This window comes from Dama dama, chromosome 19, assembly GCF_033118175.1.
Source record: "Dama dama isolate Ldn47 chromosome 19, ASM3311817v1, whole genome shotgun sequence".
NCBI classification, from domain to species: Eukaryota; Metazoa; Chordata; class Mammalia; order Artiodactyla; family Cervidae; genus Dama; species Dama dama.
Window position 1 is genome coordinate 17,209,911 of NC_083699.1, and position 72,089 is coordinate 17,281,999.

A 72,089-nucleotide genomic window follows, 5' to 3' on the forward strand; every position below is an offset into this window, starting at 1 on the left:
TCGCTCAGTCATGTCTGACTCTATGTCACCCCATGAATCGCAGCACGCCAGGCCTCCCTGTCCATCACAAACTCCCATAATTTACTCAAACTCATGTCCATCGAGTCGGTGATGCCATCCAGCCATCTCATCCTCTGTCGTCCCCTTCTCCTCCTGTCTCCAATCCCTCCCAGCATCAGGGTCTTTTCCAATGAGTCAACTCTTCGCATGAGGTGGCCAAAGTATTGGAGTTTCAGCTTCAGCATCAGTCCTTCCAATGAACACCCAGGACTGATCTCCTTTAGGATGGACTGGTTGGATCTACTTGCAGTCCAAGGGACTCTCAAGAGTCTTATCCAACACCATAGTTCAAAGCATCAATTTTTTGGTGCTCAGCTGTCTTCACAGTCCAACTCTCACATCCATACAGGACCACTGGAAAAACCATAGCCTTGACTAGACAGACCTTTGTTGGCAAAGTAATGTCTCTGCTTTTTAATATGCTATCTAGGTTCTACTTCACCCCTAAATCTGACTTCTTGCTCTTAGAAATATATATTTAATTTCCTCCATATCTTTCCATGGCTTGATTGCTCATTTCTTTTTATCAATGAAAGTACCACAGTTTATTTATCCTTTTGTCTATTGTAGGACATTTTGGTTGGTTTCAATTTTTTGCAGCATTCATATACAGATTTTTGTGTAGATGTATTGTTCAACTCATTCATTGCATAAATTTCTAGGCACATAATTGCTGGATTATATGATATGCATGTGTTTGGCCTCATAAGAGACTTTCAAACTTTCCTTCTATGTAGCTCTACTAATTTGCATTCCTATTATCAGTGAATGAGATTTCCTCTCTCTCTGAATACTCCTTAGTGTTTGATATTTTCAATCTTTTGGATTTCATACAATCTTTTGTGTATAGTGGTATCTCACTATTATTTCAATTTGTAATCCCTTAATAACATGTGATGATGATCATATTTTCATATACTTATTTGCCATCTGTATCTCTTCTTTGGTGAGATATCCATAGGCTTATTAGAGTTGCTTATTTTCTTATTGCTAAGTTTGAAAATGTCTTTATATAGTGGGTGGCAGTATTTTATCATATATATGTTTTTAAAATATTATTTCCTGTAGGTGGCTTAAAAAAAAAGAAAGTTCTCTTAACAGTGCCATTAACAGAGAAAACATGTTTAATTTTAAATTAATCGAGATCATTTTTTTCTTCATAGATTGTGATTTTGATATTGTGTCTAAAACTCATTATGAAACCCACAGTCATCTAAATTTTCTCCCATGGTATCTTCTAGAAGTTTGATAAATATTGCATTTTAAATTTAGATCTACAATCCATTTCAAGTTAATTTTAGTGAAATTTTGTGAAAAATGGAAGGTCAATTCCTAAAAATTTCCTTAAAAGTATATATATATATTTTTTACTTTTGAGTATGAATGCCTAATTGTTCTACCTTAATTTATAGCAAAAGAATACTTCCCCCGCCCCCAACCCCCGTTGAACTGTCTTTGCTACTTTGTCAAAAATCAGTGTGTAGGCACACACATACACACACACACTGGGCTCTTTATTCCATCCCATTGATATATCTGTGTGCTATTTAGCTAACCCCACACTGCCTTAATTATTGTGCTTTTACAGTAAGTCACAAAGTTGAATAGTATTAGTCTTCTAACTTTGTTCTTCACCTTCAATACCATGTTGGCTATTCTGGGTCTTTTGTATTTCCATATAAACTTTGCATTTATTTTGTCACTTTCCACAAAACAACTTGCTGGGATTTGGATTGGAATTGCATTGAATCAAGTTGAGAAAAACTAGTACCTTGACAGTATTGATGCTTCCTATCCTTGTACATGAAGTATCTCTCCATTTATTTATATCTCTAATTTTTTTATCAGAACATTATAGTTTTGCTCATATAGTTATTGTACAATTTTTACAGATGTATACCTAAACAATTCATGAAGTAAGATTAATATAAAGAATAAAAATATTTTGCTTTCATATTTTTCTTCTCTAACACTCTTGCTTTTTATGGAGATTCACATCTCTGATCTTTTTATTTTCCTTTCTAAATAACTAATTTTAACACTTCTTGAAAGGTTAATATGTTTTCTGAGTTGTTTAAAATCGAACTTGTCTTTTTTCAGATGTTAGATATTTCTTGGTAGAAAGCTTCTTATTTACCAAAATAAGCTTATTTAACATTTTTCTTAAATAGAGGGCAATTTAGATTTTTAATTCTTCTTTGGTCATTTGTCTATTTCAATTTTTTGGCATATTTCATCTAAATTGTCAAATTTTCTAACACAAAATTTTAATGGCATTGTTTTATTATTTTTTTAATGTCTGTAATAATTGCAAAACTTCTCTGCCTTTTTGTTGATACTCTTTACTTTTGTGATCACTTTTCTTTATTAGCCTTGCTAGAATTTTATCATCTTACTAATATTGTTAAATAATCAGTTTTTTGTTTGTTTTCTTAAACTTCTTCATTGTTTTCCTGTTTTCTATTTTATGATTTCTGTTTTCTTTATCATTTTCTTCCTTCTGCTTGTTTTGTGTAGAATTTGTTCATCCTTTTACATGTTTTAACCAGCAACCTCACACCACTGATTTCATATCATCTGTCTTCTCTAACATTATATTGTAATGTGCCAAGTTGCTTCAGTCCTGTCTGACTCTTTGTGACCCTGTGAAATACAGCCTGCCAGGCTCCTCTGTCCACAGGACTCTCCAGGCAAGAATACTGGACTGTACCATGAACTCATTCAGGGAAAATTCCTCACCCAGGGACTGAACCCACATCTCTTACATCTCCTGCATTGGCAGATGGGTTCTTTAACACTAACACCACCTGGCAAGACCTATATTGTAATACACAGCCAAACATTACTGTGTAAACCATAATGTATCTGTATTTCACCCATTTTGAATGTTGTATTTTCATTATCATTCCTCTTGAAATACTTTATGTTTCTTATAATATATTGTTTGATTTCCATATTGCTTAAAAAGTGTTTTTAAATTTCTAGTGATTTAATTTTACATATTCTTTTTTTTATTATTATTATTTTTTTTTCCAGTGGGTTTTGTCATACATTGATATGAATCAGCCATGGATTTACATGTATTCCCCATCCCGATCCCCCCTCCCACCTCCATCTCCACCCGATTCCTCTGGGTCTTCCCAGTGCACCAGGCCGGAGCACTTGTCTCGTGCATCCCACCTGGGCTGGTGATCTGTTTCACCATAGATAGTATACATGCTGTTCTTTTGAAATATCCCACCCTCACATTCTCCCACAAAGTTCAAAAGCCTGTTCTGTATTTCTGTGTCTCTTTTTCTGTTCTGCATATGGGGTTATCGTTATCACCTTTCTAAATTCCATATACATGTGTCAGTATGCTGTAATGTTCTTTATCTTTCTGGCTTACTTCACTCTGTATAAGGGGCTCCAGCTTCATCCATCTCATTAGGACTGGTTCAAATGAATTCTTTTTAATGGCTGAGTAATATTCCATGGTCATTTCTCCAAAGAAGACATACAGATGGCTAACAAACACATGAAAAGATGCTCAACATCACTCATTATTAGAGAAATGCAAATCAAAACCACAATGAGGTACCATTAATTTTACATATTCTTGCAGTTAATTTATAATTCAATTCCATTGTAGTAAGAAAACAGATACACTCTTCTACAAGTTTAATTAATGTTGAGGCTTCACTGGATGCAGTGGAGAGCTCATAGGTTACTGTTTAGAATATAGACTCAGGAGGGCAATGAATTTAGCTCTGGGAGTCTCTCTTGAGGACTCAAGGCAAGTGTACACTTCTGTTTGTAATGAAGATGTAAGCTCTGAGAACAGGACCATGTAGTGATATCAGTTTTTGGAAGTGACCAGCAGAAGATATTAGGAAGAGGTGATAAGAATACACAGAAGAACTGTACAAAAAAGATCTTCATGACCCAGATAATCACCATGGTGTGATCACTCATATACAGCCAGACATCCTAGAATGTGAAGTCAAGTGGGTCTTAGAAAGCATCACCATGAACAAAGCTAGTGGAGGTGATGGAATTCTAGTTGAGCTATTTCAAATCCTGAAAGATGATGCTGTGAAAGTGTTGCACTCAATATGCAAGCAAATTTGGAAAACTCAGCAGTGGCCACAGGACTGGAAAAGGTCAGTTTTCATTCCAATCCCAAGGAAAGCCAATGCCAAAGAATGCTCAAACTACCAGGCAATTGCACTCATCTCACACGCCAGTAAAGTAATGCTCAAAATTCTCCAAGCCAGGCTTCAGCAATACATGAACTGTGAACTTCCAGATGTTCAAGCTGGTTTTAGAAAAAACAGAGGAACCATAGATCAAAATGCCAACATCCACTGGATCATGGAAAAAGCAAGAGAGTTCCAGAAAAACATCAATTTCTGCTTTATTGACTATGCCAAAGCCTTTGGCTGTGTGGATCACAATAAACTGTAGAAAATTCTTAAAGAGAGAGGAATACCAGACCACCTGACCTGCCTCTTGAGAAACCTGTATGCAGGTCAGGAAGCAACACTTAGAACTGGACATGGAACAACAGACTGGTTCCAAATAGGAAAAGGAGTATGTCAAGGCTGTCTATTGTCACGCTGCTTCTTTAATTATATGCAGAGTTAGTATGCATATATGCATATACTAATTATATTAGTATATGCAGAGTACATCATGAGAAACGCTGGGCTGGAAGAAGCACCAACTGGAATCAAGATTGCCAGGAGAAATATCAATAACCTCAGATATGCAGATGATACCACCCTTATGGCAGAAAGTGAAGAGGAACTAAAAAGCCTCTTGATGAAAAGGAAGGAAGAGAGTGAAAAAGTTGGCTTAAAGCTCAACATTCAGAAAACGAAGATCTTGGCATCTGGTCCCACCATTTCATGGGAAATAGATGGGGAAACAGTGGAAGCAGTGTCAGACTTCATTTTATTTATTTTTTTTTTGGGCGGGGGCCCTCCAAAATCACTGCAGATGGTGACTGCAACCATGAAATTAAAAGACACTTACTCCTTGGAAGGAAAGTTATGACCAACCTAGACAGCATATTAAAAAGCAGAGACATTACTTTGCCAACAAGTGTCCATCTAGTCAAGGCCATGGTTTTTCCAGTGGTCATATATGGATGTGAGAGTTGGACTGTGAAGAAAGCTGAGCGCAGAAGAATTGATGCTTTTGCACTGTGGTGTTGCAGAAGACTCTTGAGAGTCCCTTGGACTGCAAGGAGATCCAACCAGTCCATCCTAAAGGAGATCAGTCCTGGGTGTTCATTGGAAAGGCTGATATTGAAGCTGAAACTTTAATAATTTTGCCACCTGATGTGAAGAGCTGACTCATTTGAAAAGACCCTGATGCTAGGAAAGATTGAGGGCAGTAGGAAAAGGGGACGACAGAGGATGAGATGGCTGGATGGCATCACTGACTCAATGGACATGAGTTTGGGTAAACTCCGGGAGTTGGTGATGGACAGGGAGGCCTGGTGTGCTGCGATTCATGGGGTCGCAAAGAGTTGGACACGGCTGAGTGACTGAACTGAACTGACGTTCAAACAAAGACCATAATAAAATGGACTATAGGCTGTTTCTTATTTAGAGACTGCATGAGACTAGAGACTGAATCTAATGTGATTCTACCTTGAAAGATATGGGAAATATCTGCATGACTGAGCTCTGAGCTTGGCACAGACAGAATGATTACCACCAGCAAAATAGGATCAGAGACCATTCTTAATCTTTCTGATTTGGATAGCAGAAGGGTTTCAGTTATCAGTTGGGAGGGGAGGGGAAAAGAACATTACTATAACCAAATTAGTTTCTATTCTGCTGCTGCTACTGCTAAGTCGCTTCAGTCATGTCTGACTCTGTGAGACCCCATAGACAGCAGCCGACCAGGCTCCGCCGTCCCTGGGATTCTCCAGGTAAGAACACTGGAGTGGATTGCCATTTCCTTCTCCAAAGCATTAGAGTGAAAAGTGAAAGTGAATTCGCTCAGTCGTGTCTGACTCTTCGCGACCCCATGGACTGCAGCCTACCAGGCTCCTCTGTCCATGGTATTTTCCAGGCAAGAGGACTGGAGTGGGGTGCCATTGCCTTCTCCTAGTTTGTTCTAGTCTGGGTCGATTTCAGCAAGATTATGCCCGTTTAGAACAGTAAACATTGTGATATTGCCTGCTTTTAAGACTTTGAGAAGCAATTTTCACTAGATTTTGCAAACAAGCCCACTAAGGTTAAAAATAGCCATATTGAAAAGTTTCTTAACAAAGGATTAATTTCAGTCTCTGCAGGCTAACTCAATTAATTGATGACATATCATCTCTAACCCATTGAGCAAACTGACATAAAAAGACGAGAAACCCCTATAGGTCACTATTAATTTGGGGCATGCTGTTAAATCATCCCACAGAATGTTTTACAGTGCTGGGACAGATAAAATTCAGGCAGGTTTTGGCTCTGAAAAACAGAGCAATAAATGAAGCTTTATTAAAGGTTGCTGATAATATCAGTATTTCTTTCTCCAATACCAAGAGTTATTCTGTGAAAAAGAAGTTCCAGGACAATGATATTAATGCCCTCTCTTTCATATGCTAGATTCATTTTAAAAGTGGATAATTTTAGAGAAATAAGAGGTACAAAGAAATAAAGTTTCAACAGAATCCTAGGCTATTATTCTCCTGGAACATGCTTGATACATTATTACCAAAACCACAGTATTGATTCAGGTTAAATTTGAACAAAGCAATATACATTGTGATTTTTCTTATACCCATGGTGCCGTGGTACAATCAGTATAATGCATTATTAGCTCTAAGAAGCTTTCAGATTCAAGAGCCAGTGGTTAGAATTCTAGACCTATGATGCACCAGCTACAAAAATCCATCCACTTACCAAAAGCTACATGGTCTTGTGACAGAGAGCTGGCTATGGATCTGACCTGCAGTGGAGGAAGTCATGACAATACTATTATTTCTGGTCTTACTTAGCCAGATATTCTTCTAACCAGTCAACTTATTTTACCTGATGATCTCTGTGATAAGAAGTCCCTAATTATGCAAATCCTTCAAGAATGAGAACATTGCAAGCTTCATACATATTATGAACATGATGAATGCTCGGTAGGGAATTATTAACCTTAATAAAAATTTTAATCACGATATTCATAAACTGGGGATACACAAGAACATTTTGTTGTATCATTAAGGGGAAAAGAGGAGATAAATATTCTAGATTGGTATACATTGTTCATTGAACCAGAGAAAGCATCCTTTTTTAATTGAGAAAATTAATTCAGGCCTGATCTTGCTTAGTGACAAGAGTAAGTGTATTTGCAAGAATTGTTAGGATTATAGAAGAATATCATGGCAACCATAAAGTTTCTGTTGGTTGTATAGCCAGCAATACTTTCCATAGTTTTCCAAAAGATTTTTCCCTCCTTAGCACTTTCCCCTTGCTCATTTCTAAAACCAGTTATGCTGCTGCTGGCAAATAAAATTTCCCTGGACTTATTTGTGTGTCTTTAAAAGCCCTAATCACCAGCCCAGTTTGGATGAATGAGACAAGTGCCTAGTGCTGGTGCACTGGGAAGACCCAGAGGGATGGGATGGAGAGGGAGGTGGGAGGCGGGATCGGGTTGGGGGAAAAAAAAAAAAAAAAGGCCCTAACTTCCTGAGTCATAGAAACATATGTGCTATAAAATTAGGTAACATTGTTTTTCACTTTTTCAAGACACATTTTCACAAATTATAGGGATTATCTCTGCATCCATTTGCTTAAAATTTGTTCAATGTCACAAGCCAAATTGTTACATCCAAGGACAGGCACTTAGGTTAGCCAGGATAGATGGTAGACATACCTCCCTAGGGACTTACATTTCAAGGAAAATTAGCCGCAGAAGTTGGAGATATCTTTTGGTAGTAAGAGTAGGAATAAGAAGGCTAATCCCCATGGACAGAGGAGTCTGGCAGGCTGCAGTCCATAGGATCACAAACGTCAGACGCGACTGAGCGACTAAGCACAGCACAGCACAGCAAAGGGTAAGTTAGGATCTAGGACCATTACAGTTCCCAAGAGGACAACTGCCTCCCTCACCTTTCCAGCAGTAAGTAAGTCATTTCATCTCATCCCTTGCCTAAGAGGCATCCAACTACTCACATAGAACAATTGACCTGGCTTTCACCAGGTTGCTCTCAGAATTAGGGCAGGTTTGATCCCAGGATCTGGAAAATCCTCTAGAGTAGGAAATGGCAACCCATTCCAGTGTTCTTAACTGGAAAATTCCATGGACAAAGGAGCCTGCTACAGGTACAACTGAGCATGCAAGTAGGAGTAACAGCTAGGGCACTGGTTATCTATATACTTATTACTTACTGTGATATAATTAATACAAAAACTTGTCTCTGATCTAGAATACTCTGTGTACACATTCAGGGTTAACAATAAAGATGAATATTAAAATCCAATAAGTGCTCTCCATTGCTTTTCATTTTAGTTCCTCCTATTTTTTTTCTTCTGGTTGAAAATCTCAATATACATATTTCACATTTGGAAACAAGTTTTATATTTTAATGTGATATTTAAATAATGTAAGCCTGTTTATATTTTTACATTTGATCTAGCTTTAATCTCTTTACAATAAAATGTAGGAATATTTCTTCTATGGGATTGGTAATCTTGCACTTTGATATCACAACCACAAACAGCTCACTCCTGGGTCTACATACCATGAATTGTGTGACACAAGAAAGTATTTAATCCCTGCTCTGAAGAAGTGATATGTGTATGTTAAGTTGCTTCAGTCCTGTCTGACTCTTTGTGACCCTATGGACTGTAGCCTGCCAGCCTCCTCTGTCCTTGGGATTCTCCAGGCAAGAATACTGGAGTGGATTGCCAGGCCCTCCCTCCTCCAAGGGATTTTCCCTGGAGGCTTCAAACCTGCATCTCTTATGTCTCCTGCATTGGCCAATGGGTTCTTTAACACTAGCACCTCCTGGGAAGCCCAAAAGAAGTGATAGAGATCTTAATTTCCTTTAGATTGATATAATTGCAAAATTATAAAAATTTAATCACAAATTCACCCCAAAATTCATGGTACTGTGTTGTGCTTAGTCACTCAGTCATTTCTGACTCTTTGCAACCATGCGAACTATAGCCCACTAGGCTCTTCTGTCCGTGGTGATTTTCTAGGCAAGAACACTGGAATGGGTTGCCATGCCCTCCTCCAGGGGATCTTCCCAACCCAGGTATTGAACACAAGTCTCTTGTATTGCCGGCCGATTCTTTACTGTCTGAGTCACCAGGGAAGCCCAAAGTTTGGAATGCGTATTTAGAATTCAATAAATGGAAGAACCCTTTATTCACTAATAAAAGCTGTTAATATTTGGAATGAAAGGAATCCTTCACATTCTGGTGAATAGATATAGTTATTGAGCTCCTCTATAAATATTACTGGTTTTATGCCTTTATGATGCAAATCTAGTATCTATCTCCATGATATTTTTTTTTTCTTTTCCTGTGAAATACACAAAACAGGAACTTTAATGGTGGAATATGGCTCAGTGTTGTAGTATTCTGTTTGTCTATTAGTATTTGCTCTTTGTGGGTTGCTGCCAGTGCTGTCACTCATTGTCTTTCTTTCTTTATTTTAATTGGGTTATAGTTGCTTTACAATGTTGTGCTACTTTCTGTTGTACAATGAAATGAATCAGCTGTATGTCTACATATATCCCCTCCATCGTGTCCCTCCCTCCCTCTTCCTGCCCGTATCCCATCCTTACTGGTCTTCACAAGCACCGAGCTGAGCTCCCAGCGCTATGCAGCAGGTTCCCACTAGCTATGTTTTACACCTGGCAGTACACATCAGTCAGTCCCAATCTTCCAAATAATCCTCCTCCGTCCCTCTTGATTGAAGTATTAGATGCTTCTTTCTGACTACTTGAACTCCTTTCAATACTTTGCCTACACAGGGGTTCACGGGCTCCTGAGGTAGCACTGCTATTCTCTTAGGAAAGAGGTCCTCTATTTCAATCATCTCTCTCTCTCTGTCTATTAAGATAAGAATGAAATGGTGTGCAAGATCAGATGCTGGAAAAGCAAAGTTCCACAATAATATTCAGGTCTTTCTGCTAGCGTGTACCTCATTTTGCAAAATGTGTTTACACACAGAAATTTTCAATAGTTCCTGAAAAGCAATGTAGATTAGGTTCCTCTACTTTCTACAGGTATCCCAGTTTTCATGCACAAGTTATAATTTCTCATTAACGATGTTCAGTGTCCTTGGATATTGGCAAATAACTAGAGGCTAAACAGCTTGGAATATATTGAAGACAGCCAAAAAATACAATGAACAAATTTGTGAGTCTGTTTAATAGAATCTTGGCTTTTATGAACAATTTCTTCTAGTACTAGCATGCCAAAATAACTGTTTTGCCTGAACCAAACTAAACGTTTTTCTATTTGATATAGAGAGATAATTCTATTTGAAAAAAATTGGGGAAGAAAGAGGAATTTAAAGTTTAGGTTAGAAAATGAATGAGTTTGAAGGGAAAAAAAAGAAAATGGAAATATTTCTTGATCAGGTAGGAAGGATACAAGTTTAACTATATTTATTAAAAGTACATAGACTTTGTTGTGAGTTTAGCATAGGCTCAGTATAAATTACATAATGAATATTACATTTCAAAACTATTTTCTCAGGCCAAAATCATCAGAATTTTTAAAATTTTTGTAAAACATGTAAGTAATTCTGTGTATTTGGAAGCATGTTATTGATATGGGGGTCATAAATTTAACTGCTATAATAGAATGGTGTTCATATTAAAATCCTGGAGAAGGCAATGGCAACCCACACCAGTATCCTTGCCAGGAAAGTCCCATGGACAGAGGAGCCTGGTGGGCTACAGTCCATGGGGTCTCAAAAAGTTGGACACTACTTAACACAGTTACAGCAGTATCTTAAAATAATAAATCACTGAGATAAAAAATTTATAGTCAAAGAGTCTCTAAAATTTTTCTAGACTGTACTGATGAATGAAGATATCTTCTATAGTGTCATATTAGTTCTGAAATAATGGGTGAAATATCTTTGATTTTTATTTTAAATATTCCATTATATTGATCTCATCTTAAGGAACAAAAACATATTATAAGAGTTAGAAGATTAATGGATATTTTCCCCCTAAGCTATTAAATTTAGAAGCTACAAATTGTTCTTCTGGAAAAATTAACAGACATCTTACCTTTATCATTGTAGACAGATTATTGTACATGTTTGCCCTCTATTTATAAGAATTAATAAATCTGGATTTTCTTTTCCCAAGGAACACATTGTCAGTCTAGGAGCTAGAAGGCAGATCTCTGATTTTCATTTAAATTGTTATTTATATAAAATTTATTTGATGCTTTAATTTTAAGAAACAGGAAAATATTTTATATGGAAACTATTCAAAGATTTTAAGTAATGACAAAGTTAAATGATATAAATATTATCACATTTAATAAAATATTTTAGATTACATATATACTATGTATTAGATTCTATCTAGCTGGACTGTGAAAGATATTGTTGTGATTTTCATAATTTTACATGTCTGGATAAATATAGACTTGAATTTTAAGCCTGAGTGTATAACAATTATATTATGGCATTTTATTGACCAATTGTGGTGCTCTGGATACTGAGATAAACGGTTATATTCATTATCTCATATCTTCCTCAGGTGATATGGTATACTATGAGCAAAAATCTTTATATAATATTAAGAACTCAGAGGCTGAAAGGGTGTAAGTAATTTATGGAGGTCACATGCTGATAAGTGACAGCACACAGATTAGCAATTACATCTCTGTGACTCACAGCCTATTCTTCATACTCTACATTCTCTTTTTCCCTTTAGTTGGACAAATTGTGGATCTTAAATATTTTAAACAGAAATGTGGAGATATACATTCTGTTCAAGGTCAAAGACTTACAAAGCTGATCTCCAGAGTGCTTCTTGTAAGAAATGGCTGTTTACATGTAATAACCTGCACCAAGCAGGTGACTCTGTCATTCAGAGTTGCCCCGCCCCTCACCTACTAAGTACCAAAAAAGAGACTTGTACTTTTCTAAATAGACTTTACAAATAACACTAAAGAAAAGACCTATATAAAATTACATAAATACACCTTCCTCAAGGATTGATTTGGTGTGTAAGTGGTTTTAAGTGTGTCTAGTGGAAATTAGAATGGTCTTTCAGTTTAAATGATAATAACTTTGCTATCAGATGTTATTTGCCATAAATAGGCCTTCATTTATTGTAATAAATGAACATACTTTTGCAAGACATGGTTTTGTATTGTGAAACATTTGACCTCATCTAAATAGAGACACCATGATTCATGGTATGATTAATACATTAAAAACTCCAAGTTTATCATAATAATTTCTTTCTTTTATCTGAATTCCAATAAGTAAGCCAGAAAGTGATTCACATTTTTTTTCTGTATGTTTAGCCATTTATTTAAAAACTGACATAAGGATAAATTTCTCTCTCAATGTTTTAAAAGTTTAGAATGTTTATTTGCTGTAGGTATAGGGATACATGAAGTTGAAATGTTGATTGCCAATTCTGGCATTAACATTTTCTATCAAAATCAGTAAAAAAAAAAATCTACTGATATTAACACATGATAAATTGATTACATGCCTTAAAATTATTGTGTATTTTTAAGAAAATTTAATCAGACTCTTCTTCAAAAGTAACAAGTATTAGAAAATGAATATCCAATTATCTCTGTCCATTGTCATGGCAAATGTCTGATTTGGTATTAAATTAATTACCAAATGCCTTTGTTTCTTGACAGTTGGTTATTTTAAACTTTAAAGGCAAATCATTATCAGAGAAATGCAAATCAAAACCTCAATGAGGTACCATTATATGCCAGTAAGAATGGCTGCTATCCAAAAGTCTACAGGCAATAAATGCTGGAGAGGGTGTGGAGAAAAGGGAACCCTCTTACACTCTTGGTGGGAATGCAAACTAGTACAGCCGCTATGGAGAACAGTGTGGAGATTTCTTAAAAAACTGGAAATAGAACTGCCATATGACCCAGCAATCCCACTTCTGGGCATACACACTGAGGAAACCAGATCTGAAAGAGACACGTGCACCCCAATGTTCATCACAGCACTGTTTATAATAGCCAGGACATGGAAGCAACCTAGACGCCCATCAGCAGATGAATGGATAAGGAAGCTGTGGTACATATACACCATGGAATATTACTCAGCCGTTAAAAAGAATTCATTTGAACCAGTTCTAATGAGATGGATGAAACTGGAGCCCATTATACAGAGTGAAGTAAGCCAGAAAGATAAAGAACATTACAGCATACTAACACATATATATGGAATTTAGAAAGATGGTAACGATAACCCTATATGCAAAACAGAAAAAGAGACACAGATGTACAGAACAGACTTTTGAACTCTGTGGGAGAAGGTGAGGGTGGGATGTTTCAAAAGAACAGCATGTATACTATCTATGGTGAAACAGATCACCAGCCCAGGTGGGATGCATGAGACAAGTGCTCGGGCCTGGTGCACTGGGAAGACCCAGAGGAATAGGGTGGAGAGGGAGGTGGGAGGGGGGATCGGGATGGGGAATACGTGTAAATCTATTGCTGATTCATGTCAATGTATGACAAAACCCACTGAAAAAATAAATAAATTTAAAAAAAAAATAAATAAAATAAATAAATAAAGGCAAATAGATTTTGAAGCAACATAATAACAAGCTTAGAAGTGTGAAGTGCAACAGAACTGAAAGTGAAAAATCAACAGGATGGGCTGTTAATATCTTCCAGAAGAGTTAATCAAATCATAGTCTGACAGTATTAAAATATATAAATCATATGAGATATGAATATAATTATTTTAAATCAAATTCTTTTTTCATATAACATTAATAAGATGAATTTTCAAGATGGCATATCATTTTACAAATTGATTTGAGTTAAATTTATTATATTTCTGAGTGCCATCATAGAAGATCATGATATTCTTATAATTTTTGGTTGTAATTAGCACTAAACATACAAAAGTTGCATAAACTTTGATCACTATTCCCTAGAAACATTACCAATTACACTACCACTGTTTCCCAAGTTTCATTATTTTACTGTCAGCTTAAAATTAATAGAACATTTTTAATCATTCATGCAATTGCATTAGATACGAATCAGACATAGCCTAATGATTGTAACATGTGAATTATTTTCATAAATAATAGAGTGAATTAATCTGCATATTATAGCCTAATGTTTCTGAATTTGGTAAAATTTTGAAGCTAATCTATAAGCTTACTCAGTGAGGTTGATTATTCATTGACTTACCATGAAAATTAGACACAAAACTGGGAAGTGACTCTTTCTGCATCTGTAAATACAGCCAATTTTAACATAAACACACCTAGCATACTCATTTCCAAAAATATCCAGATGTTTGATATTAATTACATTAAACATTTATCAGAGAAACTTTCAGTTAACTGAAATAATTAATGTATATTCTACCTAATAATATTTAAAGGAGACTTTTTAAGAAAAAATGAAAAAATATTTGTAATATTTTGCAGTAATTAACATATTGTTTATTCAATCAGTGTTTATTTAATTGTGCACTTGAACATCAAAAATATCTACTTACTTTGCTAAATATAAATTATTTGTGAGAGAGCTAGTATTAATCATTCATTCTCTAATCTATGAGGATACAGATTTTAAAATCTTTCACTTATGCATTTAATATGTCATTTAATGTTTACATTCACATTTTCTTCTTTCAAGTTTGCCCCTCTTTCTTTCCTATAGCATCTAGCCATTTTCCTTGATTATGAGAGAAAAAGTTTGCTTCATGAAACCACATTATGGAAAAGACAAAATATTTAGCAAATAATTTGTAACATTTATAGAAATATTAACTTATAAGCTATAGTTAATTTAGTTGAAAATGTAATATGTACATTTTAAATATTGTTTTTTGGTGTAAAATATAGACAATAACATATAAAATGTATGCAATTAAATAAACAGGTAATTCTTATAAGGATCCTAAGTTGTTTGGATGCATAAACATAGGGATCAACTTAGAGCTTTATATTTATTAAATAGCTCAAATAAAATTCAAGTAAATATGGAATTACTTTCACAAAATTTGTTGACTACCTTTCTATAACAGCATGTAATTTGATTTATCATTTAATTATTATTTAAATTATATAATTACTATAATAAAATATATAAAGTTTGTAAAATTCAGGTATAATTATTTTATGAGAGTTCTCTATACTATGATTACTAGTCATATTGCTACTATTTGTGAAAATAAGTGCAAGAGACATGTTGGAGTAAGTGAAGTTTACATAAACTCAGAAATTTTCCAAGACTGAAAGTTAATAAACTCAAAACAGCATGATATTTTCATTCCAGGTCACTTGAATTTGCAAGGTAAAACATGTCACAGTCTGTAATCTATATGACATGATCAAAGTAGTTACAAGTGCTTATGAAACAAAGGATAGAAATATAATGTTGTGAAAGTGAAGAGAAAACAGCATGTGTGACTTAAGCAAGTTCTTTTGAAAATAAGTAGACAGAAAGCTGTGATTTAAACAAGTTCTTCTGAAATTTGTTATCCTTCTATAAAGGTAAAATGGAAAGGGCAAATACAAACTTCTAGAAAGCACAAATAATAAATACACATAGAGTATATATTTACTGTATGATATAGCAATTCCACTCCTAGATTCAAACACTTAAGTTTGTACTGCAGTTAACTGCAGCATTATTTATAATAACCAAAAAGTGGAAACAACTAAGTATCCATCAACAAATCAATTTTTTGAAATGTGATATAATACTAATGGAATATTATTCAGATATAGAAAGGAGCAAAGTTCATCTACAGATGACTTGAAAATATTTTGCTAAGTGAAATAATGCAGACACAAGACAAATATTGTGTGATGTCACTTATATGAGTTGTTTAAAATAGGCAAATTAATAATAATGGAAAGTACAACAGAAATTACCAGGCACTGAGGAAAGGAAATATTCAGTAGTTAATCCATTGCCTAATGAATTTAGAGCAATATTGTGAAGGTAATTAATGCTAAAATTGTTTCAACTTTTTAATTTCATTGTGTTGGCTTCTTATGAACTCAGGATAATTTTCATATTCAGAGGTTTAGCTGTTTCCTAACATTTCCTTCCTTAGGCAAACTATGCTAAAATCTAGGGCTTCAATAGGTAAACCTGGGCAAGAAGACAGCAGCTTTGCTACAAGAGTGGCAATATATTTTTGAAGGAAGCTGGGGCATGTCAAACAAATGACTATGTCAGATAGAGATGTTAGATGTGGTTTGAAAAGGCATGGGAAACTTGCAGCTTTGTGAAACTGAAACTGGTTAGCTAAGTGTGAGCAGGGAATCAGGCAGAAACTTATGAGGGTTATCTTGGACAAGAGACACAGAAGGTCTAGATAAAGCCTCCCCAAATCCTTGCCTGTCTGGGACATTATATGCTTGCACAGGGGAGTCTCACATGGTGGTAAGAAAAACCAAGGAAGTAATGAGGACCAACTTAACTTGGAATGTGCTTTCCAATGACCAAAATGATTGATTGCCAAAGAGTAGAAGGAAGCCTTCTACTGAGGTGTTTGCTCAAATCATTGGCTGGATACAAGCTACACAGACATAGCAGAAACCTAGAGAAAGTCAGGTAGGTACAGCCTTATGAAATGCATTTAAGTATAAAACTTGAAAGTCAAAACTACTTCTAGATCCATGGGCTGCAGAATGGTACTGTGTTAGCAGGCATTATAATATCAATCTCATTGTACATCTTCATCAGAACTCTCAATTGATCAGGTGCTTCATCAATGAGCAAAATATTTTGAAAGGGGTCTTTTTTTTTTTTTTTTTCTGAGCAGAAGTTCTCAACAGTGGGCTTAAAATATTCAGTAAACCATGTTGCAAGCAAATGTGCTGTCATCCAGGCTATGTTATTCAATTTATAGGGTACAGACAGAGTAGATTTTGCATTATTTTTAAGGGCTCTAGGATTTTTGTAATGGTAAATGAATGTTGACTTCAATTTGAAGTAACTAGCTGCATTAGCCTCTAAGAGAAGAGACAGTCTGTCCTTTGGATCTTTGAAGCCAGGAATTGGCTTTCTTCTCTAGCTATGAAAGTCCTAGCTGGCATATTTGCAATTGTGGTTGTTCAGTCACTTAGCCATATCTGACTGTTTACAATGCCATGGACTGCAGCAAGCCAGGGTTTGCTGTCCTTCACTATCTTAAGTTTGCTCAAACTCAAAATCATGTCCATTGAGTGGATGAGGTCATTCAACCATTTCATCCTCTGTCATCCCCTTCTCCTGTCTTCCCAGCATTGGGGTCTTTTCCAGCAAGTCAGCTTTTTGCATCAGGTGGCCAAAGTATTGGAGCTTCAGCTTCACCATCAATACTTCCAGTGAATATTCAGGGTTGGTTTCTTTTACGATTGATTTATTTGATGTCCTTACTGTCCAAGGGACTCTCAAGAGTCTTCTCTCCAGCACCACAGTTAGAAAGCATCAATTCATTGGCATCAATTCATTTGGATGAGAGAAAAACCAATCAGTTTTGTATCAGTCACTTTGCCCTTTCCTAGGTAAAGGCTCCTTATGGGCAAATACTTTCTCTGCTTTATACACTGATGTTTCACCAGTACCTAAAGCAGTGTAATTCATGAGAAATCAGCCAGTAAATATTTGTGGACTCATTAAAATAATAAAAATGCAGATAAGATTAATATCTATACATTAATATTCCAGAAGTCAGTTTTTTAGAAACATACACCTGTAGAAGAACATGAAACTGAATATTTCTATAAATATAAAAACATAACTGAGCAAAGGAAAATGCTTTTAGTATAATATGTTCTTTGCATTAAATGACATAAGTCTAAAATACGGTTTTTCACTAGAATCGTGAGTGAGTAATGATTGTTGCCTCACCACTGTTCCAAAATCAAATGCAAAAGCATCCTTGGAAACAAAGCTGAAATCAGTATTGGTGATTGACATATGGACATTTATTTCAATTATGAAAACTTACTGAATAGTCATAATCCATTAGTCACACTGGAATTTCAAGACATTAAAAATATGTATGTTTCTAAATGGACCTATCTTTTCATCATATGGATTTAATTTAAATCATACTTGTATATTTAAAATATTATTAAACATTAAGGTGTCTAACTTTAAGTTAGTATTATCCTTATCATCTTCAGGATCTTGCATCTGCTTTCTCCTTCCTCTCTGTAACATACTGCTGCTGCTGCTGCTGCTAAGTCGCTTCAGTTGTGTCCAACTCCATGTGACCCCATAGACGGCAGCCCACCAGGCTCCCCCGTCCCTGGGATTCTCCAGGCAAGAACACTGGAGTGGTTTGCCATTTCCTTCTCCAATGCATGAAAGTGAAAAATGAAAGTGAAGTCACTCAGTCGTGTCTGACTCCTAGCGACCCCATGGACTGCAGCCCACCAGGCTCCTCCATCCGTGGGATTTTCCAGGCAAGAGTACTGGAGTGGGTTGCCATTGCCTTCTCCACTGTAACATACTAGAAATAGAAATATAAAAGTTGGTGATCCTCTTAAAACAATCATATGTAAGAGAAATAGCTCTATCTCTGTATGTCTCTTTCTCTTTTTCACACATGCATGCAAACTCATGCCCAACACACAATAAGCAGCATCTCAACCTTAAATTACATATGCTTTTATTTAAGCATAATAATTTTGTGATGTTTATTACTTGATGTAAAAATTTAAACTCAGAAAATATTTTATGTATAATTTTTTATCTAAGTAATTTGTAGAATGTTAATGACTATAATAGATTTTATATGAACACAAATAATATTTCTCCAATGGGCTTCCCAGGTGGCGCTAGTGGTAAAGAGCCCATTTGCCAGTGCAAGAGACATAAGAGATGTGGGTTCCATGCCTGGGTCAGGAAGATCCTTGAGTCAGAAAGAGGGCTTGGCAATCCACTCCAGTGTTCATGTCTGGAGAAACCCATGGACGGGGAGCCTGGCAGGCTATGGTTCATAGGATCACAAAGGGTGGGACACGACTGAAATGACTTCACATGCAACACACACAAGACCTCTCCAGTGCCATTTGTAATTAAAATCCCAGTAAGTCATTTTGTTGATATATAGAAGCTGATTTTAAAGTTTACATAGAGAGGCAAAAGACTCAGAATACTCAATGTAATACTTAAGAAAAGGGCTAAGTTGTAGGATTGAAAGTCTTCAGGATTTACTGTAAACCTACAGTAATCACGAAAGTGTGGAATGGGCAAAAATGCAGACAAACATGGTAAGGTTAATTCAACAGACAAAAGACAATCTATTCAATAAATGGTTCTGGAAAAACTAGACATCCACGTGCAAAAATATGAATCATGACAGAATTTTCACCCTTCATATGAATTTACTCAGAACGGTTCATATCCTATTTATAAATTAACACAGAAGAATATCAAGTTGATCCCAGCTTTCATAATGGTTTCTCGGATACACCACCAAAAGAAAAATATTTGAATTAAAAAATTGGAATTTTTTATTTCATTAAAATTAAAACCTTTTCTCTGCTATAGATACTATTAAGGGATTGAAATGACAAGTTACAGATTATGGGAAGATATTTACAAAACACATATCCATTCAGGAGTGCTTTCCAGATTATATGAAGACCTCTCAAGACTTGACAGATTTGTCAAGTTAATAGTTTAAGTAGCATTACTTATGGATCAAAGCAGAAAATGTCATTCAAACACTTGGGCTTTATTAACAATCCTCTCTCTCTTTGTGTGTACATACATGTGCATGCATCTATTGTAAATCAGATTTCAAAATTTGAAAGTTCAAAATTATTTATTCTAAGAAAGCATTTGTCCTTGTTACTTCAAGGTAAGAATTGGTAGTCTAGGATCTTAAGTCTATATGTTTTTCATTTTGCAATGCTATAGAGAGATATATAGTAATTATTGTTGCATTTGTAATACAAATCATTTGCTATTAAAGTGGTATTTTACCAGAAACTATAAAACTACAAACCAACTTACTGAAACAACAACATGAAACATATGACTGACAAAAGGCATGTATCTTATTTATTAATATCAATAACATATGACATATATTCTGAGGCCCCTCAAATTTCCTTACCTATGATATAATAAGATTACATATTAAAATTCACATTATCACTTTACTATTTATTATTCACTATCTCTGTTTCTGCGTTATATAGCCAATACTCCAACTCTTCTATTTTGTTCTTAATTTGTAACAGTATTTTCTAATTTCTTAATTATAAAACCTGTTAGAATTTAAAACCTTAAAGAATATAGTTAATTTATCATTGAAATTTATTACTGCATTAAGAAAGATCCCCAGTACTTCTTAGTCATAACGTATTACTTTGAGGGTCTTTGTTTTAGGATGGTCATAATCTACAAGATTTACGGACTTACTTTAATTTTTGCTGCTTAGAAGGCTGCTATTTTCAAACGATCCAGTGAGTTTCTTATTACCATTACCCAAATAATGTGACACTATTTTATCAAAGACCAAGTTGGTTGTTGGTCTTTGCCTATTTGTTTTTACATAAAACAAAAACCTCAGGAGTTCTCTCTGCACTTAATAACTAAAAATGAGGCCTGATGAGAAGCCTTTCTTCAGAGGCAACTTCCTGGTCAAAATGCTCTAGGGCTTTTATTTCTCAGACCAAAGCATTCTTCAGAACTCACCAGGAATGTAACCTTTCTTTCTGTGGCCAAAGGTGAAACTCCATAAATCACTCATATGTATTCCATGCTGAGTTTAAAAGCATTCTACTGATCCAGAATATTCAATAGCAAGAGGATTTATTCATTGTTAGAAATATTCTTAAGAATTCTTAGTTTAAGTGGAACTGACTGAGATTTTCTTGGGCCATGCATATATTTCAGTTGCTAAAGATTTAAAAATGTAAAAGTACTTGAGTTGTGATTTTCTTTCTGAGCTTTAGGCTGAAATGGAGTTACCTGGATTACAATAGAGACTGAATTGTTGTCAAGGTTGAGACACAAATTTGAGGAAAAGAGCCCAGGACTAAGAATGTGATTATCAGGGAAAGAAAAAGCTGAGCAGTTGTCCTAGAGAGGATGAAAGTGTAGTAACTAAATTACAGCAGAGACACTTACTATATACTTGATATCCAGGTCTCAGTGGAACATGCTTGGAAAATTAAAATTGGAATGAAATTCTGTGTTTATTAGGATATGATACTGTAGGGGGAAAATAGCAACAAAACCAATATGTCTCCCACAACATAAAAAATAACCAGTGGTTTTTAAAACACCAAAGCAATATCTTCTTTGTGTTACATAGGGCAGCAAGTAGACCACTTGGACCCTGAGGCAAGGTTGACAGAGGATTTCCCTTTAATAATGCTTCCAGGCCAACACATGCCTTAAGCATTTCCTTCTGCAGGAGAAGAGAATATGAATAATCACACAATTCTTTCTAATACTTCAGTCTTAAGTCACATATACCTAATATCCAGAAAAAGTATGGACATTGCACTTTTTAAAAATGTGTCTTTGAAAGACATTTTAGTAAAACTAAAATTCAAACAATATTCTGGGAAATTTGTTTCAGAATATTTCTGGCAAAAGGCATATTTTTAATCTTAACAGAATTTTTATAAATCAATACTAAGAAAACAAATAGATTAATAATTGACAAATATTTGGAGGGACACTAGGCAAAGGAAGATAAACAAATAGAACAAGTCCATGAAGAGATGTCCAGAATTTCAGTCATTAGGGAAATGAAAACTAAAATAAAATGAGAAACCACTACATATCCAATAGAAGAGCTAGAATTAGAAGAACTGAAAATATCAGCTTTTGAAAATACTGTGGATAAACTTTAACACTCATATGTTGATGGTGAGAATGTAAAATAGCAATTTGGAGAAGTTCCCTAGTGTCTTACACAATGAAATACACAGTTACCAAGGCACAAGTTACATAGTGTACCTATTCTTGGCTCAGTGTTAAAGAACCCACCTACAATGCAGGAGACAGGAGATGCAGGTTTGATCACTAAGTTGGAAAGAGCCCCTGGAGAAGGAAATGGCAACCCACTCCAGTATTCTTGCCTGGAGAATCCGATGGACAGAGGAGCCTGGCAGGCTACAGTCCATAGGGTTGCAAATAATCAGTAACAACTGAGCATGCACTGGCCCTTGGGCCAGAAAAAGTGAAACATGTGTACAGTAGAAAACTTGTCCAAGAATGTTCATAAAATATTTGCCAGCCAAAAATGGGACACGATTCATACATTCTTCCGTAGAAGAATAGAAAATAAACCTTGGTGTTTCCTCAAAATGGAATCAAATTAATTAGTAAAATGGAATGATGTACTAATAAACCCAACAGTATGAAAGGAACTTACATCATAATGAAATGCAAAAGAAGACAGAAACATGATTATGGTGTATGATATAATGCATATGTATTCCTATTACAGTGGTATCTAATTTACAGTATTAAAAATTTATCTGATATTGTCTGGGACTAGGGAAAGAGCAAAGAGGATTTTCTACAAGGTAGAATAAGGGATGTATTTGGAGTGATGGAAATGGTCTATATGATTATGATGACTCAACTATTTACATTTGCCAGAATTCATATATTCTTAAATACACTATATGTAAATTGCGTCTCAATAGATAATAAAATCTGTAAGTTAACTTATGCATATACAAACAGCAAACAATTATAATAGATGCAAATTGAACAAATGTCATAATCAATTAATTAAAATGTATACATTTTTTAGATGTTGAATTTACCTTAAAATTTCTTCCACCTGTAATGCAGGAGACCCCAGTTCAATTCCTGGGTGGGGAAGATCCCCTGGAGAAGGGATAGGCTACCCACTCCAGTATTCTTGGGCTTCCCTGGTGGCTCAGCTGGTAAATAATCTGCCTGTATTGCCAGAAACCTGGGATCAATTCTTGGGTTGGGAAGATTCCCTGGAGAAGGGAAAGTTTACCCATTCCAGTATTCTGGCCTGGAGAATTCCATGGACTGTATAGTCCATGGGGTCGCAAAGAGTTGGACACAACTGAGCTACTTTCAAAAAACAGGTGAAAAATACGTAGAATCTCTTTTCCCATTGAGTTTTAATACTCAGAAAATTTAATTTTTTTGTTTTCTTAAGATGTAATTTATATGTAACATTGCTTAAGTTTAAGGTATAAAACACAAGTGATTTGATATAGGTGCAGGTTGTGAAATGGTTTCCACAATAAATATAGTAAATATCCATCACCTCATATAGTTACAATTTTTTCTTGTGATAAGAATATTTAAGATCTATTGTTTTTGCATCAGAAAATCTGTTTTTGAGATCATCTTATATGTGTGTGTACAAATTGTGGAAATTAGTTCTTGGACTGCAAAAGTTTTTATGATAAATGCCCTACTTTAAAGGACATTCATCGCTGGTTTTGATGGACTAGGTTCTTTGGAATGAGCTCCTTGCTACAAAAAAAAAAAAAAAAGGAAGAAAAGTTTTTTAAATCTTTGGATTGGTAATAAGACACTAAGTAATTTTACAGGCAAGACTTTAAAGAGGAAAACAGAATGACAAACTCTGTTTAAGCTTAATTTCCCAAAAAGAGTAAGTTAGGCAGAATAGCGACCTCCAAAGATGTTCACCTCCTGATTGCAAAAACAAGAAATATATTACATGGCAAAAGGGACTTTTCAGATGTCATGAAATGAAGGATCTTGAACTGGGAATATTATCCTGTATTATCTCTGTGTCAAATGTAATCACAAAGGTCATTACAAGCAATAGAGCCACACAGGAGAGTTAAAGCCAGAGAAGAGGAGATGTAACAGTGTCAGAGTGGAGAGAAGCTTGAAGATCCTCTGCTGCTGGTTTTCAAGTTTGAGGAGAGATCTACGAGCCAAACACTGCAAATGGCCTGGGGGATCTGGAAAAGTTAAAAAAAAAAAAAAAAAAAGATTTCTTTCTCAGGACAACCTAAAGGAAGCAGCACTCCTGAACCTTGATTTTAACCCAGTGAAAACCATTTTAGACTTCCAGACTCTAGAACGAATAATACACTTGTGCATGTGTATTTTAGCCACCAAATTTGTGGTAATGCATTAGAGCAGCAATATAAAATTAATACAGAATCTCTTTCAATACAGTGAAAATATCTAAGAATTGAAGTCAAATCCAGTAATGGACTTTTGGGTCAATTGGTTAGACAAAATTGGAATCCAGAATTTGGAGGAGACAAGGATAATAAACAACCCGCTCTAGCAAATAAGGGTAAACACTAATTGAAGATGCTATTACTATAACTGAAAGTCCAATTTTAACTATTTAAATCCCTAAAATTGTATTAGGTATGTCACCAAAATTTGCTAATGGCCCTAGATTCCTACCAGAAAAAGGTTAGATCTCTTCAACAGACACTTCTTTAGCTTCATGTTTTTCTCTAATTCTTTACACAGAATTCTCAGCACTCAATCAAATATAGCTAGACATCCAAGGTAACAAGAGGACAGAAAACTGAGAGACATCAAATCAAACTCACAATGCACAGGGATAACATATGTAGGGGTAATCAGGCACATACATTAAAATAATACTGCCTATTATGATAGATACACAAAATGCACTATTAATAAATTCAGAAGAAATATGAACACAGAATGAGCTAAGTTACAAAATACAAGCTAGTAAACTGAAATACTCACTAGTAAAAAGAAACAAATATTCATAAAAGTAAAAAAATAAGTAAAAATAGAGAAAATAAAGGAGAAGATGAGAACTGATAAAGTTTGACATATATGTAGCAGAAATCTCAGATGAATGTCAACTACTTAAGAAAAGTACCATGCTTTAAAGTAAATTTTCAAAGGAAATTTTATCAAAAGAAAATAGCCAAGGGACAAAAACAAAAATTTAAACCACATTTTCACAAAGTCCTAACACCAAGCATGTTTAAGAGTAGCAGTCTACCCAGTGTTGATGAGGGTTTGGGATCACTAGAATGCTCACATGTTGCTGACAAAGGTTTGAGGAGGATATGATATATATTGGTAAAACAACTTGGGAAAATGTTTGTCATATATGTTTTTAATATGTGTGTGATCAGTGACTAAGCCAATCTACTCCTAGGCAGATACCAAGGAGAAATAGAAGTGCATGCACGTCTATACAAAAACTATACAAGACTATTCACTTGTAAAACACTAGTTATAATACCTAAAACAAACAAACAAAATTCTATCATTGCAGAATGTTTAAATAAATTATGATGCCTTGATAATATTGATATAAATGCTATACAGAAATAAAAATTCAGTAACATTGATGAATCTCAAAAACCTAATGTTGAAAAAAGAAGCCAGGCACAGTAATATATTTTTGTATTATTCTACTTATACAGAAATTAAAACAGATAAAATCAATGTATACACATAGTGGCTGGAATAAAGATTACCTTTAAACAAGAGTAAGAGAGAAATGATTTCAGATGAAGGTATTAAGTTAACTGTCTAACCTTGTTTGTGGTTCACAGGCTTTTGTTTCTTTATATTTGAGTTATGCATTTATATTTTCTTCACATTTTGAGCATTCACATTTTATCCAAAAATGATAAAGTGAGAAGCTCCCCAAGAAGTGAAGGTAGGAATTTGGCTTTGGAAACCTCCATAGGCATTTTGCCTTAACTTCACAATACTTTACTGTGTCAAACATAAATGAATCATGTAATAGATGTCTTTGTTAAAGAAATATAGAATCAGAGTGCAATGCTTAAAAATTAATATGGACACTTTAATACCTAACATGACTATGTCATTTTCTGTCACATTGATTGTTCTAGTAGATATCTTCAGGGTAATTACTTAGTTCCTGACTTAATCAATAAAGTATGTGCATAAATAAATTATTTTGTAACTGTCATGTTTCATCAGAAAGTGCTAAAGTGGAAGTAGTTTTTCCCTGAAAAAAATGTTGATTTACAACCTGGTTACATATAAATTATATGTTCATTTGATATCTTGACTTACTTTGTGAGAGTGATCTGAATGTAGAAAACAAATTTACTTTAATTGAATCTTTGAAACATAACTGATGTAAGAAAAAGTTACACTGGGGATAAAGATCACAAATAATCATCTCGTTATATTATGAAATGAAAATAAAAAATACTTTTACTATTTTTAAAATCTAATTAAATGCAATATTCAATATTTTGGTAAAGTCATAGAGGTAAATTATTTAGCAAGATAGTAAAAAGAAAGTAAAGTAAAGTAAAAAGCAAGATAGTAAAAAGAAAAATCAGTAAATTAGTTTCCTATGTCTTCTGTGGGCTTCCCTGGTGGCTCAAAGATAATCTGCCTGCCAATTCAAGAGATGGGTTCGATCCCTGGGTCTGGAAGGTCCCCTGGAGGAGGAAATGGCAACTGACTCTGGTTGCCTGTTCTTGCCTGGGAAATCGCACAGACAGAGGAGACTGGCAGGCTACAATTGGTGGGGTTGCAAAAGAGTCGGACAGCAAACAAACAGCTACCGCAGCAACATGGCTTATGTAACAACCTACTGCAAATGGCAGCTTAAAACAACAGAAATTTATGTTTTCACAGTTCTGGAAGGCAAACGTCCAAAATCATTTTCACTGAGTTGAAATCGAGATGTCAGCAGAGCCATATTCCCCCACAAGGCTCCAAGAGAAAACCCACTTTTTGCCTCTTCCAGCATCTGGTGACTGCCTGCGTTCTTTGTGGCTAAGGCTCTCACTTCAATCTGCCTTCTTTATCACAGTGTCTTCCTCTCTTGTACAGAGCATATCTCCCCCGACTTGTGATTGCATTTAGGGCACACCCAGGAAATCCACGGAATCTGTATATCTCAGGATCTTTATCTAATCATCTATGCAGAGACACTTTTTCCTTATAAAATTATTTTCATGTTACAGATATTTAGGTCTAATACATTTTGAAGAGAGGGGAATCATTCTGCTTACCACAATTAGTAAAAATTTCAATAGAGGATTATAACTTATTTTTTGTATCTTTTTTAAGGAATTGATGATAGCCTTCAAGTTTCTTCACAGATATTTCTTGCTTTCCTCCTTTTAGGCATTTTATACATTTGCTTTTCCCTAAAGAGCTATAGTGAGATCTATTAAAATTGACTGATCATAGACATGCGTGTCACTTTTGTGATTCATCACATTTTCTATCATCTGCCATATTGACCAGTGATTTTATGTTATTGTGTTTAAAAAGTTCTATTGCAGTATAGTTGATTTAAAATGTTGTGCTAGCTTCTGTTTTACAGAAAGGTGAATCAGTTATGCATATATATATATATATCTCCCTTTTGTTCCCTGATAACTGTGTGTTTTCTATGTTTGTAAGTCTATTTCTTTTTTGTAAATAAGTTAATCTGCACAATTTTTTTAGATGCCACATAAAAGTGGTATCATATGATATTTTCTTTCTCTTTAACTTAGTTCACTCAGTATGACAGTCTCTAGATCCATCCATGTTGTTGCAAATGGCATTATTTTACTCTTTTGTATGACTGAGAAATAGTCCATTGTATATATGCACCGCATCTCCTCTATGCATTCCTCTGTTGATGGACATTTAGGTTGCTTCTATGTCTTGGCTATTGAATATAGTGTTGCAATGACTATTGGGGTGCATGTATCTTTTCAAATTATAGTTTTTCTGTATATAGGCATAGGAGCGAGGATTGTAGTATCATACGGTAGCTCTACTTCTAGATTTTTAAGGAATCTCCATACTGTTCTCCATAGTAACTGTACCTATTTACATTCTCAACAACAGTGTAAGAGGGTTTCCTTTCCTTCCAACCCTCTCCAGGATTTATCATTTACAGATTTTTTGATGATTGCCATTCAGACCCATGTGAGGTGATCCCTCATTGGAGTTTTGATTTGTGTTTCTCTACTAGTGATGTTGAGCATTTTTTCATTTACTGTTTGGCCAATTATATGTCTTCTTTGGAGAAATGTCTGTTTACATCTTCCACATATTTTTTGATTGGACTGTTTGTTCTTTTCATATTGAGCTGCATGAGCTGTTTGTATATTTTGGAGATTAATCCCTTATTGGTCATTTCATTTGCAAATATTTTCTCATCCTGTGGATTGTCTTCATTTAGTTTATGGTTTCCTTTGCTGTGCAAAAGCTTTAATTTTGCTTTTATTTTAATTAGTCTGGGAGAGGAAGGATGCTTAGCTGGGCTGGGACCATCAGTGACAATATCAGAACCCCACTGTATGGTTCAGAAATAGAAATGTAGCATAATTCAGATTATCTCCTTCATTGGTTTTTAACATGCACTGAATTAAGTTAAATATTAGTTTATTTTTTATATTGTACCTATGGATTCCAATTCGTGTTTTTAACTTACTTGAACTTACTTTTAGTTAATATTGTATCATTTATCTGTAATATGATAATACAGTATTATTATAATTTTACTTTACTGTCATATGTTTTTAAAGAAAGTAAATGAATAGAATTTTGTATTTACCAAAATATTTTTTCCTACTTCACATCTTCAGTAGTTCTTGTAGCTGTAAATTTGTATGGTGTCCATGTCTTTAGATCACATATTTTCTTTATATTTCCTGTATGCAGGTGTCAACTGCAGATTGGCAATTGCCATCTAACTCTACAATGATTAAATCACGTGCTGCTGCTGCTGCTGCTTTTCAACACCCTGTGAAAGGAATTCAGGGTAGAGGGCAAAATGAGACACTCTGTGCTTGGGAAAAGCTGGCAAGACAGGTCTTCAGATAGATATTTTCAGGAGCTGATTTTATAAGCCCGATTCTTATATCTCCCCTATCTAGAAAAGCACTAACATCCTTCACGATGACAACTGTTTCTCAAGACTAGCTTCATGAGACTAGTAGAACTTTTGAAAAAAAAAATATATAAATATGTGTGTTTGATTGCATGTATTCCCCCTTCACCAAAATCACATATATTCTACCTCTTTAGAGGAGTTTCTCATAACTATCTGAGGTGCTGTCTCCCGGGCTGCAAGCCTTATTTTGCCCCAAATATAAACTTAACTCACGTCTCTTACTTTGTGCACAGGTCTACAAGTAATAAACTCTTTATTCTTGTTTTCCTGATTTAACAACAACAAAAAATTCAGTCTGCATATTTAAAGTTTTTTTTTTTCTGGATATAAATGTTGATGTATTATTTTAGAGATGTAAACATATTGTTATATTTTTATGGCCTCTGTTGTCTTTGATGGAAAATCATCTATTACTCATATCATTCTGCTCTTGTATCTCTTTTATTTCTTCCCTTACTCTTTTGATTCTTTCAAGCTTCTCTTCAGATCATTATTTTGTAAAACTTCACTCTTATGTACCTAGTACGTGTTTGTTTTTGGATTTATCCTGCTTGCTAGCTCTTTGCTGAGATTCTTGGATATATTAATTTATACTTTTTGCCAATTATGTAAATCTTACATTCTTTCATCAAATATATTTTTGCATTTTTCCCCATTGTCCTATATTTCTGAAGATTCAATTTTATGATAATGTAATGGCTTCACATTATTTTGTCAAGCGAGTGTAATCTCCTCGGTTCTGTCTTGTCACAACAAAGATTTGGAGTGATGGACATCAAAGCCCTAGGCGTGTCACAGCTCTCGGGTCTTGGACAGACTGTGTTATAGCTCTCAGGTCTTGAACAGACCATGTTATAGCTCTTAGACAAATCAGTGTTACATTTCTATTTTATTTAGAAAATAGCAGGAAAATCCATCCTCCAGGTGTGAGGGCATGCTAACCCAAAGATACGAACCAGCACGCAGGAGAGAGAGCGCCCTTTGGGTCCTCTTTTCGTATGCCCCCCCTTCCCCCCAGCCCCGGGCCTGCCCTATGTAACTTGGGCTAGCCAGGAGTGCTGTTTGTCCTACCTGAGGTCCTCACTCAGGTCCTCAGACCTGCCTTTATTCTATTTTCATGGGCTTTTCCCTTCCTTGTCTCTTAGCCACCACCATTTTGGACTCCTGTTTCCTTTTCTAACTACCTAACAATTTAACTGGTCACTGAGATCCTGTTCCCTTTTAAAACATTAGTTTCCATCTCCCTGATACATAGATTGGATAATTTCTATTGATCTATCTCAAGTCCACTGAATGTTTCTGGTGACATTTGAAATCTAATATCAAGTCAATCTATTATAATTTTTTTTATTCTTACTATACCTTCTAGTTATAAAATTTTATTTTCCTATTTTTAGTTTAATTTTTAATATTGCCTTATTTCTTTTGTCCTCGAACATGTATGTTAAAAAGGAATTTCAGAGACTTTTCCCACTGCCATCAATGCTTGGGTCACCTTGTAACAGAGCAGAACTCTTTGGGGCCTTCCTGAGACAAGCCCTTCCCTAATATACTTTGCTTTAGCTGCTCTCTGAAATACCTAAATAACAGTATTTGGTGCACATTTGCTGAATTGTTTTACAGATGTGAAAACCCCTCACCAAATGGAAGGTGTTAATTACTTGATGACCATGAACACATAGCCCCAGCCCTCCTGTAGCCTGGGACTGATAACATTAACCCCATGATACTGCCCTGTTCCATCACCATCAGCCAGTGAGAGACTTGTGCAAGACCTGATCACACACCTTGCAACCCTACCACCATCAGGATGCTTTTATAAAATGCTTTGCTGAAAGCTTTCAGGAGGCTGAAGTTTTGAGGGGCCTGAGCCACCCATCTCCTTGCGTGGCCCTGCAATAAGCCTCTCCCTGCTTCATATTCAAACATTTTTATTTGTTTGGCTTCACTATGCATCAGGCACAAGAACTTCTATTAACACTGTCAGAGATGGTTTTTATTAATGATTTTATTTACTTATTATGTCACATTTTCTTAATGTGTATAGTAGTGTATAGCTTCTTAACATGTATAGCAGTTGGTGTTCTTGTGTACTGAACACGTTGTTCAAGTAGAAATCCTTAATCTTGTGGTTTTCTTTTATGGAATTTTGAGGGTTTGTTTGTTTTTATTTGCTTTTTTGCCAGGTAATTAACTTAGTAATAGATTAAGTAGACCCTTTTGAGACTTGTTTTTAAGTTTAAAAAAAAAAATAGTGGATACAAAGTCTAGGGCTTTAGTCTAGGGCTCCAAATATTGCATCGGATTGGTCATTGCTTAGATACGTTGAATAATAAAAGATAGTCACCTTGTTCATAAATGAAGTAGTCAAATGAAAAGGTGATTCTATTAATCTTGCAGGGTTTTGTTTATTTGTTTGGTTGTTTTTTGATATTCAGGCAAAGTCCCACAATCTATATTTTCATGATAATAAGCACCTTATGGGTTCACTTTGTTGACCCCTCATTCAGCATCCATTCCACTAAAAGTGGGTATTCTATTACCCACTTTAGAAACTTCATTGTCTTAACAATAACTGACCTGTTCATAGGCATAGGTTTTTCACATCTGACCATTGTCTAGAATTATTTTGACTATATTATTCCTATAATGAGTTATCTGAAGGCAGCAATTATACACAGGAAACCAGTGCAGAGAGATGGAAAAGACATCACATCATAAACATTGAATTGCCCATCAATCAAATCCCTGGGGTGTAGTTGATGTGATATAGCAAGTCTAATTATTATCAAAGTATATTGGATCCAGCGTTTTCTGTTAATTGTAGCCTGCACTATTCTAACATATACAAACCCTCTTTTTTATCAGATGCAGGAATTAGGAATAGCTCTAACATGTTAACTTTTTATATTAGACTTCAAATAACGTTATTAAGTTATTGGTAATTATTAAAAGACTATAAGTACTATAATATTTACTACCTAACTTTAAAGTTAGCTCATTCATATGTAAAATCAATGAAAGAAGAATAAGCAAATCTCAGATTTGTTTTAAATGTGAAATTTATGTTATTTCTGTAAAAGAAACATTACTTAATTTTTCTCAAGTTCAGGAAAACAATAGAAAATATACTCATATGTACTCAGAGCACTGGCTCACAATCTATTTCCTTAAACACATAAATATATTACCATCCTGGCCATGAAGCAGAGTCATATGTCTTACTGACCATTTAATACAGCTTATGAAAGTATTTCTAAGCTAGTTTCCAAAAAATAAGGAGAAAGAAGAATTATAGAAGGTGGTTGTATTACACCAAATTTAAAAATAAACTGATTTTCTTCCTAGAGAATGACATAGTGCATGTCATTTCCATAGTTCTTGATTATAAAATCTCAGTATTGTTCAAAGTGTGAACAACAAGAGTTGATCAGGCAAATATGGAACAATGTGTGAAGGGGAAAATTTGAACTCTACCATTTTCTCTAAGGTTAAGCTGACAAAAATGAAGCATCATTCCTACCTTTCTGAACTCTTTAATTTTATACAGACATTGGTAAAAGGGTAAATGTTTGATGTCCTCAACCAATAAGGGGAGACTGAATCAGAAGAGATGAATATATAACCAGCACTAACAGACCTGCTTCACCAATGTTGTAGCTAAACTGATGGTAATAGGAGCACTATCTATTGCCAAAACACAAACAATACATAAAAAACCAAAACACAAAATAACTGGGTGATCAAGGAGTGAAGAAGTTAAACAAAGCATTAGACTCAGCTACATTTGACATTTCTAAATAAAACAGGCAGGATAAGCATCGAGTGTAATTCAAAGGATAACTGCTTTTCAGAATCCACAAAGGAGACCCCCCAGATGGAACCAGAATTACTCAATGTCAATATCTTGCTCCCAGATATTTTGTGGAAATTAATGATGGCAGGGATATTGTTAGGAAATATGGTCCTAGGAAAAATAAAATTCTAATTATTTTAGCTATCTGTGACTTAAGACCAACTTGTTAATCATTAACCAGTACACCAATGGCTTGAAGCCAGATATGACATTAATCACACTAATATAAGCTATTATGTTGGTGTTCATCACTAAGTCATGTCTGACTCTTTGTGGTCCCATGGACTATAGCCCAACAGGCTCCTCTGTCCATTGGATTTCCCAGACAAGAATACTGGAGTCTGTTGCCATTTCCTTCTCCAGGGGATCTTCTCCACCCAGGTATTGAACCAAAGTCTCCTGTTGGCAGGCAGATATTTTTTACTACTGAGCTACCTGGGAAGACCTATAAGGCATTATACACTCCAATTAAGCAAAAATGACTAATCTAGGTAAAGATAAAAGCCTATTATCAGATGTTTATTTAAAGATTTAAAGGGAATCTTTAAATATAAGAACACAAAGTGTTTACAATCTAAAGATGGAGAAAATTTGCAAGCTTTAAACATTTACTATAATAGCTAGTATAGCTATGTTAAATATGAAATAAAGACAATCTTTTAAAATAAAATAATGAGAGATAAAGATTATAATTATTTATAAAAGGTTTTATCAGCTGGAACACATAATTCTAAGTGTATGCAATTAACATTATTGTTATATATAATAATATATAATGTTATATATAATAATAAAGTATATAAAGTAAACCAACTTCAGAAATGAAAGTAGAGACAAATTTACAATGATATTTTGATATATTTAAACATCTCACTCTATAAGTGATAGGAAAAATAAAAATGTATGTTAAACAGCATGAATAAACTGCAGATTTCATTGAAATATGAAAATGCTTTTCAAAGGTCCAGATGCTATTTAGCAAAATAGATCATATCCTGAGGCAAAATAAAAATGTTTTATACAATTTCCTAACGAATGGAAAATTTTCAGATCTCAATAACAGAAAGATAATTAGAAAAATGTCCAGAAGCTTGGAAATTATTTTATACTCTATGCAATAGGTCAAGGCAAATACCAGTAAAAAATTAGATACCAATTAAAAGACAAAGATTGACAGAGTGGGAGAGAAAAAAACAAAATTCAACTATGTGTTGTATACAAGAAATTAACTTTAAATATGAGGAATCAGAGGGCTCCCTAGGTGGCCTAGTAGTAAAGAACCCTCCTCCCAATGCAGGAGACATGAGAGATGTGGGTTCGATCCCTGGATTGGGAAGATCCCCTGGAAGAGAGTATGGCAACCCACTCCAGTATTCTTGCCTGGAGAATCCCCATGGACAGAGGGGCCTGGTGGGCTACTGTTCACAGTAGGTTCGCAAAGAGTTGGCCAAGACTGACATAACTTAGCACTCTTACACGCACAAATAAGGAATCAGGATCGGGAGGTTTTGAAAAGAAAAACTGCCAATTCCAATAGTGGACATTATGAGTTGATTTATGCCTTCCCCCAACAAAAGTTCATAGTGTTCTGGATTTTCTGAGTGTTGAAGTAAAATTCAGTTTAAAGTGTAAAAGAATCAATGTAAGAAAGTAACTTTAATGATTCTCCTAATGATTCCCCATAATGTTTAGACTAGAAAGAGTGGTGAATGAAAATATTAGTTAGGAAGAATAAAAAGTTAAGAAAAGCAATGGTTAAACTTTTTATTAGTAAGGTGAAAAGTTTTTGAAATCAGGATACAATGATTTGAAAACAACTTGACATTTCAAGGGTTTTGGTAAACAGTTGAATGCTAGAAATTGAGTTGATGAAGGAGGTGATATTTTAAAAAATAATAAGAACTAATGAATGATCATAGAAGTGAGTAGGAGTGAGATCAAGGTTGGATAGTATTTGGAAGAGAGGAGATCACAGAACTGAGGTGACAGTTACTGAAAACATCATCTTCATGGATATTTAAAACCCAAAGATATGTAACAGGAATAATGCTGAAAATAGTGATGGAGAAGTCATCTAGGAGTTATAAGTGTTAATTCGGGAATCAATCGATAACTGCAACAAAGAGAGATAGTTGTTTGTGTAATTTTATGACAATCAAGGCAGAGTATACTAGGTTATTTGGATGTGAAATGATGTGGAAAGTTAAGTTGGGCGTAGAAAAGAGGACATTTCCCCACAAGTACCAATGATAGAACAGAGATGTGGGACAGAATAGTGACTTGAAAGTTTAATATATTAAATAGAAACAAAATTTCCTTATTTTATTGTTATTTATGTTATATGTACATTTTAAAACAATTTAATATATTTAAACTAGATAATTATTGTTTAGAAAATGCTATAATACAAGGATTTGAAATTAATGAGATTTGCATTTTAGTATGGTTTTGGGTTTAATAGTCTCCCAATTGATGTACACTTTATAATGAGATATACATAAGAAAAAAGTGAATTTTTATTTGAAAGTTATATTTGAGCATGAAGTCAAATAGTCCTAAAAGCAAAACATCTAATATTTGATGTTCTCAAAGTAAGTTTCAAATATTAAGAAGGATGTTATTCTGAAAAATTTTAATGATTTATGCTAATATAGTAATATTGTAATCATTTTTGTTTCCAGGGTAGCTTTTGCTTTCAAAATATCTATGGGGATTATATTGCAGTAACATTTCACAAGTGTATAAAGACACAATTGAGATTCCAGAGAAAATGATTGCTGACACATCAATAGTCTTAGAGTGATGAGCTATAGTTTTAAAGATTTGATGCAAATAATCTTCTTAGTTGATATTGACTACAGTTCAAGCAGTGCTTGTTCCAGTTATGAATTGTTTTTTAAAAATCTCTAAGAGAAAGAAAGAAAAATCACTGCAATTGCTTCAAGACACTAAGCTATTTGATTTCTGGTGCTTAAATTGTCACAAAACATTTAAAAGAAACTCACTCCTGAAATATCTTTCTGGTTAATATGTGTCACAGGTATAGGCTTTCATCCAAGTTCTGACTTCCCATTTGAAAGAGAATAAACTCCTGGGGCCCTGAGTGGGTAACACTGAAGAGCTCATTTTACCATCGATGATCAGGTAAGAAGCAATTTGTTTCACTTTTGTTTTCAAGCTTTTTTCCTACGAGACCAACAGGATCTGGTTGTTTTCTAGCTGTCTTTCACAGCATGGTGATGTATCTCATCACTGGCCTGCTGCAGCCCATGGGGTCGCAAAGACTCAGATGCCACTGAGTGACTGAAATGAACTGATGTATTTCATCATAACATTTGTTTTAGCCACCGCATTGATTTTCCTAAGAAGTAATGGAGCTGGGTGCCAATAGCTTTGAAAAGGTGACACATTTCAAAAGAGAAAGACTCAAAGAGAAAAAATGAAAACATACTTTATGAAGGAACGATGTTGGCTTCGGCTATCAGTTTGAAGAAGGGTTTACAAACAAAGCACCAATTATTATACAAACGATCTTGTTGGAAATAGAAACCATCCCTTAAAAGTTTCTGATACATAGAATTTGCTCTTGAATATTTATTTAGCTGAATTCATAAATACTATTTTACAACACAGTTTGAAACAACTACAAAGATCACATTAAAAAAAAAATCAGAAACTTTAAATTACTTGGGACTAATTATATTATTGGTAATAATGGACTTATTTTAATATCTACAAAAAATGTGTCAATATTTTAAGCCTAGCGAGTAAGCACAGAATGATGGCTCACTGTCTAAAGAGTGCTGAGTGTCACCTCAATGTAAATTCAAAACAGCAATATTCAGTTCAAACATAAATCCCAGAGAGGCTTACCTGAAAAGGAAATCAAAGCTCTCTGCAGCAATAAAAAAGCAAAAGAGGATCGGGATGGGGAATACGTGTAAACCTATGGCTGATTCATATCAATGTATGACAAAACCCACTGAAATGTGAAGTAATTAGCCTCCAACTAATAAAAAATAAAAATTAAAAAAAAAAAAGAAAAGAAAAAAAAAAAAAGAAAAAGAGGGATCTTCCTAAGATGCACTGTTCTAAGGTTGACAATGTTGTATAGCATTTTACACTAGAATTCAATGTTGTCAGTTCACAGTAATCTGTATGTGTAGCTGTCATGAAATAGGAAGTCATCTAAATTCTAGACAAGAAAAGAAGTACACCTAGTTTATGAATAAATGTTCTTAAGATTCTTGGCATTTGTTTATTTTCATCAATAAACTGCAAGTCGCTTGAATTTATTGGACCCAAATACAAGTGGAACCACTCCTGTGAAGATGCAGCATATGGATAGCATTTACTGCACTATTTTGAAATGATTATTGGGAGACATTTTTCTGTGGGTTTCTCATGTTTGGTTAGGTTTTATCTCTAATGAGTTATTCCTAAGGCATACTCATCCAGGTCCTGAAGTAGAAGGCTCTGATCTCTAATCCTTCCCTCCTCTGCTTGGTGACATTAAAGAAATGCTATGAGCTGTCTTTCAGAGACTTTTTGCTTGGGTTTTAAGACCTAACTCTCTGCAACTGTGAATTTATATATGATATTTATATATTTATTTTTATATATTAATCTCAATATTAACATATGCATAATATATCACTATATTTTTATTCATCAGTTCAGTCTCTCAGTCATGTCTAACTCTTTGCAAGCCCATGGACTGCAACATGCCAGGCTTCCCAGCCAATCACCAACTTCTGGAACTTGCTCAAACTCAAGTCCATCGAGTCGGTGATGTCATCCAACCATCTCATCCTCTGTCATCCCCTTCTCCTCCTGACTTCAATCTTCCCCAATATCAGGGTCTTTTCCACTGAGTCAGTCAATTCTTCACATCAGGTGGCCAAAGTATTGGAGTTTCAGTTTCAGCATCAATCCTTCCAATGAATATTCAGCACTGATATCCTTTAGGATATCAAGTTGAATTTCCTTGCAGTCCAAGGGACTCTCAAGAGTTTTCTCCAACACCACTGTTTGAAAGCATGTGCTCAGCATTCTTTATAGTCCAACTCTTAAGTCCAAACATGACTACTGGAAAATCCATAGCTTTGACTAGATGGACCTTTGTTGGCAAAGTAATGTCTCTGCTTTTTAATATACTTTCTAGGCTGGTCATAGCTTTTCTTCCAAGGAGCAAGCCTCTTTTAATTTCCTGGCTGCAGTCATGATCTGCAGTGATTTTGGGGCCCCCAAAAAATAAAGTCTGTGACTGTTTCCACTATTTCTCCATCTATTTGCCATGAAGTGATGGGACCAGATGCCATGATCTTTGTTTTTTGAATGTTGAGTTTTAAGCCAACTTTTTCACTCTCCTCTTTCTCTTTCATCAAGAGGCTCTTTAGTTCTTCTTCACTTTCTGCCATATAGTAGTGTCATCTGCATATCTGAGGTTATTGATATTTCTCCTGGCAATTTTGATTCCACCTTGTGTTTCATCCAGTCTGGCATTTTATTATGTATATTTTACTTTATATATAATATATATAATCTTTATATTATAAATATATGTTTATATATTTTATTATATATAATATATAAAATAGTTTATTATGTATATGTTAAAAGGACAGTCATTTTCGGATTAAGTTGTCTACCTATCCTTCTCATCAGGATTTTGACTCATTCTGCAGTTTTGTACGCTAGCCCCCAAAGAACGCTGTATCTTTCATGATTTCCCTAAACCTAGGGAGGTCCTTCTTTGCTTCCCTAGTGGCTTAGTGGTAAACCCTCTGCCTGCAATGCAGGAGCCTCAGGGAAGAATAAGTTGGATCCCGGAGTCAGGAAGATCCCCTTGAAGAGGAAAGGGCAACCCATTCCAGTATTCTTACTGGTAAAATCCCAAGGACAGAGGAGCCTGGTGGGCTACAGCCCTTGGAGTCCAACAGGAATGAAGCAACTTATCACCCAATCATGCAGAAAGATGCCTTCCCTAGAAAAAGTTTAGATTGTGGGTCTTATATCTTAGGACCCAATTGGCAAAAAGTAGCCCAGTGAAGTAAGAGTTGATTCAGAACATGATTTTGGCATTCTGATATGCTCCCCTTGCAAGAATTCTGGCTCCCTTCCTATCAGAGGCTTCAGTATTTCTTTGATGTCCTTAAACATATTTTCTTAATATAGCTTTCCTAGTTTTTCTGAGAGATCCACGAGTCTTTCCTACAGAAGAGATCCTACCATATTTGTTTCTAAAATGAAAGATATAGACAAATATCTAGAAATTTTGGTAAGAGATGAATATATCTTGATGGCTATATAATGCTTTTTTTAGCCAGCAAGTGGCACATAGCCAATCTCTGTTCCATTTGACTGAAGAGAGAGAGAGAGAAGTGAACTAACCTATGCCTGGGATTTGTGAATGTCTTGGGATACTAAACTTTCAGTGCTACAAGCCAGTCATGCCCTTGGTGAATTGGGATGAATCGATTGTCCTAAAGTGAAAGTCCACAAACATATTGATTTTCCATGTGGGAAAATTATGGGGACTACAAATAGGGCGGCTCATTTTTTCTACTTTACACCTATGTCATATGTGAGAGCAACAAAATGATATTCCAAACCTTTTAGCTGTTATAAAAATATATATATACAAACTCATGAGAGATTTTTCCTAAGTCCTTACTTCTTTTCATGGAGAACATTATGAGTATTTTTTTGGAACAAATTTTTATTCACTGTTTTGACTTTTGTTTTACCATTAGATGCTATCAATTTCATAATCATTTATGCTTCTGTAGACTATAACAAGACCCTGAGTTTTTAGCCCAGCACCTTCACTGATTAGTTATGACTTTGGGTAAACTGCAAAATATCTCAGTTTCCCTAACACATAAATATATCTGTTTATTATGTGTATTTAATGAGTTAATATCTATAAAGCAATTGAAACAATGCTATCATATGACAAATGCTATATAAATATCGATTAAATATAACAAGTGAAATAGAAACAAACCAAAACTTTTCTTTTGAAATTGGAAAACTCATTTCCCACTATAAATGGCAGGCATAGTTATTTCTACTGTCTATATGAATTTAAAGTATTTGTTTTGTATATGAAATTTTTTTTTGTATATGAAATTTTTATGGCCATACCATATAACCAGTTTTTATTTTCACAAGGTGTCTTGTGTTTGTATTAAGCTAGAGTTACCTAGGTTATTCAGGGAGTCGCACGGGGATCATTCAGAATTACACTTGAATGTGTTTCTATTTATGCTTCTTGAGGGCACCATCATTCATGCTCATGAATTTTACTACAACATTTCTGCTGACGTCTTCTAAATCTACTATTCAGCATCTGCTGACCCAGGGTTGGTTCTCCCATTGCAGCACTGTCTTTATGACATTGGAGTGTGGAATAGTGTCACCTGCAGTAACTCTCCTAATATGAGCCTCCAGAATTGCTACTTGAAGGCATTTTCTGGTACACTAGTTTGATGCTTTCCATGACAATAGTTTCTCATATCAATGTGAATTTTTGGCTTGCTCTCATTCTACTTAACTCTATAGATATTTTTGAAAAAAGCATATATTTATTTCTTGATGCGGTCCTTATCGTTAAGGCTTATGACAAATAGTAGTTTTTATTGGTCTATTGAAATTTATATGAATCCAGAATTATCATATAATTAATTTTTAAGTTATATTTTAAATTGCATTAAAAAAGTCAGTTTTTGAAATTAATTGGGCTTTAATAAATACTTAAAAATATACCCAACATGAAATCACTGATGGCTTCAGCTTGTTTGCCCTTATACATGGTTATTCTTTTTTTTTTTAATTGGGATATATAGTTGCTTTACAATATTGTGTTAGTTTCTGACATACAATGAAGTGAATCAGCTATATGTATACATAAAGAAAAATTAAATACATAAGTATCAATTAAAGTTAATGACAGACCATTGTTCATATCTCCTTACGTAAGCTAATTGTTAAACTCAGAAAAAAGCAATATCATTTTCTCCATAAAATTCAAATGTGCTAGTCTACCAAGTAAACTCATTCGTCTATTCTCTGATGTAAGATTGTGGAAATCTACTAACAATGTAACATTTTTACAAATCTTTTTTTTCCTAACAAGATTTAAATTGTGTCTATAAATTATCGCTTTATCTGAGGATGTTTCATTAATTTTAACAACCAGTAGTTGGGATTTTAAAAAATTATTTAAATAGAATTATTACCATGGGTTTGGAAGGTGTGCAAGAGAAAACATTACTGCCAATGATTATTAATCTGTTCCTAAAACCAACAAAAATACAGCCAAATAAATACTGCTGTCCAGTTCTTCTGAAACTGTGGTGGTGGAAAGACTTCTGCAAAGAAAATAATATTTTGCTATAAATTAATGTTCTGGTATTGAACTTTCAAAAATGAATGTTTTCAATGGTGAACATTAACATTTCAAATAAAAGCATTACCTATTTTTAATAAAAATTCAAATATTAAAATCTAGTCTGAGATGATAACTTGAAAATTTGAACACATACCTGGAAGTTTTTATTTAAATATTACAAATATTTTTGCAGAATTTATAAAATAGTCAGTTGAAGAAATACCTGCTTAGGATTTGGCAATTACATGGACACACACATTTTAAAATTATTAGAAATATATTATGAAAATGTTAATGCCCTGAAAATTAGGAAAAAATAGTATATACTTTAGGCATCCCTTTTATTTCCTGAGTATTCTGCTTTATTGGCACTGTTGTATTAATATAGCACCACAAAACTTGACTTCTTCAGTTAATAAATTATGATATGATTCCTTAAATAACAGGTAAATAAAGTCGTGTCCACAGGTCTTATTTTTACCAGCAGATGGCTCTGCTGATGTTTTCACATACTAAGAATTGACATTGGTTGAAATGCCAAATCAAAATAATCAAAATAGTAATGAAAATAATACCAAATGTAAATATGTATCCTCTAGTTCATGCCAAGATTAATATACATATTCATTTCCATTTCAGGTACTTTTATGGACCTTCTTGAAATGCATTGAAAAGCTAATACAATTACAAGCACTTTTTCAAATAAGAAACTTACTTTATAAATAATTTTCTATGTTGAATTTTTTCACCAATTGAACAAGACAGACTACTCTTTCTACACCAGAGAGGAATTTTTATATAACTAGGTCAGAAAAATTTTAAGCTGGACACATGAACCATTGAAATACTCAAGTATACTCTTGTAAAAGATAATTATTTTAAAATGTTGCCATGCTATTATAAAATTTTAGTGATTTTATGTTATTAACATGACTCAATTTTAATAGCCTTTGGACTATTTACTATAAGTATACTTTTACAATAAGTAGAGTGAGAACTAGAGAGAGCTTACTGAGTTCCAGTAAAATGTTAGCAAGATCAGCCAAAAAAAAAAAAAAAACCTATTTAAATTTTTATCCATAAGATGCCAAAGAATAGTCGTACTTCTTTGTAGATAAAAGCTAAACAGATACATAATTATTTTAATTGTTTCTCTTTATTAAATCAATGAATATAAAACATTTCTAAAATTTAGCTTCAGTTCAAAGATAGCAATTTTTTAGTCTTTTTTAATTCTTTTATAGCAAAACAAACTTTTTCTTCTTATATAATTTGAAAAGGTATGTTTAATTTTTTTTAAAATACTTGACCAAAATTATTGAGTAATTGATTTAAAATCCACTAGATTCCACATATATGTGTATTAACACACATGTTTTGTATATTAACCCAATATTTGTTTTTCTGGCTTACTTCACTCTGTACAACAGACTCTAAGTCCATCCATATATATCTACAAATGCCCCAATTTTGTCCCCATTTGTATCTGAGTAATATTCTATTGTATATATGCACCATATCTTTATCCATTCAACTATCAATGGACTTTTAGGCTGCTTCCATGTCTTGGCTATTGTAAGTAGTGCTGCATGAACATTGTGGTGCATGTATTAATATCTTTTCAAATTACAGTTTTCTCTGGATATTGCCCAGGAGTGGAATTCCTTGGTTTATGGTAGCTGTATTCTTAGTTTCTTAAGGAACCTCCATCCTATTCTCCATGTTGACTGTATCAGCTTACATTCCCACAAACAGTGTAGGAGGGTTCCTTTTTCTACACACTCAATCCAACATTTATTATTTGTAGGTTTTTCAGTGATGGTCATTCTGACCGGTGTGAAATGATAGCTCTTTGTCATTTTGCTTTTCATTTCTCCTGTAATTAGTGTTCTTGAGCATCTTTTCATGCGCTTTTTGACTATCTGTATGTCTTCTTTTGAGAAATGCTGATATAAGCCTTTGTCAAATGTTTCAACTGGGTTGTTTTCTTGATATCAAGCTGTATTTTGTAGTTCATTCACAAAGTTGTGTCTGACTTTTGCAAACCTATGGACTGCAGCATTCTAGGCTTCCCTGTACTTCACACTCTCTCAGAGTTTGCTCAAATTAATGTCCACTGAGTCAGTGATGCCATCCAGCCATCTCATCCTCTGTTGCCCCTTCTCCTGCCCTCAGTCTTTCCCAGCATCAGTCTTTTCCAATGAGTTGACTCTTAGCATCAAGTGGTCAAAGTATTGGTGCTTCAGCTTCAGAATCAGTCCTTCCAATTCAGGGTTGATTTCCTTTAGAATGGACTTGTTTGATCTCCTTGGTGTCCAAAAGACTCTCAAGAATCTTCTCCAACATCTCAATTCGAAAGCATCAGTTCTTTGGCACTCAGCCTTCTTTATGCATCAACTCTCACATCTGTACATGACTACTGTAAAAAAAAAAAAAAAAACAAAAAAAAACATAGCTTTGACTGTACAGAAATTTGTTGGCAAAGTGAAGTCTCTGCTTTTCAATATGCTATCTAGGTTTGTCATAGGTTTCCTTCTAAGGCGCAAGCATCTTTAAATTTCATGGCTGCAGTCACTGTACACAGTGATTTTGGACCCTGTCCAAAAAAGTAAAAACAAAAAAAAAGCTGTTACAGTTTCCATTGTTCCCCCATTTATTTGCCATGAAGTGATGGGACCAGACGCCATGATCTTATTTTTTTTTTTTTTTTTGATATTGAGTTTAAGCCACTGTCCTCTTTCACCTTCTTTAAGAAGCTCTTTAGTTCCTCTTTGCTTTCTGCCGTTAGAGTGGGATCATCTGCATATCTGAGGTTGTTGATATTTTCCCCGCAATTTGCTTCCACCTTATGATTCATCCAGCCTGGCATTTCACATGATGTACTCTGCATAGAAGTTAAATAAGCAAGGTGACAATATACAGCTTTGATGTTCTCCTTTCTAGATTTTGAACCAGCCCATTGTTCCATGTCTGGTTCTTTTGCTTCTTGACCTGCATACAGGTTTCTCAGGAGACAGGTAATGTGGCCTGGTATCCCCATCTCTCTAAGAATTTTCCAGTTTGTTGTGATCCACACAAAGGCTTTAGCATAGTCAGTGAAGCAGAAGTAGATTTTTTTCCTGGAATTCTCTTGCTTTCTCTACAATCCAGCAAATGTTGGCAGTTTGATCTCTGGTTCTGGTGCCTTTTCTAAGTTGAACCATATAAGTTGCTTGTATTGACACGTTTTGGAAATTGATCCCTTGTTGGTCATATCATTTTCAACTATTTTCTCCCATTCGTTAGATTGCTTTTCATTTTGTTTATGGTTTCCTTTGCTGTACTAAAGCTTTTAATTTTAATTAAGCCCTGTTTATTTTAGCTTTTGTTTCCAATACTCTAGGAGAAAAAAAAAAAAAAAAAATACTGCTGTAATTTGTGTTGAAGAATGTTCTACCTGTCTTTACCTCTGGGTGTTTTATAGTATCTCATCTTACATTTAAATCTTTTATCTATTTTAGCTTTATTTTATATGATGTTAGAAACTATTTTAATTTCTTTTTTTTTTCCTTCATTTTCTTACTTGTAGCTGTCCGGTTTCCCCAACACCACCTACTGAAGAGACTGTCTTTACTCCATTGTATATTCTCTTCTCTTTTATCATAAATTATTTGACCAATAGTGTATGAGTTTGTTTCTGGGATTTCTATCCTGTTCTATCCTCTATGTGTCAGCTTTTGTACCATTACCATACTTCTCTGATTACTATAGCTTTGTAGGATATTCTGAATTCAGGGACTGTGATTCCTCCAGCTCTCTTCCTCTTTCTCAAGATTGCTTTGGCTATTCAAGGTCTTTGATGTTTCTTAAAAAATTTTAAATTTTTGTTATTGTTCTGTGAAAATGCCATGCGATTAACTCAGTATTTTTATATAATATTATATAAAGCCAAAATATGGGACTTCTGCTAGTGTTTTATCTCCTGAAGACTGGACCCTATGTTTATGCCTAACAAAGTAGTTTCTTAATAAGCACTAATTAAATGAATAAAGATATATGCTTGAACATGCCACTTTTTCTGGATTGTTGACAACACATCAATCATTTTTTTTTAATATGTTCTGTTTCATGGTACTTTCACTCAATAAACAGTGTATTCTAGTTATTCAGTGTCCTCATCTTAAGCTTAATTTGACTTATTTCTCCAGGAATCAAATCTACATATAAATGTATTTTTGAATTAAACTATATAAAAATTTATTATTTTTATCTATTTAATGGTGAAGCAGTAGCAACAGCTGAAGACAATGCAGATGTACTTCAAATATGGCAACAACTGAGGACAGTAAGGCATATTTGAAGATATTATTCTTTAGTTACTGTAAGATTTTTACATGCTTAGAAATTGAGCCTGATTTCTGCATTCAATTTTATCATCTTAACTGGATCCATGGTCTTTCCACTCAACAGAATTTAAGGCTGACATATCAGACATATTACCCTATTCTTTGCTCACTTAGTTCTTCAGGTAGAATGGAAACTCTGCATATAATTCCTGAGATTATGGTCTGCTAAAACCAGGCACCAGCTACTATTCATATAACCAAATCAGGTTCACCTCTGCCTCTGATAGTAGGACTAAGACAATAAATCTCAAACATAGTCTAGCTCTTGGTGGCTAATTTATCCCAATAGTTGATTAGGATTTGGTGAGAACAGATAACACTTAAGAGAACAAAACTATTTTGAATAATTTTATCTTCAAGATATTTGCAGAAGGATTGCCTCATTTTGCAGTTGTCTTGGAAGATTTATTTTTCAGATTAATTTTACTAAAGTTATATCATCACAGAAATGAGATTCTGGTAATTTTAACTATGGTGATTCACAGAAAATTAAAATTAAACATTCCTTAGCCATGTGCAATAAACACTTCTCAAGATATGCCTATATTAAAGATGCTGACGTTTAGAGAAAATCTGGATATTATATATATATACACACACATATATATATTTATAATTAACATTTGTGAAACCAAGTTTTGTCCTAAAATTTTAATTTGTTCATTTATACATTTCTGGATAGTTACTAGTGATTGTCAAAGCAGGGACTGAATATAAAAATGAGAAATTGTATTTAGTCTCATTATTTTTATTTTCATATACACAGTTTGATGAAAAAATTGATAAATATAAAATGATTTATATTCACTTTGTTATATCCTCTAATATAAACTGTATTATTAAGAGTAAAAATATATTTCTATGTGTTAGCATGAGATATGAAACTGTAACTCAAAAGCACCAAATTCCTGAAGAGAATTCAATGGAGAGAAACCAAAGTCCTTCTGCATGTTTCTCATATAAACAGAAGGAAAATCATAAAATGAGGCAGGCAACTTGAAATATTTAGTATTAAGCTATGAAAATAATAATCAGAGTTCAGTTTGTGGGACATGAAGTATTTCCCAATTTTTTCACATTAAAAACATCAGAAAAATATTTTATTAATTTTATATTGTATGCCAGATATTCTCATTGTCAAAGATAATGTTGTTTTAAATGAATTAAGAAACTAGCAATTTCATATTGACATGTTTACTCTTCAGATCATTAGTCTAAAATGCTTTTTAGTGGGTCAAGCAATCTAGTACAAATATACCATCAGGGCTTCCCTGATAGCTCAGTTGGTAAAGAATTTGCCTGCAATGCAGGAGACCCCTGTTCAGTTCCTGGGTTGGGAAGATCCAATGGAGAAGGGATAGGCTACCCACTCCAGTATTTTGGGGCTTCCCTTGTGGCTCAGCTGGTAAAGAATCTGCCTGCAATGTGGGAGACCTGGGTTCAATCCCTGGGTTGGGAAGATTCCCTGGAGAAGGGAAAGGTTACCCACTCCAATATTCTGACCTGGAGAATTCCATGGACTTTGTGGTCTATGGTGTTGCAAGGAGTCGGACACAACTAAGCAACTTTCACTTAGCCATGTTTTTCCTGTCTCTAGAATTTAAGATAGAGTCTTTGCTAGAGGATCCTCTTTGCACCAGATGGTAACACAAAATAATGTAGATTCGTGCCATTCTAATTTCAGAGATTTCTGTAAAATAATTCCTTAATATTATATCATGAATTTTATTTCTAAAGAGAATTATTGTTTGTTGCAACATTAAAAAGGTTATAGCTATTGCCTTTTTAGGATATATCTTTAAAATATTAAACTTTGCATTCTTTTTCAAAGATATTTGTTCTTAGTTTCTCAGTGATTTTTCTAATTGTGACAGAAAATACTACTTTCTCCAGTTACAAACTTACGTGCGGGTCTTTCCTATTTAGAATGGAGTTCTTCCAGATTATGGCATTGTAGCCTTTCTACTGACAGTGCTACAATTAGGCTATGGCAGAGCTCATAATTTTAGTTCATGTACTTTACCTAAAACTGCATTTCCTCTTGGTGATTGAAGCCTGGAAGTACTGGTCCCTCCTTTATTGTACATTTTATTTCCATGGCTTCTGACTCTTTCCAGATTGTGGCTCTTACATAACCATAAATAGTATAATAGAATTCACCATATAAATAGAACCCACCATGTATAAATTATGACAATTCATTGTCATAATTTAGCTATGTGTTTATAAAGTTTTTCTTTGGTGATTTCTTTTTCCCTACCCATGACTAGATGAATGAGAAAGTAAATTTTTTGGTGGGCCAGAAAGGGGTTTTTCTAGGTCTGGTTTCACACAAAATACAGCATTTTCATGCTTCTAGCTTTTGACAAGGGGCTCTGAACATCTGTCAGTATTTTTTTTTTTTTTATATTTTAATGGAAAGTAACTATAAAGAAAGCTGAGCACAGAAGAATTGATGTTTTTCAACTGTGGTGTTGGAGAAGACTCCTGAGAGTCCCTTGAACTGCAAGGAGATCCAACCAGTCCATCCTAAAGGAGATCAGTCCTGGGTCTTCATTGGAAGGACTGATTTTGAAGCTGAAACTCCAATACTTTGGCCACCTGATGCAAAGAGCTGACTCGTTTGAGAAGACCCTGATGTTGGGAAAGATTGAGGGCAGGAGAACGGGACGATAGAGGATGAGATGGTTGGATGGCATCACCGACTCAGTGGACATGGGTTTGTGTGGACTCCGGGAATTGGTGATGGACAGGGAGGCCTGGCATGCTGCGATTCATGGGGTCACAGAGTCAGACACGACTGAGCGACTGAACTGAACTGATCTGAACAACACAAACCCTAGACCCTAGAACAGTGGCTTTGAAATAGTAAGAACTTTTCTTTTTTATTGTAATCTAGTACATACACACACACACACAAAAGCACATGTTTTCAAAAATAAAAACTTATCTTTATCTTAAGAAAATTATACTGATTAATGTTACTCACAGCTCTTCAAGTATAATTTCCAAAAGTTGGGCCCAAAATTATTCAAAAAAGAATAAATATGCTTTGATTATTTTATTTAACCTATTTATGAGGGAATTAGTAATCTATTAAGACAGGTTCAAATGAGAATTTTAGAAACCATGAATATGAAATTTTATAGAGATGTTAGGATAAAATCTCAAGGTGAGATAAATACTGGTTAATGACCTACACAACAATAAAATGTAACTCTTGGCTTTATTTTATCTAGTTTAATCAATAATTTCCAACTTTCCTAAATAAAAATCTACAAGTTAATTTTTGCATATAAGCCATTAGAAAATAGCCTAGTTAATAAAACTTCAATAAAAGTTCAACCCAAGTATGCCATTAATAGTAATCTAGGTAATAGTTTCACCTAACTTTAATATTCAAATTTATTTTTCCTGAGACAACCTACTAGACTGATTTCAGTAATCACAGATAAGTTATTGTCCTCAGATTAAAAAGCAGAGCCTGAAACCTAAATTATATCTGATAGGGCATTGATCTATCTTACCTCAGAATTTTTGCATTTTTTTCCAATTCTAAAAGTTGAAGGTTGTTTTATTTGCTTTACTGTTTTTTTTTTTTTTTTTTAGTGTGACAGTATATTTTTTTAATTTTACCAAAAATTTTAATGTATTTTTAATATACCTAGGAAAGGGTGTTACTCTGAATCTGCTCAATGTGTCATCTTGCAAAAGGCTCTCATGATCAATTCCCCATTTTCAGGCTAATTACTTCAGAGCTCATAATACAATGTAAACAGAGTGGGAGGATTACAGTACACAATGATATTTGATTTTCCCACAGAAAGAATTCTTATTCCTGAATATACATTTTAAGCTATTTTTAAAAAATCAGTGCTTTTCTCTTTCTACTTTTTTAAATAGTTAAATGGAGTCATGATTTATATAATAAAACTATGAAAAATGTTACAGTCAGTAAAGAAGACATTTAATATCAGACTCTTCTTTTTTCTCATCTGTTGCTGCTGCTGTCTTGTCTCTACATCTTGTCCAACTCTTTTGTGACCCCAAGGACTAGTCTGGCAGGCTCTCCTGTCCATGGAATTTCCCAGGCAAGAATACTAGAGTGGATTGCCATTTCCTTCTCCAGGGTATCTTCCCGACTCAGGAATCTAACAGAGTCTCCTGCATTGGCAAGCACATTCTTACCACTGATCCAAGAGGGAAGCCCTCTTTCTGAGTACTTTTTTTTTTTTTTATTTAAAAAGTAATATTTGGAGAAGAGATCTTCCTTCTGATTATACAGAATAGAGTTACAGAAAAGTATCATAAATGCAAAAGTTTGGTGAAATTATTTGAAAATCAAACACTTATTTGAGTAACTCATGTGCTCTCAAAATTAACTTGAAATATTTTAGCCAATATGCCTTACTTATTCTGCTAAAATCAATATTTTACACCTTGACTAAATAGACAAAAATCAAACTTTAAAAAAAACTACAGTAGCTTTAACGAAAGTACATAACAGCAGCAGTTGTTCATGTTGACATTACATGGTAATTATAGATAAAACTCTTTGTCAACTTGTAAATAGAGTAAATAAAGCAGAAAATTGTAAAGATGGGAAACAGGAAAACTTATTAAGAGAAGTGTTTAATGTATGCTGATCTCTGCCTGTCACATAAAGGAAATGGGTTGCTCAAAAACTCAAATTATTAATATGTTGTTTTGCAAAGCATTGCAAGTTCTTTAGTATAAACATCTGTCTTCGAATACCCAAGGCAAAAGTAGTGTGCTTTCTGAAAATAAGCTTTTATTATATAAAACAAAAGTGAAAGTCTCTTAGTCCTGTCCTACTCTTTGTAACCTCATGGACTGTAGACCACCAGGTTTCTCTGTCAATGGGGATTCTCCAGACGAGAATACTGTAGTGGGTTGCCAAGCCCTCCTCCAAGGGATCTTCCCAACCCAAGGAGAAAACCACCATCTCCCACATTGCAGGCAGATTCTTTACCAGCTGAGCCACCAGGGAAGCTACTTGATTAAATAAGGGTTGCTACATTCATTAAAGTAAAATAGAAGACCATAGTATTTCTTTGTTCAATTTTCCATTTTCAAATAGACATCGAATCCTACTGGGCAAAACAATTCCATTTTTCTTCTATCACAATTTATAGATTATTGCATTTACAGTTTCAGTTCAGTTCAGTCACTCAGTCGTGTCTGCCTCTTTGCGACCCCATGAATCATAGCACGCCAGGCCTCCCTGTCCATAACCAACTCCCAGAGTTTACTCAAACTCATGACCATTGAGTCAGTGATTCCATCCAGCCATCTCATCCTCTGTCGTCCACTTCTCCTCCTGCCCTCAATCAGCATCAGGGTCTTTTCAAATGAGTCAGCTCTTTGCATCAGGTGGCCAAAGTATTGGAGTTTCAGCTTTAAAATAAATCTTTCCAGTGAACACCCAGGACTGATCTTCTTCCGGATGGACTGGTTGGAACTCCTTGAAGTCCAAGGGGCTCTCAAGAGTCTTCTCCAACACCACAGTTCAAAAGTGTCAATTCTTCAGCACTCAGCTTTCTTTATAGTCCAACTCTCACATCCATACATGATAACTGGAAAAACCATAGCCTTGACTAGATGGACTTTTGTTGGCAAAGTAATGTCTCTGCTTTTTAATATGCTGTCTACGTTGGTCATAACTTTCCTTCCAAGGAGTAAGCGTCTTAATTTCATGGCTGCAATCACCATGGCTGCAGTGATTTTGGAGCCCCCCACCCCCCAAAATAAATAAAGTCAACCACTATTTCCACTGTTTCCCCATTGATTTGCCATGAAGTCATGGGACTGGATGCCATGATCTTAGTTTTCTGAATGTTGAGCTTTAAGCCAACTTTTTCACTCTCCTCTTTCCTTTCATCAAGAGGCTTTTTAGTTCTTCTTCACTTCAAGCCATAAAGTGGTGTCATCTGCATATCTGAGATTATTGATATCTCTCCCGGCAATCTTGATTCCAGCTTATGCTTCATCCAGCCCAGCGCTTCTTATGATGTACTCTGCATATAAGTCAAATAAGCAAGGTGACAATATACAGCCTTGACGTACTCCTTTTCCTATTTGGAACCAGTCTGTTGTTCAATGTCCAGTTCTAACTGTTGCTTCCTGACCTGCATAAGGTTTCTCAAGAGGCAGGTCAGGTGGTCTGGTATTCCCATCTCTTTCAGAATTTTCCACATTTTATTGGATCCACAGAGTCAAAGTGTTTGGCATAATCAATAAAGCAGAAATAGATGTTTTTTTCTGGAACTCCCTTGCTTTTTCAATGATCCAGCGGATGTTGACAATTTGATCTCTAATTCCTCTGACTTTTCTAAAACCAGCTTGAACATCTGGAATTTCACGGTTCATGTGTTGCTGAAGCCTGGCTTGGAGAATTTTAAGCATGTGTTTACTAGCGTGTGAGATAATTGCAATTGTGCAGTAGTGTGAGCATTCTTTGGCATTTCCTTTCTTTGGGATTGGAATGAAAACTGACCTTTTCCAGTTACACACCATTTAATTGTTGTTGTTGGCTCTCTCTACACTGTCAGGTTGTGAATAAGGCTTAATAAAGTCGTCAAAAGTCATGAAAGATCATGAAACAGTGAAAAAAATTGCTAGAAGCATTTGGACTTATATATAAGTTGAATCTTTTAAATTTGCCATTTCTGTTAACTTTAAACTATGTACAAATTCAGTACTTCTTCCTCCAAAAATGAAAAGACAAAAGCTTATCCTCATTTTTCAGGAGTTTGATAAAACTCATCTCCAACATTGGAAAAAACAAATTCTGAAGGTCTTCATGCAGCTGTTCTTTAAGCTCTCAGGCATTTTATATAGTCAGTTCAACTCTGTCTTGAAAATGAGTGTCATTTGTTGACATATATTGTCATTTTACTGTCACCCATTTGTTTTCATTCCAGTATACCCAAAGTAGTCTGTTACTTACAATGGGAGTCTGCTTCTACAATAGAATAAATAATATAGGCATTCTAATTGCATCAACATTTAGAAATTTGCAAATTTCTTCTTAATTTCTGTAAAATTGGATAGGTAACTTAATTTTTTTTTTAAATAATGAAAAACAGTTATATCTCAAGTTATGTATTATAGATGTATTAAGGTCCAAAATTGCATTTCTTGACTAAAACATAGGGAAACATTTTTATCATTTAAAAAAAAAAATCTGTGTTGTTAAATCTTAACTAAAATCCTATGAAACTGAAAATGTATACAAATGACTGATTTACTTATGCTTTGACTACTTTCCATCTTTAGAGATTATTACTGTTTTATAAGAAAAGAAAGAAATAAGCTGAATTACATTTGTTTTAGCCATTTAACTGGCTGGGGAAAGTAATTTTCTAAATGACCGTTAGCAGTAGATATTATCTTATTTATTAATTCATAAATTTATAGATTTATAAAATAGCCCTTGTACATAATACTGCAACATACACTTTTAATCTAATGACTAGAAAACATGTATTTGTTACAAATTAAAAATTATTCTGTTATAAATTTTTCCAAATAATATGTCCATAAGAAAATCTGCGTGAACACATCTCCTCATCTGTTTATTGAGGAAAGCCTTCATCTGCAAAGGAAAGGACAAAAAGAAAAGAAAAAAAAAACCAAAAAACTATAGCCTGAATGAAAAGCAGATGTCCACTGTGGCTGAGAAAGGGGAAGGAATATACTCTGGGCAGAGCGTTACACATGGAGGAGGAACAGTAGCACTTGTTGAAAGGCAGTCATTTGATGACAAGGTTCTCAGTGCCTAGGAAGATTGTGTCCAATTAGACCGGTTTTCTGCCCCACCTCCAACGCAAATCTGATGAACTTTTAACAGAAATGACAGTGAAAACAGCTATTTCTGGGCAGATTTTTCTGGGGCATGACAGAGATGTAAGACCCTAATATAAATTTGGAGAGGCAAAAACAAAGTATTCCTAGAGGCATTTGAAATAACAGTGCAGTGTGTTTTATAGCAATGTGTAGGGAAATGAAGACAAGTGGTAGAAATTAGGATTTGGGAATATAAAATTCTTACCCCACATGTGAAACAATTTACTATTATTTGAAGGTACCCTAAGAACAATTTAAAATATTTATTATAAAACTTAAGGCAACCACAAAATGGTTTTAAAAATAGATATAAACAATAAATCAATAGATGAGATAGTGCAGTAAAAATTGATGAGACAAACCCCGAGAAGGTAGAAAAAGGGGGGGGGGGGCGGCGGACAAAACAATGAACTGAAAAATTCAAAACAGCAAGCATAATGGTATTGTCTCTTTAAAAGTAAATAGGTTAGGTAGCATACTAGTGAAATAAATTGTCAAACCAATACCCAAATGTATCCTATTAACAAGAAATCCATTTAAAATATAGATACTAAGACAAGTTAAAAGATTGGAGAAAAATGCCATGTACTCTTATATCTATCAAAGAGATTCAATCAATAATTAATAACTTCCCAAACAGAAAGATGAACTCAAGATGGTTTCACTGGTGAATTCTACTATTTAAAATGCTGTGCTGTGCTTAGTCACTCAATTAATTCCAACTCTTTCTGACCTCATGGACTACAGTCCAGTATCTGTCATGATCTTCAGATGCAAATCAAATCTAACAATGTTTAAAGAGATTTGTACACCACCACCAAGTGGCATTTATCACATCTAGGCAAGGCTAGTTCAACGTCTAAAAATCAGTGTAATCCTACTGTATCAACAGTCTAAAAGAGAAAAACAGTAGGATAGTATCAAGTGATATATAGAGAGAATTGGCAATATCCAGCAACTATGTGTGATATAAACCCTCAAGAAACCATAATAGGTAAGTTCCTTAAGTTGATAAACAACATTTATAGAAAACCCATAACTAACATCATAGCTAATGGGAGCAGGGATGAATATTTTTTCTCTTAAGATCAAAAACAAGGCGAGAATGTCTTATCTTACCACAACTGTTCAACCTCTATTGAAAGTCCTACTGAGTGACTAAAGGAGACAAGACAAAAAAGCTAATATATATCTTTATATATACACACTAGAAAGAAACAAAAGCCTACTCTCAGATAGTGTAATTGTATAATTAGAAAACCCCAAAGTATCTCCAAATATTTCCTGGAACCAATAGTATCACAGGAAACAAAGTATATAGTTAATACTTTCATGTATACCAGAATGAACAATGACATTTCAAAATTTAAAAATGGTATCATTTGCAAAGCCACAATAAAAATGAAATACTAAGATTTAACCTAAAAATTATATATGAGATTCATGTATGGAAAACTACAAAACACTGATGAAGAAATAAAGAAAGATCTAAGTGAATAAGAGATATCCATGCATATGCATTGGAAGATTCATTAATAGATTAAGTTGGGAAGAACTGACATAAAATCTCAGCCAGCTAGTTACAAATATTGATAAATTGTTCCAATATTAATATGAAAAAACAAAGAACTGGAATGGCCAGAATAATTCTAAAAAGAAGAAAAAGAACAGAGTTGTTGAATTCTCACTTTTGGAAAAAGTACAATTACTATAAATCTACAGTAAATGAGGCAGTGTATCAGCAACGAATAGACCCATGGGTTAATAAAACAGAATGTAGGATGCAGAAATAGATGCATGTAAACATAGTCAACTGATTTTAGAACAGAGTTCGATTCCATTTCACCAGGAAAAGTTTAGTCTTTTTGATAAATTGTCCCAGAACATTCAGAAGCCCATATGATGTCTCAGAAGGTAATGGATCTACCTGCAATGCAGGAGACCTAGGTTCAGTCCCTGGGTTGGGAAAATCCTCTGGAGAAGGGCATTGCTACCCACTCCAGTATTCTTGCCTGGAGAATTCCATGGACAGAGGAGTCTGATGGGCTACAATTCATGAGGTCACAGAGTCGGATACGACTGAGTGATTAACATAAACATATGTGCACATATATGTAAAAAGAAAATAAAACTCTATACAGGCTCGCATTTTATACAAAGTTTAGCTCAAAAATTTCATGGATTTTCATCTAAAATTTAAAACTATTACACATGTATAAGAAATCAGTGGAGAAAATCTATATGAACTTCAGTTTGGCTATTAATTTTTAAATTGAAAACTGAAAGCATAATCAGTGAAAGAAAAATTGATTAGCTGTACTTCATTAAAATTAAAAACTTCTGCTTTATATAAAGACATTGTTGAATGAGAAGACAACCCTTAGAAAGAACGAATTCAAAAAATAAACATCTGATGAAGAACCATGTCCAGACATATTTAAAAATCTTAAAATTCATAAATGATAAAACAATCCAATTAAATATTCCACAAAAATATAAATAGATAACTCATCAAAGAGGGCACACATATAAAAAACAAGAATATAAAAGTATTTTGTACATTTATCTTATCTCAGGCTGCCATAACAAAATATGATAAATTGGGTAGTCTTAAATTAGATTGATTTCTCACAGTTCTGCAGGCTGAGAAGTCCAATACCAAGGTACTAGAAGAATTAGTTCCTGGTTGGAGCTCCCTTCTGACTTAAAGATATCAGTATTAACTCATGTGTAGCTTAGTATAGATGTACAGATAGATATGTAATTGACAGTTGAAAGGTAGAAAGGTAGGTACATACACTATGCTACATAGAAATATTTTCTTCTTCTGTCCTCTGAAAGGTATTAAAAGCAAGGATGTCTCCGTAACAACAAGCATAATGACTATTCATATTTTGTTTTTGAAATATAATTCTTCTATAAAAGAAACCAGCTCTTATTGGTGAAATGATGCATTCTAATGCTGGTAGGGGAACATACAAAAGAGCTTGGGGCCTCTGTCAGAGTGAAGGATTATTAAAAGATAAATGAAAGTGGGTTGGTCAAAATAATATAGAATCCAACCTGAAAGAGATTTCAATGACCAAACATAATACAAGTATAGTAAAAAAAAAGAAAAAAGATGATAATTTGGATTTTGTCTCAAAAAATAAAAAAAAATTACTCATGAGTTTATTCTATTATAGGCAAAACGTAAGATGCTTCCCCAAATTTTCAATCCTCTGATGTACATACCCTACCCGATTTCCAGAACAGTGACTGTACTAAAGATCTCTTCCATGATAAGGGTATGTTATATGGTGGCATTGACCTTGATTGAGAAAGGGAGATTATCCAAAAAGGCCTGACATAATCACATGAACCCTTTAGAGCAGAGAATTTTCTATCACTGGCCACTGAAGAGGAAGTTTGAGAGACTCTCCATTTGGCCTAAAACAAAGCAAACATTCACGCTGTGAGTTGCCTATCAGGGGTCACGACAATAAGATTTAAGAGTGGTCTCTAGATGAGAATAGCCTCCATCTAACAGCCAGCAAAGAAAGAAGTAATTCTATACTATAAACACAAGAATTGGATTCTATTATGAACAATGATGAGTTTGGAAGTGTACTTTTTGCTTCTCAAGCTTCCAGAGAATTTAGCCTAGTTGACACCTTGATTTCATCCTTATGATTCCTTGGCCAGAGAATCCAGTCATGCCTTGCCACAGTTCTGACTACAGAACTGTGTGCTAAAAAATATGTTCTTTTAAAAAGCTAAGTTTGTAGTCATTTGCCATGTAACATAATAATATTACAGCAGTATATGAATAAGTGAGTGAGTGAATGAGTGAATGACAAATAAATATACAAATAAAATGAGAAGAAACAACTTTCCCTAAATAATAGATGTAGAAATATGGGAAGTAGAAAATTCCCATTAACACCACATTAATAATTGCTGTACACCACATCCATAGTTGAGTGATAAAATTAGCATTCCAAACTTTAAGGAAAAACAGAACATTTGCATAACTTCAAGGTGTGCATGCCAAGTTGCTTCAGTCATATTAGACTCTTTGCAACCCCATGAACTGTATCCACCAGGCTTCACTGTCCATGGGATTCTTCAGGCAAGAATATTGGAAAAGGTTGTCATTTCCTTCTCCAGGGGATCTTCCCAACCCAAGGATCAAACCCATGTCTCTTATGTCTCCTGCACTGACAGGCAGGTTCTCCTCCTATTGATACTCTTCCCTTTAGCATATGGAGTTTAATTTCCATCCCTTTGAGTGTAGGCTTGTTTTAGCTACTATGGAACAGCAACAGGCTATGGAGAGAGAAAAAGAAGTAATCTTACTGGAGAGAAAGAAACTTGGCAGACATCACACTCTCCCAGTAATCAAGATTAATATCATTAATTCTAAGCCATACTGATACCATAATTCCCCTAATGATGTAATGAGAAGAGCATTTCATCTCTCTAGTATTTCTTCCAAGTCCTTAATTCCAGAATAATCATTAGAAAATATCTTAACAAACTTGAGTTACATTTAAAAAAAAAATACCAGAAGTGGTGGTTTCTATTATATTTCCATTTAATTTGCCTGTCTGCTTTTATCTGAGAAACCAGATGGATCATGGAGGGAAAGTGTATACACTACCCAGAATTAACCACAATTAGTTATGATTGCAGCTCCATGAAAGATATTTTTATTAGTGTTAAAGTAGCATGATAAGGTCTCAGGTGCAAATCTCTTAGGGCTTGTATATGCCAGATATATCAGCAATGCATCCTCCAAGGCATACTCTCCAGCCTGGGATCCTATTTTATAAAGAAGGGTATGCAAGGATGGGCACATAACCATGGTTACTGTCACTTTCAATGACTCAGGCTATTATGCTCTCCATTACTACAAATTTGGGCTCTGAGGATTCAAAAGTACTAATACTCAAAGAGGGATATACTCTTGCCAGGGGACATAAAAGGAATATTAGTGAATTAACTGTTATAGTTGTTGCCAAGACATTTTGAACTTTGTGCCCAGGTACTTAAAGGTTAAAAGTCACTATACTAGCAGGTGTGATCAGCAGGAGGAGATGGGGCTGCTTTGACACAAAAGAGACAAAAAGGAATATGCTTGCAACCTGGGTAATTGTGCCTGTTGATGCTCTTGTGATCCATTTTAACTGTGAATTAACTTGTTCAGCAACCCGATCTGGGCAGGCAATGAGAATGGAGATTCAGTAATGGATGTTTACAGCACCAGGATGACCAACATCAACAATAGGTTAAAGTAAAGAGAAATTATAGTGGATAGTGATTGGGGGAGATAATGAGTATCAATTGTGGTGCACAGATCAGCTGAAGTGATGGGGGCTGAAGTATAACCTACTAACCTCATTCAGGCAAAGAGTCACATGGATACCACTGAGGAGCTATATTACCATGACCCTGTAGGGAGATATAGTTTTGTTTGGCACAAGAGGGAGGCTTGGTAGCTATTAAAACACCCCTAGGGCTCCAACCATAGGCAGTGTAGCTGACCAAGTGAATGTGAGACTGTATAATTGTTCACTGGAGACTGTATAACTGTGATCAGCCAATGATGGAGTACTGCAGATGAATTCATACAAGACATTTCTGGAAGAATTGGGATTACTCAGTTGGTCAAAGTGTGATCAAAGATTTCATGTTTTGTATCAAATAGGCATTTGCCCTAAAAATTCTTCCTTGTTAAATCTTACTTTGATGTCATCTTTTGGAGGATCCTGAGTAACATATATTTGAGCTACTAAATGGTATATTTGAAAACACTCAAGTGTACTGGATAATGTCCAATTACAGGGAGGTTATATCAATTTATAGCTTTGCTATAAAGACTGCATGTCAGAATTAATTTGGTTAAACCATTTTACCAACGTTGCATTTTAAGTATTTTGTTGTTCAGTTACTCAGCCATGTATATCACTCTTTTAGACCCCATGAACTGCAGCATGCCAGGCTTCCCTGTCCTTCATTATCTCCTGGAGTTTGCTCAAACTCATGTCCATGGAGTCAGTGATGCCATCCAAAAATTTCATCTTCTGTTGCCCATGTTTCCTCCTGCCTTCAGTCTTCCCCAGCATCAGGGTCTTTTCCAATGTGTTGGCTCTTCCCATCAGGTGACCAAAGTATTTGAGTTTTGTCTTCAGCTTCAGTGAATATTCAGATTTGATTTCCTTTAGGATTGACTGGTTTGAAGTCCAGGGGACTCTCAAGAGTCTTCTCCAGCACCACAATTCAAAAGCATCAATTCTTTGGCTCTCAGCCTTCTTTACGGTCCACCTCTCACATCCATACATGACAACTGGAAAAATCATAGCTTTTTCAATATGGACCTCTGTTGGCAAAGTGATGGCTCTGATTTTTAAAACACTGTCTAGGTTTGTCATTACTTTTCTTCCAAGGACTCCTTCCAGCTAATTTTTTGGAATGTTGAGATTTAAGCCAGCTTTTTCACTCTCCTCTTTCAGCTTCATAAAGAGACTCATTAGTTCCTCTCCACTTTCTTCCCTTGGGATGGTGTCATCTGCATATCTGAGGTTATTGATACTTTTCCCTGCAATCTTGATTCCAACTTGTGATTCATCAGCCCAGCATTTCCCATGATGGTCTCTACATATAAGCTAAATAAGCAGGGTGACAATATACAGCCTTGATGTACTCCTTTCCCAGTTTTGAACCAGTTTGTTGTTCTGTATCTGGTTGTGCCTGCTTCTTGACCTGCATACAGGTTTCTCAGGTGATCTGGTATTCACATCTCTTTAAGAGTTTTCCACAGTTTGTTGGGAACCACACAGTCAAAGACTTTAGCATAGTCAATGAAGCAGAAATATATGTTTTTCTGGAGATCCCTTGCTTTTTCTATGATCCAACAGATGTTAGCAGTTTGGTCTCTGGTTCTTCTGCCTTTTCTACCAGTTTGTACATTTGGAAGTTCTCTGTTCAGGTACTGTTGAAGCTTAGCTTAAAGAATCTTAAGTTTCTTAGTTGAAAAATATGTTTAGGTATCAATTCCTACCCTATTTAACTTTAAGTTCCATTTCCCTAATTTCTATTAGAGATGAACATTTGTTCTCTTATTTATTTATTGGCCTTTTATATTTTCTCCCAAGGAATATGTGTTCTTTAACATTTTATTTTTAATAAAATTTATATATGATTAAGCTACAACATAATAATTTATATACACACATATATGCATATACACATAGTGAAATGATTACTAGTCAAGCTAATTAACACACCTCATATAGTTTCCATTTTTTGTGGTGAAATTATCTGAAATTTACTCCTTTAGAAAATTTCTAGTGTTCAATACACTGTTATTAACTATAGTCATCATACTATACACTAGATCTTTAGCTTTATTCATCCTACATAACTGTAACTTTGTACCCTTGGGCCAACATCTCCCCATTTCTTCTCCCTTTCCTACCCCTAAAAACCCACATTCTACTCTCTGTTTTTATGTATTAAACTGTTTAAGAATCCACACAGAAATGAGACAATATAGTTTGGGGATTTTTTTTCAGGGAAGGAGTCTGTCTTATTTTATTTAGCACAATATCCTCTAGGTTCAATCATGTTATCACAAATGGCAAGATTTCCTTATTTTAAGGGAATAATATTCCATTGTACTGATGTACCACATTTTCTTGATCCATTTGTCCATTGATGGACATTTAGGTTTCTTTGATGTCTTGGATATTGTGAATTATGCTGCACTGTGTATCTCTCTGAGGTACTGATTTCACTATGAACCCAGCAGAGAGATAAGAGGGATTTTGGGGTCTATATTGTAGATCTGTCTTTACTTATTTGATGATACTCTGCATTGTTTTCTATAATGGCTATACCAATTTACATTAACACCAACGGTCTACAAGGTCTTCAACAGTTTTTCTTCACACCTTCAAACATTTGGTGTCTTTTGTTATTTTTCATAAAAGCCATTCTAATAGATGTGAGCTGATATCTCAATGTAGTTTTGATTTGCACTTCCTTGATAAATAGTGATTTTGAGCATCTTTTCATGTACCTCTTGGCCATCTGTATATTTTCATTGGGAAATGTTTATTCAGACCTTTCCCCCATTTTTAACCAGGTTATTTGCTTTTTGTTTGTTTAGTTTTTCTATTGAATGTATGTATTCCTTATATATTTTGGACTTTACTCCCTTGTTAGACACATAGTTTTAAAATATTTTCTCCAACAATAGGCTTACTTTTTATTTTGTTGATTTTTGTCCCCTGCTTTGGAGAAGATTTTTAGTTTGATGTAGTTCCACTTGTTTATTTTTGCTTTTATTACCTAAAGTTTAATGTCATATCAAAAAATCTTGCTAAGGTCAGCATTAAGGAGCTTTCTCCCTATGTTTTCTTCTAGGAATTTTACAATTTTAGGTCTCATGTTTACTTGTTTAATCCATTTTGAGTTTATTCCTGTGTGTGATGTAAGATAAAACTGTTTTCTTAACTTTTGTTCATTTTTTAAATTAAATTCTATTTTTCCCATCAATTTATAGGGATAGTTTACATATTCTAGATAACAGTTTACACATTCTAGATAATAAGTTCTTTTTAGTTATATGTGTGCTAAATATCTTCTCCTTGTTTCTCACTTGTGATTTTATTTTAAAAATAATGTTTTGATGAGTGGAAACATTCAAAATTTAAAAAAAATCAATATTTTCATGAATAATTTGTGATTTATTTATCTTATTTAAGATCAGTTTCCTGATCTTGCCTACCTGTTATGCCATCAGGGAGTTTGCAGCTTGTCAGACCTAGGTGTTTTCCTGTTCACCAACTTGTACTCACAGTACTCCTTTGAGAAGCTCTTAGCTTTCCAGTCTTGGCTGCAGTTTTTTACATGCCAATTTGGGCCGACTAACTGAAAGCCTGCTCTGGCATGACAATCTGACAAATTTCTTCTCCATCTTTGAGTTGCAGCCACACCTTATCCTGCCAGAAGTGAATCCCAAACTTGAAGGAGATTTTTTGCCAAATTCATTCTTTCATCGAATGATCTATCTACCTCAGATATAGAATATTCTTTAGAGCTTTGTTACTCTTTTACAGTTAATTACCTATGATAACTGGTATGGACTTAACAGAACCAGAATATATTAAAAAGAGTTGGCAAGAATACATAGAAGAACTATACAAAAAAGATCTTCATGACCCAGATAACCACCATGGTGTGATTACTCACCTAGAGCCAGACATCCTAGAATGAGAGGTCAAGTGGGCCTTAGGAAGCATCACTATGAACAAAGCTAGTGTAGCTGATGGAATTCCAGTTGAGCTATTTCAAATCCTAAATGATGATGCTGTGAAAGTGCTTCACTCAATATGCAAGCAAATTTGGAAAACTCAGCAGTGGCCACAGGACAGGAAAAGGTCAGTTTTCATTCCAATCCTAAAGAAAGGCAATGCCAAAGAAGGCTCAAACTACATTCATAATTCATAATTCAGAGTTCTAATGTTAAATTTTCAAACCACCACACAATTGCACTCATCTCACACACTATCAAAGTAATGCTCAAAATTCCTCAAGCCAGGCTTCAACAGTACATGAACGTGAACTTCCAGAGATTCAAGCTGGATTTAGAAAAGACAGAGGAACCAGAGATCAGTTGCCAACATCACGTGGATTATCAAAAAAGCAAAAGAGATTTCCAGAAAAAAAAAAAAAAAAAAACTACTTCTGCTTTATTGATTATGCCAAGGTCTTTGACTGTGTGGATCACAAGAAACTGTGGAAAATTTTTCAAGAAATGGGAATACCAGACCACCTGACCTGCCTCCTGAGAAATCTGTATGCAGGTCAAGAAACAACAGTTAGAACTGGACATGGAACAGCAGATTGGTTCCAGATCGGGAAAGGAGTACGTCATCATGTTTATTTAACTTCTATGCAGAGTGTATCATGTATATAGTCATCATGTTTATTTAACTTCTATGCAGAGTGCATCATGTAAAATGCTGGGCTGGATGAAGCACAAACTGAAATCAAGATTGCTGAGAGAAATATCAATAACCTCAGATATGCAGATGACACCACCCTTATGGCAGAAAGTGAAGAACTAAAGAGCCTCTTGATGAAAGTGAAAGAGGAGAGTGAAAAAGTTGGCTTAAAACTCAACATTCAGGAAACTAAGATCATGGCATCCAGTCCCATCACTTAATGGCAAATAGATGGGGAAACAGTGGAAATTATACAGACTTTATTTTTGGGGGGCTCCAAAAATCACTGCAGATGGTGACTGCAGCCATGAAATTAAAAGGCACTTGCTCTTGGGAAGAAAAGCTATGTCCAAACTAGACAGCATATTAAAAAAGTAAGAGACTTACATTGCCGACAAAGGTTGGCCTTGTCAAAGCTATGATTTTTCCAGCAGTCATGTATGGATGTGAGAGTTGGACTATAAAGAAAGCTGAGTGTTGAAGTATTGATGCTTTTGAATTGTGGTGTTGAAGAAGACTCTTGAGAGTCCCTTGCAAGGAGATCAAACCAATCAATCCTAAAGGTAATCATCCCTGAATATTCATGGAAGGACTGATGCTAAAACTGAAACCCCAATACTTTGGCTACCTTATGCAAAGAACTGACTCACTGGAAAAGACCCTGTTGCTGGGAAATATTGAGGGCAGGAGGAGAAGGGGACAACAGAGGATGAGTAGGTTGGATAGCATTACTGACTTGATGAACATGAGTTTGAGCAAGCCCCGGGAGTTGGTGAAGGACAGAGAAGCCTGGCATGTTGCAGTTCATGGGGTCCCATAGAGTCTGACACAGCTAAGCAACTGAAGTGAAATGGACTGATTGACATTTAAGTCTCTTTTTCAATTTAATCTGTAATTTTATTCTCCTATTTGGAACTTGACCATTATATTCTGTTGTCTATAATTTTTAACATTCACTATAACCATTAATTCCTTTTCATCTTTTTTATAAATCATATTTATTCATTATATCTTTATTATAGCCTATAATTTTATATTTTAGCTAAATTGTTATTTCTCATTAATCTTAACGTACACATTTGTATGTTTGTATGCTGTATATAATTATGCTATAACTGTCAAAATTAATCCAATATAGAATATTAGGATGATTATAAGAAAGATTTGACTTTTCCTGAAAATATGTATTTCTTCCCACATATAGTTTTCCCAAAGGGAACATTTCCCCAAAGAATATAGACATGGTCCAGTGATATTGATAAGATATGCCACTTGCCAATTCAAATTTATTTCCATAAGGTAACTTAAAGATTGCCTATAAACAAATATTAAGCTTTAGGTATTAAATATAAGTAATAGAGTCTGAGAGTCTTAGTCAGTGAATGACATTGCACTCTTTATCTGTTTTGGATATCTTTCATGCCTTTTCTACATATTTTCACCCACTATTTTGTGTTCTCCACTGCTGTGACAGATATTGAAGGTTTATCCTGAAAACATCTTGCTTAGCTATATTCCATATCTTTTTTTTTTCATGTCTTCAAAAATCTTCTGCTTACACCATATAGATGCCTGCAGGAATCTACTTAACCATCTGGCACATGTAGTGTTGATTTACAGTTGGACTGAAAAGTCTTGGTTCCTTATTTCTGTCTGATTTTTTACTATTGATTAAGATAGGATAAGATCTGTTATGTGCAGTTGAAAGTTGAAAGTCTTCTAGTTCTTTACTGATAGTTTACCTCTGGCCCAATCAATTGTCAGTTTTTCTTGATTAAGTGACCAGCAGGTTATTTAAAACCATCACTAGGAACTTCTGTTAAGGGTTCTCCTGAAACCAAGATTGCTGACACAGGTGTTGGTGGTTTGCTTTGGAACAAGAGCACTGTTGTGTGTGAATAAGGTCCTCTGGGGAGCTTGTGCATGGAATGTCTCTGGAACCTCTGAAACTTGCCCACACTCTTCTCTTGCTGAATCATATCATTTGCCTGTAATAAAAGCTTTAGAGGAGTGTGTTCAGTGGTGTCCGTTGAACCTATTCAAATATCCGAACTGGGGAAATCTTTGCATGCTCACACCCAGAAGTGGGAAAGATGTAACAACTCCGGGCCAACTTTTGATTAATGAGCAGCAAAGCCAATAGGTACATATTAGCCTTACCTGTGTCTCAGAGGAACCATTCTGAAAAGCATTATAAATGCTTCCTTAGGCTATCCCCAGCAACACTGATCCCCAGTTTCTCACAGAAGAAATTAACTCATTATTCACCTTTTGATTGACTTTCCTTTCTTCTCTTTTTCATTCTTCCCAGTATCTCCATTCTTGGTCTCTGGGATCAATTTCCCAAATGAAAATTACATGTCTGTATTATCACCCTGCTTATTTAACTTATATGTAGAGTACATCATGAGAAGCGCTGGGCTGGATGAAGCACAAGCTGGAATAAATATTGCCAGGCGAGATATCAATAAACTAAGATATGCAGATGACACCACCCCTATGGCAGAAAGTGAAGAACTAAAGAGCCTCTTGATGAAAGTGAAAGAGGAGAGTGAAAAAGTTGGCTTAAAGTTCAATATTCAGAAAACTAAGATCATGGCATCCAGTCCTGTCACTTCATGGCAAATAGATGGGGAAACAGTGGAAACAATGGCTGACTAATTTTCTGGGCTCCAAAATCACTGCAGATGGTGATTGCAGCCATGAAATTAAAAGACGCTTACTCCTTGGAAGGAAACTTATGACCAACGTAGACAGCATATTAAAAAGCAGAGACATTACTTTGCCAACAAAGGTCTGTCTAGTCAAGGCTATGGTTTTTCCAGTGGTCATGTATGGATGTGAGAGTTGGACTGTAAAGAAAGCTGAGTGCAGAAGAATTGATGCTTTTGAACTGTGGTGTTGGAGAAGACTCTTGAGAGTCCCTTGGACAGCAAGGAGATCCAGCCAGTCCATCTTAAAGGAAATCAGTCCTGGGTCTTCATTGGAAGGACTGATTCTGAAGCTGAAACTCCATTACTTTTGCCACTTGATGCGAAGCTCTGACTCACTGGAAAAGACCCTGATCCTGGGAAAGATTGAGGGCAGGAGGAGAAGGGGATGACAGAGGATGAGATGGTTGGATGGCATCACCAACTCAGTAGACATGGGTTTGGGGGGACTCTGGGAGTTGGTGACAGACAGGGAGGCCTGGCATGCTGTGGTTCATGGGGTCGCAAAGAGTCAGACACGACTGAGCGACTGAACTGAACTGAACTGAACACCTAGATTCAGATTCTCATTTCTGAAATAAGCTCAAGATAAGACACTTTAATAAATCATTTACTATTTTTTCCTATTCTTTAAAAAGAATTATGACATAGTATTCTTACTAGCAAATGTTAAATAGGTATAAAATTTCAAAATAAAATATCTGCTATTACAGTTTGTAATAATTATTAAGTTTCTGTGTAAACTAAAATTGCCCCATCTCTTCAGTGAAAATAATTCTGGGTTAAATAAATTATCATTTTGCTTTGAGCCTTCACTTTTCATTTACATATTAAGAGATTATTGAATATACATATTTCTTTTTAGAATAATTTTTATACTCTTTTTAGATTATTTTCTATTACAAGATATTGAGTATAGTTCCCTGGGCTATACAGTTGGTCCTTGTTGGTTATTTTATATATAGTAGCACATATATTTTTAACCCAAACTCACAATTTATCACCTCCCCTTCCCCCTTTATAACCATAAGTTTGTTTTCTACATCTATGAATCTCTATTTTGTAAATAGATTCATTTGTATCATTTTGTTAAATTCCACATATAATGATATCATATGATATTCGTCTTTCTCTGCCTTATTTACTTCACTTAGTATGATAATCTCTAGGTTCATCCATGTTGCTGCAAATGGCATTATTTCATTATTTTTATGACTGATATTCCATTATGTATATGTACATTTTATCCATTCATATGTCAGTGAGTACTCAGGTTGCTCCCATATGCTGACCATGGCAAATAGTGCTCTATGAATATTTCCTTCAATCTTTATTTAAATGCTAATCTATACTATGAGGGAAAATTGGTTTTAGATTATATCCAATAAGTTTCCTGAAATGTAGAAAGGCCTGAATACTCAAAACAAAAAACACCACTGGGCAAAATTAAAGACCAACATTGACATACATTGTTTGAAAATTGAAATTTAAGGAAAATTTGACAAAAGAAAAATAATGCTAAGGAAACAGAGTTATAAATTGAGAGACGACCAATTATTAAGAACACTAGATGACTGATTTCAATGAGTAACAGCGTCAAAATTCTAAGGGGAAATTGTATTAGACTTTTATATCCAACAAAGTAATCAACCAAAAATAGATTAAAAATGAGGATATATGTAACTTTCAAGAAATTTACTATTATTAGATCTGTTAAATGAAAAATCTGAAGTCCAAAATATCTAGGGGAAAAATATAATCAATATATTTCAAAGAGAAAAAAAAAAGCCTCAAAATGTGTAGTAAAATATAGTGAAAATATGATTGTGATAGATAGTAAATATACATATTAATATGTTTAATACAGTTATAATTAAAATTTTAGACAAATACTACTACATAATTTAGGAATAAGCTTTTGAGAGGGAAGTGAAAATCTGAACAAGAATCTAATGAGAATAACTTGTCTTATTCAGGACTTGATTAAAGATACAAATGAATTCAGACTTGGTTAAAAATATACATGTTGCCAATTAATGGCTAATGACTAAGATAATATAGCTGTAGTATGTAAAGCATTTACATTTGAAGAGGAATTAAAAATTGACACTAGCATAAAAGGAAAATGCTACTAACCCAGCATTAAGTTAGAGTACAGGAAATGCATACTACATATTCATTCCTAGTGGGAATGTAAATTGGAATAGTTACTTTGAGTAATTTAAAATGATATAATAGAAATTTAAATTCCCATACCTTACGACTCAGTAATTCCTAAATATACACTGGAGAAACACTTATTCACAGGCACGGGGGATGTACCCAAGAAAGAGTCTAACAGCAGCTTTATAATTTAATTTGACTTTAAAAAATATAAAATCCCATCCAAAGAAAATAGATACATAAATTGCTAACACTTAGCTGCATGAGTACAAACACACTATCAAATTTTATACAACACTTCGGTTGGCTCTTTCTTATTCTTTGGTTTCTCTTTCTCACTCAGCCTATATGAAAATTACAATGGACATATGTATATATTACCTACTATTAAAAAAAAAAAAAAAACAAGCATTTGTTTTAACAAAAGCACCTTACAGTGAATTTGAAACAAAACAAATAATATATATTTTTTTGTAGTTTAGGCACACTTTTAACATTTTTAAATGGTCTGATTAAATAAATTTTAGGAAACCAACACAAAATTCTAAAGCAATTACACTCCAATTAAAAATTTTAAAAAATTTGTCACTTTTACCAGAAAAAAAAAATAAACATTAAGAACTATTTTTGTCAGCTTTGATGGAGTAACTGCCATGGAAGTAGCAATACCATCTTAAGCTGCAAGTTGCAATTGATGAGGTAGCTGGACAACAGGCAGCCCAGAGCAGGGATTCTTGAATAAGAGAAAACCCAAAATAAGAGTTCCAAAATGTCTTCCAAAGCTGTTTATTTTGAAACCAAGGAGATAATAAGGTATTCAACTATCACAACAGTAAAATAACTGCTAGCTCAATTTTTAAATCCAATATGAGATGTACAAAAGACCCTGTACTTATTTGGACTTCTGAACATTTATTTATTCAAAGGACACTCTACGGAATTTTGCATCTAAATTTTAAAGTGAGTCTCATTTTGATGTTTATTGTTGAAACACTTCACATATTGAATAAATAGACACACAAAAAAATGGGTCCATGTGAATAAAAATATAATTTGATCCTTGATTTGATACAAAAAATCAATTAAGGAATATAATAAACCAAAAACAATGTGAAGTGCTAGTGGATTTAAATAGTGTTCTTTCTAAATGCAGCAGGAACATTAAAGCTCACATTTTCTTTCCTGTTTCAACTTTCAAGTTGTTTTTTGCTTTATTCCTTAGACAGACAAAAAAGAGCCAGAGACAGAGAAAGAAAGTAGAGAGGGAGAGAGGCAGAGAGAGAATGGGGGAGAGAGGGAAAATAGGTTTTTGTTTTTGTTTTTTTTCTTGGCATTGCATAGAAGGGGGATAAAAAACTAAAAGAATAAAGCTCTGTAACTAGTGAAGCATTTCCACCATCCCACCCACTGTTGTTTTGTTCCATTTTTCACTATCATGCTATGGGTACAAAGATATTAAGCAGCAGCCATTTTCCCTGGAAGCCTTTCTGTACAATTATCATCAACCATCATCATTTTAGGTCAAGTTAAAATTTTGTTCAGCCGAAATAGACTCTTTGTATCGATTGTACAGACCCTTCCTTTGGGTTTCTTCCACTCCATTCCATACTTTCTTCTGTAATAAAACACAAATCTAATTCTTGTCATCCTACTTAAAAACCTTCTACTTCTTCTTATCACCTAAAAATGAAATAAAAACCTGTGAGTACATCATCTCTTTCAAGTCTGGCTCTTTCTAACTTCTCCTGCTTCGACCCTCGTGTTTTCTATGTGCTCCAACTATTCCATGTTCATTTCTGTCCTTTGGTAGAGAATTCCATTGCAGCATCCATATTGGAGTGTATGTATATATGTACACACATATATATATATACATGCAAACATACAGGCACATAAATGTATATATACTTTATATATATCATAAATAGAGATGTATAACATATATCACAACTCTAAAATTGTACAAAGTATCCTTTGTTTTTTTACGTGGGTAAATGATGTTTTCTCATGAGCTGGAAAAAATTACCACCATTGTTGCCCAGGTGTTTCTCATATGCTTTCAGAACTGAGCGATGCTCTTACCAGACTCTACTTTCTCTCTTTAATAGTCAGAGTACAAATACATACATAAATATATATGTGTGTATATATATATATACATATCTATAACATAAATATGTTACATTTACCATGATACAACCTTAATTACATTAAAAAAATATGTTACATTTATAACATAGATGTATATATACTTTATACTTCCCATTAAGCTCTGAGCAACTTGAGGCAGTGACTTCTGAACACTGTTCAGAGTTGGTAAAATGTAGGGAAGTATAAATAGTTGTTGAAAACTTATCATTAAATCATTAGAAATGAGTTTATGTATAAATGACAACTTCCACTCCCTGTATTCAGGCCTATGAAGGACACATTTCTTATCTCCTCTACAAAACTTCTCTAAAATATTAGATCACATCAAAATCAGCATTTTAAAAATTGATAAAACTAGTGTAGATACACAATATGTTATATTCAAGAATATCAATAAAATTACTAGAATTCATTACAATACTCTTCTTAAATTTTATAAAATAGCAATAGTTTGATATTGAAAAGTTAGACTTGTAGTTAAATACAAATATTAGTCAGATTCCATTTTCAAAAGATATATAGCAAAATTCTAGGTTTCCATGTTATGTCAATGTATCAAAATTTATAATTGAAACAGAAACAGTTGAATTAAAAGTAAACTTTTGAAATATTGATTACTACAGATTTGGTTTGATAAATCTGTAATATGCTACATTAGAAGTCAACCTCCGTTGCTTCAGTAATGGTTGTTTTCTTCATTTTCCTGTAGATATATAATCTACAGGATATATATACAGGATATATATATATATATATACAGGATATATATATAATATATATATATAATATATAATATATATATATATATATATAATATATATATGCTTAAAACCCTAATTGCTGTTATCTAATTTCACTAAATTATGAGGATACATTCCCATTCATTCCTTGAAACTGAATATAATTATCAAATATTGAAAAATAATAATGAAGCATACTTATAATTACTGTTAAGTACTTTCCCTGTGTACAGAGAAATATAAAAGTATCCTTTGTTATTTTATATGGGTAAATGATGTTTTTTCATCAGCTGGAGAAAATTATCACCATTGTTGCCCAGGTGTTTCTCATATGCTTTCAGAACTGAGGAGTGCTCTTACCAGACTCTACTTTCTCTCTTTAATATCCAGAGTACAATTTTAGAGTTCTGATATATAAAGCAATTAGTTTTCAATTACATAATTGCTACTCTTTTTCTCTGATTTTTTTTTTCTGTTTATACTGAATCAAATTGCCTTTCCTATTTCCTCTTGGATATCTTCTATTTTAACTTACATAGAAATACATTTTGTTCTCTCACTGTAAATTTTTAGTTATCCATGCACTGAAAAAAACCATAATGGACTTCCCTGGTAGCTCAGCAGTAAAGAATCTGCCACAATGCAAGTGCCACAGAAGATGTGGATTCGATTCTTGGGTCGAGAAAATTCCCTGGAGAAGGGCATGGCAACCTACTCCCAGCATCCTTGCCTGGAGAATCCCATG